The following is a 72089-nucleotide window of genomic DNA, read 5'->3' as shown; positions in this document are numbered from 1 at the left end:
GGAACCCTTGGGGTTGGTGCCTCAGAAGTAAGAAGGATTGGAGTCCTTGGGGTTGATGCCTCAGAAGTAAGAAGGATTGGAGTCCTTGGGGTTGATGCCTCAGAAGTAGGAAGGATTGGTGTCTTTGGGATTGGTGTCTCAGGAACTAGAAGGATTGAAGTCCTTGGGAGTTGGTGCTCCTAAGTCCAAGATTGTTGCCTTGGTGAAACAGAGTTGGAGCTCTGGAGGTTTGAGCCTCACAAAAGTCCAAGTTGGTGCTTGGCAACTGATTGCAACCATCCATATATTGTCTCTATTTTATTGGAAAGATTATATTAATAAAAGGATTGATACTTTTTGTTCATGTTGTGTTATGAATATAAATGTTTTAACTGGTAAAACAATAGTTGAAAAATAAATACTGATTCACCCCCCCTCTCAGTATTTCCAACACTCTAGCTGGTTGTTTTTAGGTTGATGCTTGTTAGCTCGGTCAAGTAGAGTAAGGTGAGGGGGAAAGCCCTTACAAGCATGTTAGAGGTATACATAAACTACTTCTTTGAAGGAACAACTTATTCTGCTCTCAATAAAATGGGATCTCTCTTCCACCTCTGAAATGAATAAGTGTTATGCATAGTTATGAAGATCAAAAATGAAAAAAAATGAAAGGTTAAAAAAGTTAAAAAAAAAATGAAAATGAATAAGGCAAAAGAAGAGAAAGGCTTCCTACCTAGAGAGGTGCTGGAAGTAAGTCCGTCTGGGTACTGACCAGACTCACTGGTAGTGGAGCAATGCTTATGTTCTTGCATGACTCCATTGGGGTACTATCCAGGCCTGCTGGCAGTGAAGCAACACCAGAGCTGAAACTAAGACTCTGATGAGTATATTGCTTGTGCACCAATATACACCTCAACCCTAATCAAAACAACTATGTTGACTTGGCTTGGAATGTGTGTCAATCAACCAAGGGTTTGACAGATGCTACATCTTACAATCAAGCAAGTGTGGAAACCAAGACGAACTAAGAAATGAACAATACTTCTGGAGGTGTTAGACTTTCTTTTCACGAATAAGGTCCATTCAAAGAGATGGAGTTCTACCAGTGTTTCGCCAAGTGTTATAGTGACTACGACTACCCTCCGAAATGTTTCCTTAGCTTCGTTTTGGAGCCTCCCTAACAACCTTTCACAACAGCATGTCTTTTATTGTCAGGTACACAAGCTTCATTGGTTTTCTTGCAAAATAAAAATGTGTCCATCAAAGCTTGTTGCATCCACCTCACAGGTTGTTTCACCAGACTTGACCAAGCTGTAGGCTAAGCAGCTCCCTCAAGAAATTGTGCAATTATGGAGGGCAACTAGCTTTCCCTCTAGAAATTGTGCAATTCTATCTGGCAGCCTACTATGCTCTAGAATTGTGCAAATCTACCTGTCACTGTTAACTCAAAAAATTGTGTAATTCCGCCCATCAGGGCTGCTTAGACTAGAAATTGCACAATATTGGGCATCAGTCAATTGATCTACCTATAACTTGTGAAAATATTTTGGGAAGCGAGCCTAGCTCCCTCCAAAAAATGTGCATTTTTTCCTCCCAGTTGAGTAGACTATTGCATGTGTAGTTGAGTTGATAGTTCCCTTCGGGAACAAACAAAAATGATTTGCATGCATCAACATTTTCTCCCAAGGAAACATGCAAAGGAATCCCTTGATTCAAGGAGCTACTTTTAACAAATGGAGGTTGCATGCAAGGATCATTTTAGAAACCTCCCACCAAGTGTCACTCTTCCTATATTTGTGGCATGCACGTCACATCTTCAATTTTATCAAAACTCATGAACTAGACGTTGCAAAGTGCTTTCCTCACATCGACCTTGCAGCTATGACATCGCGCATTACATCTAGGAGTCATCGGCACATTCATCTCAGTTGTCTTGGGGTAAGCCTGTTGTTCATGACTTGCACTGAGTTTCTGTCGCTTTCTGTGTTTCGCATTGTGTGAGTCTTTTCTGCTTGATTTCAGTGAGTGCTTGATGTCGTTTACATGCATAGTAGCTTTGTACTAGCACTATTTTAGATGTTCTTAACATCTCACTGCTGTCACATGCATGAAATTGTTTTTGCAAGGACAGTCATCATTGCGGTGAATCACTTCACACACATGCATGCTTTCCCGTTTCTTGAATCCTACACTTGTTGTTTGCATGAATGATCATTCACTATTGTTTACAGTCATATCATCATGCATTCACACTTCTCGTGTTCTTAGTCACCCGTTGGCTAGACTAGGCTGCCTTGGCCCAGATTGTGCCTTGCCCAGCTAGCACTGTACATTTCCAGAAATCAAGACAATGCCTTCCCTCCAGAAATTATGCAAGTCTATCCAAGCACTAACCTCCAGGCTAGAATTGCACAATTCTTGGAGGCAGTGTCTTGTTGGCCCCAGAAACTATGTAATGCAGTTTGCTAGTTGCATGTCACTGCTGACTGAAACTGTGCATTGCCCAGTTTCAGTCCACAGCAGGCTAGGTTGGACTGTGCATTGTGTAGTTCAAGTAGTTAGTTAGTCTCCTGATCGCCCAAACTGTGCCTTTCATAGTTTTGGCAGTCAGTCTCCTAACCTCCCGGCGGAAATTGCACAACCTTCATGATTAGTCACATAGGTATGTTGCAAGTCAGTTCTCAAGTTCATTTTGGTTTTTTACTGACAAATTACTTTCAATGAATGTTTCCATGTCTCTAGGTATCGCCGGTGTTCATCTACCTCTCAGCAATATAGGTACAATCGCTTCTAGGAGAGAAGAGTTGAAGGCAACGTTGAAAGCACACTTGGGGATGAAGTCGATCAAGTGTCTATGAACTTGCCTATCCATGAAGACATCAAGTTGCTCGTAGGCAAGGACATCAAGATATGATGGCAGCAGCATCATAGCAAGCAGCACCATGAACAGAAGTTGAAGGTAGCATACTGGATGCAACGAACGCAAGCGGAAGATTTTTTACAACATAGAGGTGGAACAAAGTTGCAAGCTCAAGCAGATCCACTTGTGATGAAAGCAACTTTGAAGACTCAGGCTATGAGGTGACGTCGTGACATGAATATTGTGCGAAGGCAGAGAATGGAATAGAGAAGGAGTTTCATGTGCTGAAGCAACAACTCAAGGAAGAACATGAGCTACATAGACAAGAGAATGAGTTGCAACAGGAACATGTATAGTAGGGGGCACAACATACACTCACGGATGAAACTTCCCCCATACAAGTTATAGATCCATCTTAATAGTTGGCATAGAGCAGACATGGTGAGCAGTGTTGTTGATCGCATGAAAGGGAATTCAGCAGTATGCATATCATTGTGCACACTCGTGTAATCCCACCCATTCAGCACACTCACTAAGGCAAAGACAAGAAGAAAGTCGGACTGGAGCTGAACATGCAGTTGAAAGTTGATGCGCGTGACCACCAACACACACTGGAAGATCAGCATAGACACTATGCATCAGTGTGTTACCATTTCGGCTGCACCCATGAAGACCATGCACATGCTAGCATAAAAGTTGGATGGAGGAGCCATACCAATGCAATCGGATGCAACGGTGGCAAGAGTTCACTTTAGCAAGATTTCACCATGGAGTGTATGCACACCATCACGGATGACCAAGATGTCAAAGAGTTGGTCTCACCAAAATGGACCGAGTGTCAATGATGTCTTGCATGGTTTGCTCAAGCCATTTTGTCTCATGGGCAGATGTGCATTTTAATGTAACGTCTTGTCAAGTGGAAGTTCAAGTGTCGATAGTTGGATGTAACAGTCATAGAGTAGATGAGCAGTCATGAGGGTAGATTAACTTTCACAAAGGGGAATGTCAAGGGTCACCCTACCCTTTGCTATAAATAGAACCTCATATCTCATTGTAAAGGATTTTGGTCAGCCAAGCTTCTAATAGGACTATCTTAAAGAGAGCTTGGACAGTATTGTAATGAGCCTTGGCTTCTCCACTGCACAGAGCTAGTACATCTCTTTGGAGGAGGAGGAGGTTGTGGTTGTAACATTCCACTGTCGGAACTAGTGGTTGGACATGGATGTATCGTATGACTGGAACTTACACTTCTTAATATAATAGAGCTAGCACGTTTCATGCATATGTTGTATTGTATTCTATGCTATCTGGTTTACTCTAAATGACATATGTATTTATTTTCTTATGCATGGATGTATGGACTATTCTATATGAGTATGTATGAATATTTCTAAAATGTGTTGTTGGTTTAACCATCACTTTGGATTGCTCGCTAACTTGCTTTCCAACTTGTGATGCATATTTGCTCATGTTTTCCCTTCCAAGCTGCATACTATCATAGTTTTCCAAGGGGCGCACTCACCTCACCCTCAATGTGTTAGAACCTCTCATGCACCTTCCTTGACTTACTGTACCTGTCACACCCTTGCTACCAATAGGGACATCTTACTTGCCTCTGTGAAAAATCACGATCAAGTCATTACCATATGACCCACTGTTGGGACTCCTACACCACATGGTCTGAGGTCTAATTGGGACTTCTTATCAGGGAGATCCCCTTACATGTTGGCGGGTCCAACACTGTCAACACGTAGCTTCACCTTCGCATCACTAGGTGTGCAGAGTATTCGATGGTCGTGGTGTTCGCTTGATGTTTCACGTGCATGTCTCTCCTTCTCTTGTACTTGGCATGCTTCATGTGTTCATCCATTCACGAACAAGTCTCCTTTCATGTGCTCCTTCTTCATCTCGTTCATCATCACACCCCCTACTTCCACCTCATGCTATAAGTAAAACCCCTAGGTATTTCCCTTTGCACACATTCAAAATGGTCTAGGGTATTCCCCCTTTGAAATTTTCATGGTTACAAGGACGGTTACTTTGCATTATCCCTCCTATCGTATTCACACGGAATGTCATGGGCCCTTTCATAACTACCACATCACCTTGGTAGTTCAATCCTAGAATTTCTCCTTTGCATTCATCCAAAAATATCTGGGGTTCCCTTCTTTGACATTGTTGGGGTTACATGGATTGTCCCACCATCTGTTTCTCTTGTAATATTACATTATGTGGTGTGGGTCCCTCCTCCTCTAAACCCACATCACCCCAAGATTTTAATCCCAGAGGTTTTCACTGGGTGCTCGAAACAAAATGCTTAGGTCCAAGGAGCGGGATGAATACCCCTTTGTTAAATAATAACCTCTCTTTCCTATCAAACTTATCTTTATTAGGACAAAGAGTGCTTGGAAGTTTGAGCATGAGTCTCCTTCTGAAATCTCCAAGATGACATCCCCCACCCCATTATAACCTTTTCCCAGTAGCTCATTGACACGTTTCAAGGGCATAATTTTTGGGGTCCTCTAGGTCACGTCGTCTTAGGAGTAAAATCTAAGATCTTTCTGCCTACGCTCCACTTAAAACCATTTGGGTACCAGAACTCTGGGGTCATCCAACGATGCAAATTCATGAGGAGATAAACAAATCTAATGAAATTCCTCTCACCTTTGGTCATGGCACCTAACGACATGGTTGTATGAGGCTTGAGCCTAAATTCCTCTGAACCCAGAGTTTTTCCACTCCCACACATTCAATAGGTGTTAATATATTTGTATATATAGGGTCTTTTCTCAGGCCTCTATAACCATAAAATATGTTTGTAGCTTTGCTAAGTTATCCCTCCTGATATTTGACACCTCCCTAGCCCAAATCGGCCTCTACCTTGTGTGTCTATGTATATTTATCAAATGAGCTTCACCACTACCCTTTCCCATTTGCACTATTACTTGTGTAGGGTGAAATCCCTCTTAAACTTACTCTAGTCGCGTCCTAGGAAAACCTATATTTCATGCACTCAATATATATCTATATCTATATATATTATATATTATATATATATATATATATATATATATATATATATATATATATATATATATATATATATCAACACCCATTGCAATATCTCCTAAGATTTCAAATTCATAAATTAGGGCATGATGCCAAAATGTAGACATATAGGCTTTGCCTACAAGTGCATTTCGAAGATCTATTTATCTCCTTCATACTCAGGTCATCTAGACCAATTTCATTCTCAAAAGGAACACAAAAACCACTCAAATATTGGGAAGAATTATGCATGGACTTAGCCTCTCACTTCCACACAAGAGAGGGGACAACCCTTATTGATATTCCAGCCATTTATCCAAAAATCCAACTCAAAGTACCTTCTATAGTCAATACAGAGAAATTCTTAGGAATTTAACTTGGAGTTGCATGATAGAAGTTCATAAACAAAACCATAAAATAATCTAGAGTTCAACTAATAACATTCATGCACCAACATCATATTACCATGCAACATTATTCAAAGTTACATACATTCATAGAGAATTTATTTAATTTCAAAGCTCTTAGCGAATTTCATTTACAATTCAAAAATAAATAAAACTAAAGGTGGGAAATCAATTTCATCCCAACCATAGACCTATTGTAGCAAGAATTACTTACAATAGTCACCCTTGGGAAAGAATCATGATCTAAGGATAATATTTCCTTTCAATAGCATTAGCAAGAAGCCATTTTTATTACACAAATGATAATAAATCCATATGACAGTGGGTGGTTTGTTAGCTAGTCAATCATAACATAATGAACAGTACTAGGTGGCTTATCAATTAAGTCAAGCACTCTAGGAGCAGTTTATCAGCCCCCAGCAAGCACCCTAAGTGGTTTATCAGTCGTGTGAAGCACTCAATGAAGATTTTATCAACACATAATGAGCACCCTTATTCATGTGGTTTATCAGTCCTAACAAGAACCCTAAGTGGTTTCTCAGCTAATCCATTAGCAAACACTTATTCTATTTTCTTTTAATCCTCTTGATCTTATGGTCACATTTTTCTATTTCAGGGAATATCATTCCCTCGACTCATTTCTCTTTCCATATTTACTCTTGAGATCCACCAAGAAGAGGTCTAATACCCACATTTATATGAATTTCCCTTTTTATCATTTCCTCAAGGGTCTCTTCATGTTCATTTTGGACTCTTCCTCTTCTCTTTATCATTATTTGCATCATAAAATGAATTTTAAGTACCAGCTAACCCCACTTGTGTTTATCTTTCCCTTTTACTTTTAGATCATGGATCTATGGTCCCACACTTTAGGCCATTACATCATTACATTAAGAAAATCAAGGAAAAAGTACAAGGGATGTCACAATATGACATGTAGACATGAGAGTGTGGAGTATGATACATCCTCTTACACCAAGTGTTGAAAAGAAGAGACATATCTCTTGCCTCCTCAATCATCTCATTCCCAACACCTCCTCCTAGGTGTCACTCAGGAACCCAAAGTCCTCCATAATTTCTTGTTCAAAAAGTAGGCTCTATGTAGAAGATATCTTAAAATATCTATGTCATCAATCATAATATGTCACAAGTATCCAAACTTCCAAAAGTTACCCTAGAATGACTATCCCTCAAATTTTGTCTATAATGTATCCACATTCAACTCTATTGCCCTACTCCAACATAATTTGACTTGTCCCTGTGCATTGTATACCTTCATGACTTGAACTGATTGGGTGATTAGTCGAACCATAGTGCCTGACTCATGAGCATGCACATCCTCACATCATCATCAGTCATTTATACTAAGAAATATATCACCTATTAAACCACAATATTGTGTCATGGTCCTTCCCCATCAATAAATCCTTTACAAATTCCAGGTGTTATGCATCCTGAACATTGATCCAAACATCTAAAACAAATTAACTACATGTGTTACATGTCAACTTTTTGCCATGACACTCGATCAATTTATGGGACTTTTTACCATCCATGAACATGTTTGAATCAAATCCCTCAGAATTCAAGAAACCCAAAATATCTTGAAGTAGATGAGGAATTTGGGGAAATAGTTGTCACACCTTGTATATTCCACCTACTCTGATTTTTCTACAGTTTTCCATGCATTGCTGGAATTAGCTCTGAGAATAGCGCAGATCTGCGCTCTGACTACCACTGTAAACCTCTGTAGGTGAATTCAAGAAAGAGAAAATAAAAATTACATTCTAGAAACATAGTTGGTCGAATATTTCCCAACTAAAAGATTCCAGGTGATGACTATTTGAACTATAACCCTCAGATGATGCATCTTAATCCCTTTTCTTATGAAAACCATATCCCTTAATTAAGGAGTCTCATCCTCCTCTTTTGGATCTGAAACTTCTTCCTCTTGGCCTATAAAATGACTAGAGGGTAGAGGGGTCGAGGAGGCTACTAAGAGTAAGTTTATGCTAGAGTAATCAGTTTGGATAGCTTATCATTCTTGGAGAGGATTGAGAACAATGGGAGGAGCTTCACAACATCAAGGCACATGTTTTGTAGCTCTTTTATGTTTTTGAAATTAATACAAACAAGCATTTCTTCTCACTTCATTTTTTAATGGATTAATTGATCAATTCCATGGATAGAATGATGTTATTTATATTTTTCCATTGGAATGATGCTTGTTACTAGTCTCCTTGATCACTAGTTTGAATTTTTGAATCATTTATGCTGCATATGTCTTTGATCCTTTGTTATTTCCATGTGTGCAGGTCTAGATTCAAGCATGGAGGAGCTGCACTAAAGCACAAAGAGATATCTTCATCAAGCATGTCGTAATAAGGTATGAAATTCCATTTCTCACCTTCTTAGCTTATGATTCAAGAAAAGATAGATTCAGGGAAGGAATTAGATTGATTGTTTGTTTCTAGTTTCCTTTTAGGATCTAGCGAGATCGCTCTTGTTTGCAAGAGGGATTTATCTGACAAACAAATTGGAAACCATATTGGGGAATGCCATGTTCTCTTCCATCTCTTTGTTTTTTATTCTCGAACCTATTTTGATAGTTTTATCTAAGTCTTGACAAATTAATGATCTTTCAAATTTTGTGATTTGTTTGGATACTTTTTTATTTTTTCTTTAAGTTTCTTGACCTATGCGGTTTCTGTTTAGAAACAGAGCGCAGATCTATGTAGACTACTTTTAGCCACTATATGCATGCGCATTGTACTATACTATCTACCTGCGCATACTCTGAGAATTTTTGAAAAATAGATTTTCCTCTCATTAAAATATGAATTTTTTGTTTTTTAAGGTTTCATTACATTTGTCTATGACTCCAGTCAATCTCCACATGTTTGATTGGGTGTTGTGAAGAAGTTTTCTTGATATTTGTCTGTTTGCAAGGAATGAAGGGTGGGGTTTCTTAGCGATTAGTGTTTTGATGAAATGTGCTTCTTGTGTTGTATTGAAAACAGGAGTCATTTTTATTCCAGTACTGAAGTTTAATCAAAATTACACTTTACGCATTGATTTCATAACATACATTCAAGCATTTTCATTTTAAGGATTTCTTTGGGTGTTTTGAATTTCATTTCCTTTGGCCATTGCTCAAAGATTTGTCTCAGTTTAAAAAACAAAACAAAAAATTGCATGCTTTTTTATTTCATGTTTTTGGTTGAATTGTGTTTGAGTGTTAATCGCCTTTGAGTGTCATCATTTTTTTATCTTTGGAATTTTCACCCAATTTCCTTTATTTGAACTTGATTCGTTCTTTAGTTGTATTAGTGAAGGGAAATAGCCTTGTTGTCATTTCCCTGCTTTGGAATCATCTTATGTTTGTTTTGAAGAATTTTCTTGCATAGTTTACATTTTCATAGTGTTCACAAAAACTGTGCATAGATTACATTTGCATAGTTTTCAGGGAAATTGTGTGTAGATTACATTTGCATATTTTTAGGCAAATTGTGCATATATTACATTGCATGGTTTGCAACTTAGAGCTTTGAATTGCAATGAAAAATTAGAAGTGGTAAATTTTGGAGTTAATATTTTAAAGAAGAACCTCTTTACTTACTATATATAGAATTCATTGAAATGAAAAGATTACAAATTTCATATTTGACGCATTAGATTTTTGAGTCAAGTCACAATACCATCAGTTTCACGTCCATTTACCCTTTGAGTAAATATAAACTTAATAATACAACATTAATTAAAATTCATCTAGAATTTTACATTTTTTAGGGTTCTTGCCAACTACAGTAGCTTAAGTATAGGGCTTTGGAATAGGGAAGGAAGTAAACTTTCCAAAGATACAAAAAAATAATAGAATCTTGAGTTAGGGAGAGAAAATCCAATTATTTCCATTTTACTCTGGGAAGCTCTTCTTGTACATGAGTTAAGCATTAGATCATGTCGAATCTGGTGAAGTGATTGTACCCACTTCATTAGCCTAGATATAGTGATTTTCATGTATTACAATGGTAATGAAAGGTATGGGGGTAACTTGAAAGTAAATGTCCAATAGATCGTGTGGAGGATCCTTCAAGGGGATCGAGCTTGTTACTCTACCCTTGCGTGTACGTCTGATCTATGAATGTCCCCCCAGGTAAAATTGTTGTATTTGGTAAACTTAGTGACTATAATCCTAGGGCTCTACCAAAGGTGATGACAGAGGGAAGATCTTGTTTTACCTGGAACAGATGTTGAATAGACTCACTTAGACTTTTTGGAGGGTAATCTTTGCTTGAGATGGTTTATAGCAAAGTTACTTGCACCAGACAGTTTCATTAAGGAGGTCTCCAAGGTAATTGGTTCCACTCGCTCATATCTATAACATCCTTTAACTTTGATCTCTATGACGTTGGATTACATCACCAACTAGTAATTATTGATCTTTGTGACAATTTAGTTTGTACGGTTTGAATTCCTAGACTTTTTAGCGCGTGTTACCTTGTTTGTTTTTACTTTTTACAAGACCTTAGGTGTGGATTGTGATTTTTTAATTGTTAATGTTAAAAAATAAAAACTTATTTATATTGAATCTAATGGAAATAATTTTGGAAGTTACCAATAAAGACCCCCCTTTTAACGGGAATCCTAATCCTTTTCCTATATTTGTTCTCAACTTCTTTAATTCCAAATACTCCAATTATACCAGTTCAGCTGCATTCTCTATCTCAACATCACCAACCTATTTTTGACCCTTTACCTTCTTCATCCAACATGTCCTCCCCCATTTCTTCTTCTTTGTTGGGTAAAATCTAGTAACCAAGTGACTAAGAAGAAGAAGAAGCAAGATAAGAAAGTACTCAACCAACCAAATATGCCTGTAAGTATTGGTAATGTTGAGGAAAATTCTACAATGCATCGTAAGCCCAAATACCCTTGCAAGCTTTGTAAGGGTGACCACTTCCTTATCAATTGTCCTAGTATTCCTAAGGTTTTGGAAGTATGGTCAAATAATTCTCATCAACTTACTGTTGACCCAACTAGTGATTCTCATATTCCGAGAAAAAAGATTAAGGTCCGGTTTCCTTGTAGTTTATGCGAAGGGACTCATCATAGTCACCTTTGCCCTCACATGGATGAAGCCTCAAAATTGTTGGAAAAACTAATTGTTTCATAACAACAACTTCCAACTAATTACCGTGCACTTTCTCCCCATCTACCATTAGTTGACGAAGTGATTGATCTAAATCCAAGTACAATCAATCCCACTCTTCCATTGGAAGGTTAGACATGTATCACTCAAGTTGATGAACTATTTGTTGATCAAGTGGTCAAATTGATTCCATAATCAGTCGATCCCACTCTTCCTTTATAGAGTGAACTCCATACCGCTCAGAGTCTTCATGTTACTTTAGATTCTTCTACACATGGGGGCATTTGATCTATTGATTGTGAACCCCATCCAAGTAATGAGGCTATTTCTTTTGATTGGAATAGACTGACAGAACCTCGTCTTCCTTATTCCACCCCTTTCCAAATCATTGTGAAGGCTTATGGTAAGAATGTACATTGCACAAATGTATATGAAAGTACTTCTGTCAGTATTTTATCCTTGACTACTTAGAAAGATTTGGGTTCCCCTCAGCTTGTGTCTGTTACACAGAGTCTGTTAACTTTTAATAGAACTGTTAGTGAACCTTTAGGGATCATTCCTAATTTAACTATAACTCTCGAAGTTAAAATTGTATGTATTTATCTTATGGTAGTCCAAGGTCCCTTAGATTTCAATTTTCTCTTTGCGCGAGACTATTTTTATGCCAAGAAAGTTGTCGTATCGATGCTCTTTCACGTGATGTCCTTCCCTCACAATGGAAACATTGTGGCGGTTGATAAACTTTCTTACGTTGATATTGCTTCTAATACCAGTCATACAACACCCCTGAATTTTCCTTATATGGAAGTGGTACCTACCCTACCATGGGTTAATTATGTGGCAACCTATCCCATGTTTTTAGTTACCGATGCAAGCGAGCCTCTCACTATCTGCTCGACTTCTTTTGACTTCGATCCAATTGCTGACATGGTCAAAACATCAATGGTGGCATTTGAATATGATCTTATTATCCCTATTGATCCCCTTGACATGTGTTCCTTCTAGAGAATTGTTCTTCCATCTGATGAAGACCTTTTGGAAGCCATGATCAAGGGGTGTCCCTTGTCATGTGTTTCTTCTATATGGAAGCCATGAATAAGGTTCTATGAGGATAGTTATTTTACTGTGTCAACCTCATTAAAAAATGAAACTGACCCTCATGAGGATGGTTCTTTTCCTATGTTAACCTCGTTAAAAAATGAAATAGGTCTCTTGAGGATAGTTCTTTTACTATGTCAACCTCATTTAAAAAATGAAATAGGGCCCTTATGAGGATAGTTATTTCACTGTGTCAACCTCGTTAAAAAATGAAACAGGTCCTTATGAGGATGGTTCTTTTACTGTGTCAACCTCGTTAAAAAATGAAACAGGGTCTCATGAGGATAGTTCTTTTACTGTGTCAACCTCGTTAAAAAATGAAATAGGGTTCCATGAGGATGGTTTTTTTCCTATGCCAACCTTGTTAAAAAATGAAATAGGTCTCATGAGGATGGTTCTTTTATTGTGTCAACCTCATTAAAAAATGAAACATATCCTCATCAAGATAATTCTTTTATTGTGTCAACCTCATTAAAAAATGAAACAGATCTTTTTTTTAGGATAGTTCTTTTACTATGTCAACCTATTTAAAAAATTAAACAGGTTCCTTGAGGATGGTTCTTTTCCTATGTCAACCTCGTTAAAAAATGAAATAGATCTCATGAGGATAGTTCTTTTCCTGTGTCAAGATCATTAAAAAATGAAACAAATCCTCCCCTATTTGAGTTGAGCCTTTAACTAGATCTCATAAATGTTAAGTCAAGTCTTTCTGATCTTGTAAACAAGCTTTCATTTCATCCTCCTATTAGTAATTTGTAGTCTACCTAAGTGAATGAAATAAAGTTTGGGGAGAATGTTCCCTTGTAGTCATTATGCTAGGGGCATGAAAACTTACCTCAAGAACAATTTTCTCTGTTTCAAGCTTGTATAAAAATGAAACCACCCTCAAGCACAATTTTTCTTTGTTCCAAGATTGTGTAAAAATGAAACTTATCTCGAGTCCGTTTCGGTTATTATTTTCAAGACTCATTAAACTCATGAAAATCCTGAGCTTCTTTTGCTATATTTCTATGCTCATAAAACACATATGAAAATGCAAAGTTTGTTCTGTCTTTTTCTACTCATTAATTAAATTGAAATTCGGTAAGATGAGTGTATTTTTTCACTTTTTCAAACTTGTTAAAACTTACAAAAAAGAGAAACCATGGAGTCCTCTTTTAAGCCTTTTTTAAGACTCTTAAAACATGAAAATATCATCAAGTACTTTCTTGTTCGAACTCATAAAAGTCAATGAACAACCATCCACTCAGTATAAGTTTACCCCTTTGACAGATTGAGTTAGAATTGTTTATAAAAAAGGTATACGTTGACCGAACATGGTCAATAGAGTTATCTATTGTATTATTTTATCCTTTCTCAAGCTTGAGAGACTAAAACTTACGAAAAATAACCTAATGGAGTCTACTTAATTTTTTACTTCTGACTCTCTAAAATTGAAAAATGTCGAGCTTTACTTTCTCTGGGCTCATTAAAATTTTGCGGTAAAAGAATTGAATGAGTTTTCCTTTCATGTCATTTTCGAACTTGTTAAAAGAAAATGAAATCGGGTTACTCCTTCACTAGAATCATAAAAACTAAATAGCATAGGACCCATTAAGAAAAATGGGGCTGAACCATTCCTTCTTAGGGTTTGTTAAAAATACTTTGATGGACTCATCTAAAGGATGAGCTTACAGTCCAAGTATATGTTATCCTCCTCAAGCTTGTAAAAAATAAAGAGGTACTTGCCAGTAATGGTGAGAGGGAATTGGGAAAAGGTGTCCATTTTACATTATCATCTCTAAATGTAGCATGTAGCTCTTGAACACGGCACTTCGTCGCACTCATGTCCAAGTTGGGAAATCCATTTGTCTTACAATCAATTAAACCTGATTTTAAAGACTTCATGGTTTTTGGTATTATCTTTATGTCAAATGCTTCCAAGTCAATTTTTTTGTCATTATGTACTAAAGAGAAGTTCAGCCTTGGTTCAAAATCCCTTTGTAAATTCTAGCCTTCAATCGTGTCATCCATCCTTGAGTCAGTCCTTGCAAACTATTTTCAAAACTTGACATTGTGTTTCATGTCATAGGCTTTCCTACGATGGGTTGCTTCCTATCGACTTCAGCTCATTATCTAGGAAGTTGATCTAGAAACCTTCAGTACCATAAGACCTGCATGCCTTAATGGCATGTTTCTTGCTTTTTACGAAAGGCTATCATCATTAGCCTTCGATCAAATGAATCTATGGGTGTTCGACTTCATATCATCTATTCACACTTCATAGATTGTACTAGAAGTACCTTGAGAACCATTGTCATTATTGGTGGTTTCTCTTACACTTGTTAACGGTTCACATCATTGACTGGTAATCAAGTGGTTTCTACCATGTTCAACTTCGAAACATTCACTCACATGGTTAGATTCATACTGTGGATTGAGAGATGGAGATAAAGACCCTAGATCTAGTTTCATCAATCTAGGTTGCAAGGAGATTTTATATTCATGATTATGTAGACCTATTTATGGCAGATGGTTGCATCCATGTTGTGTCTACTATCTATATGATTTTTTTTTTCCATTCATGTTCATTGATTTTGCTTTACTCTGAGTATGGGAATGCCTACCTCAAAGATGATTTTTGATACATATTTTCATTGTAATTCTTGAATGTCCCCTATAGGTTTCTGACCATTTCCTCTTATCTGATCCTTGGAATGATAAAGTTCTTCAATATTTCAAACTTATTTTACAGACTTCTCACTTAAGGGGGAAATTTGTTACATGTCAAATTGTCGCCTTGACACTTCATCAGTTTATGGGTCTTTTACCATCCGTGAACATGTTTGAATCAACTCCCTCAGAAGTCAAACAACCCAAAATATCTTGAAGTAGATGAGGAATTTGGGGAAAATAATTGTCACACCTTGTTAAGTTCCACCCACACTTATTTTTCTAAAGTTTCTCATGCATTCACTGGAATTAACTCTAAGAACAGTGCAGAGCTATGCTCTATCTACCACTATAAACCTGTGTAAGTGAAATCAAGAAAGTAAAAATAAAAAGTACATTCTAGAAACATAGTTGGTCGAATATTTCCCAACTAAAAGCTTCCAGGTGATGACTATTCAAGCTATAACCCTCAGATGATGCATCTTAATCCATTTTCTCATGGAAACCTAATACCTCAATTAAGGAATCTCATTCTCCTCTTTTGGATCTGAAATTTCTTCCTCTTGGCCTATAAAATGACCAGAGGGTAGAGGGGTTGAGGAGGCTGCTGAGAGTAAGTTTATGCTGGAGTAAAAAGGTTGGAGAACTTATCATTCTTGGAGAGGATTGACATCAATGGGAGGAGCTTCACAACATCAAAGCATAGGTTTTGTAGCTATTTTAAGTTTTTGAAATTAATACAAACAAGAATTTCTTCCCACTTCATTGTTTAATGGATTAATTGATCAATTTCATGGTGGAATGATGTTATTTAAATTTTTCCATTTGAACGATGTTTGTTACTAGTCTCCTTGATCACTAGTTTGAATTATTGAATCATTTATGTTGCATATGTCTTTGATCCTTTGTTATTTCCATGTGTGCAGGTCTAGATTCAAGCATGGAGGAGTTGCATTGAAGCACAAAGAGGGATCCTCATCAAGAATGTTGTAATAAGGTATGAATTTCCATTTCTCACCTGGTTAGCTTATGATTCAAGAGAAGATAGATTCAAGGAAGGAATTAGCTTGATTGTATGTTTTTTTCTAGCTTCCTTGTAGGATCTAGGGAGGTCGGTCTTGTCCACAAGAGGGATTTATTTGGAAAAAAAACATGTGCAACATAATGTAAAGACCTATAATCAAAGTCCATATATCATTACATTATCTGCTCCACATACAGGTCTATGAATAAATCCCAAAAATCATGATGACCAATTCAATAATGCAATCCTCTCATGACCTCGTCTCAAGGTGCTCCATCAAGTCATCCAAATCCACTTCTCCTATCATAGGCCAAGTATCTCTAAGCCTCATCTCCTCCCGGATATGAAACAATTTCGCTCACACATCTATAACTCGCCTCATAATATAAACTGCATATCAGGTGATCTCTATAGATGTCCAACTCCTCCCTCTCAAGAAGGCCCTTCGGATCATGGAACAATCAACCTCATCAATCATCCTATTCTGAAAATCATGCTACAATGGTTAAGTCTCCTAGACTTAACCCATGAGCCAAGTGTCGTTATAAGGTCCAATCATATTTGCAACCAAATTCACCCAACTCTACCTTTGGATAATGCAAATAAGGTGTCTAAAACTTTATCTCTTTTAGCCAAGTTTACTCCAAAGATATACATCCCATTAACAAATCATAAATACTTCAATATCATCACATATATCAACATGAAGGATATAATGGATTCAACTACAAGTCTAACAACCTATCATCTCAAGCTCCTCAAAACCAATCCCACGTCATCTTTATCATCATGTTGTCTCTTGTCTAGCTCATGTATCCATCAGTCTTTGATCCCTCATTGGTCACCAAGATCTCATCTCAATTCACATTGAAGTACCAATGAAGAAGTCTAGTGAAATCATGATTATCTGCAATAACATTTAATGCTATAATTTTCTTCTATTTCAAGTGATGTCACCTGAATGGTCTCAATCCTTGAGTCATCTTAGACACTTGGCCAATCCATCACATGGATAACCACAACTTTTCCTCTACATGAATTTTTCATCGGCCACCCTTGTCCAAGGCATAAACCCCATCCAATCTTGAGTTGACTAGCTCTTGGAAAAATTATGCATATCTCCATGTTATCCAAATCATAAGTGAATGGGAACATATCTCAATAAAAATGTGCATCAACCCTCACAACCATCATCTTAACTATCTCCTCTACCAAAGACAAAGAGGCATCCATGCTTTGGTGCACTGCAAGAAGCCTGTGATACTCTCATCCCAGTGCCAGAAAGTGTCTAAAAGACATACTTATGCACATTAAACTCTCTTGCAAGCCACTAGAACTCCCAACCCATCTCATCACCAAACCAGTTAACTTCGTACCTCCAACATTGAATTGTCATTGGTACATGCATCTTACTCTGATCTCTACTCAATAATGATGATCAATATAATTTAACACCAATTCGAGGTTGGTGAGGATTTACATCACTGCTACACATGATCCTCCTTCTTTTAGCTCTAATATCAACTCTTGGTTGCTGAAGAGATGCACCGCTACTGTACCCACTCTTCCTTCTTTTAGATATGATAGAAAATGTCACGTCAAGGGTAGTGGAATGAAGAGCATCAAATAGTCCTCACTTTTTTTGATTCTTTAGCTCTTATATGTGATTGGTGAAGCAATGAACCACTTTTACACATTCTCTTCCTTATTTTTTATCTGATACCAATTTTCTAGTGGTAGTGTGATGAAGGGCATCAAAATATCTTTACTTTTTGTGATTCTATGGATCTAATATCAACTCTCTATTGGTGAAGAGTTACACCATTTCTACACACTATCTTCCTTCTATTAGATCCTATACCTTGACACCCCATGATCATATAACTTAATAACCAGAGAACCCACAGTAAAAACCATTTGTCGTCAACGTTTCAAATCCCAACAGGGATCCATCATCAGGACTTATTGAATGTTGATAGTAGAAGAAGTCCTAATGATGGATCCCTGTTGGGATTTGAAACATTGACGAAAAATGGTTTTTGTTGTGGGTTCTCCGAAGTTAGAAGATATAAACCACAGAAGTCTTAATCCAGACCCTATGCGGAGGGGATACATGGAGTTTCATTTTACTCAAAAAATTTAAGGTGAAGATAGCAAGAAGTGTTGTAGACCTTCAACATCCATTTAAATCTTCTCACCTCAAAACTATTTAAAACCCTCATTCAAGCTCTTCTACTATCAACATTCAAGAAGTCCTGATGATGGATCCCTGTTGGGATTTGAAACATTGACGAAAAATGGTTTTTACTGTGGGTTCTCCGAAGTTAGAAGATATAAACCACAGAAGTCTTAATCCAGACCCTATGCGGATGGGATACATGGAGTGTCATTTTACTCGAAAAATTTAGGGTGAAGATAGCAAGAAGAGCTACAGATGTTCAACATCCATTTAAATCTTCTCAACTCAAAACTATTTAAAACCCTCATTCAAGCTCTTCTACTATCAAAATTCAAGAAGTCTTGATGATTGATCCCTATTGGGATTTGAAATGTTGATGAAAAATGGTTTTTACTATGGGTTCTCCGAAGTTTGAAGATATAAACCACAGAAGTCTTAATCCAGACCCTATGCAGAGGGGATACATGGAGTGTCATTTTACTTGAAAAATTTAGGGTGAAGATACTAGCAAGAAGAGCTGCAGACCTTCAACATCCATTTAAATCTTCTCACCTCAAAACTATTTAAAACCCTCATTCAAGCTCTTCTACTATCAACATTCAAGAAGTCTTGATGATGGATCCCTTTTGGGATTTGAAACGTTGACGAAAAATGGTTTTTACTGTGGGTTCTCCGGTTACTAAGTTAGAAGATATAAACCACAGAAGTCTTAAATCCAGAACCCATGATCATCCCTTGAGTCAAGGTGCATCGATTCCTGTGCGCATATAACATTGGTGAGGTCCTTGATAATGGTAGTGACCAACATATAAGTACTTCACTTTGGGACTACACCTTTATCCCTTATACGTATGTAATGTGTTGATATGGATTGGATCATTATATTGTTTTTAATCCATATTGATTCATTCAAAGTGGGAAAAGTGAAGGAATAAGCTTTCAAGACCATTTTTACGGTGCGACAATGTTTGAAACTGGGTTATGAAACCTTCTGGGAGAATTTTGAGGCATAAAACGATGTTATTTGGGGGTAACATTTTTCCGTTGTAGCACCACACTTTTTTTTCATTTTATACACATAGAGACATCTACAAACTGTGCAATAATTGCATCAATTAGAGTATGTATACAAAAGTTATTTCACTATTCTCTATTTTTTGCATAAATTTTGATTTGCATGCATGCACTATTAACAATTTTCTAAAAATCTATAAATCTAAAAAGGAATAGAACTGTAATAGTGTATATTTCACATTTTAAATATAATTTTATTAGTTTTGTTCTGACAAACTATCGAGTGGAATATCCATGGTAGTTTAGAAATCATGTGTTATATACATTTACTTTTTGGAATTAATATCTTATATTAACAAACATATAATTCCAAACATTCATCCATGAACATCACGTATCATCCACATATACATGTGTGCTACAATAAAAAAATACAATGTTACAATGTTAAATATAAACATCCATGTAAAATATACAAAAACGATGTGTGTGGGTTGAGACCCTCATAATCCACCAAATACATCAATATAAAGTATGATATCACTACAATAATACAATGTACAACAATGGAAAAAGCCTCAAAGTATCTTAGGTCTAGGCTTCCCAAGCCTAACATCCCAATACAATGGCAAAATATCCCCCAAAATCATATACACCCTAGGTGGACATCTTAGGGTAGGGCAAGGATTCTCCACCAAACCCAATAAAACATCAAAAATACCTCTAGTACTACTATAAATGGGTTTGGTAGTCATTATCCAAGATTTCCCCATAACGATATATCAAATCATCTAAGGAATCATCCTAAAACATGTGGTTAGGATCCCTATCACTCTAACTATTTGGCATAATGGGTCACAAAGTCATCTAACCCATATTTTTGGATTTGCACTCAGACCCATAGTATAATTTCACTTTTCCACATGTCTAGCCACCCACGTACACATACTCCTTCACTATTGCATCAAAATTCTATGCAAGAAACCTCCTCTTACTTGGTTCTTCCTCATCTCTACCTTAGGTAGGTATGTTATCCAACCCATATATGGATGTCCTAGCTTTGGTTTCAGCCTACATTATGAAGGTAGGAATTTTTTTGAACCTTTTTCCAAGATTCTTGCAACACCCTCCTACAATACTTACTTAAGCTCACTGGTCCACTGGGGTAAATATGTGACGAAGAGTTACTATAATGTGACTCAACCACCTAAGTATAGTTAAGGAATTGGAATTAACAAACCAAAACTTTACTGGCCTCCTTAAGTGCTACATGACCTCCAAGAGCCAATCAACCACTCCAGGTCCCCATGCCCTGAGTTAAATTCATTTTTTAATGATCTGGTCTCCAAGACGCTCCCATGACAAGGGAAGCCAACAACTGTAACTCTTTAGTCTCTCCCATAAGCCTTATTCCCAGTGATTGTAGACTAAATTACTCAGTTCTGTGCCATGACCCCAAGATCTAAGTCACTTTTTCAAGGCTAGGATCCATACTTCTACCCAGAACTCGACAAAACTCTCAGAAACAATAAATGATACAAATACAAAGCCTTTAATTCAAAACTTAATCAAGGACTTAACATGACCCATCCTAACCATGATAGGAATTTCATCAAACACATCATGAACACGTAATCTACAGGTAATAATTACATAATATCTTAACATAGGGGTCTCATACTTATCTAAGAATCTTCAGGAAGGTCTGATGCCCTCTCACAATATCTGCAATATCATCTATTAGGTCATGCATTCATTAGCTATTCATTTACTAATCAAAATGATGATGAGAGCCATAACTAATTTTGTCATAAAACCGTGCTTATAACCAAAATACTAACAATGAAAGAACAACCATAAAATCCACATAATATCAAGTACATTTACTCATGAAATATAAGGGGGAAAGATCTTTTATTAACATATGCAAAAGCCAACTAAGTTAGGTACTTCCACGTACCACTTGACCATATATTGGGATGAACCAAATCTTTCTTTCAGCCAATTACCCCCATGTCATATTCCAAGCATGAATGTGGGACTCAGAGAAAAACAACCAGGGCTTCCTAAGGCTTTACTGTATATATTGTTATTACCGTTCAAGGGATTTATAGGCCTGAGACCCTCAACTATACAACTTGGATTTACTACTATCCCTCCATTACTGATCCAGGGATTCCTAGGCCCAAACAAATAAACATACACTATCAGGATTTACCGCACTCCAACCAAAAATCACCAAGGGATCACAAGGTTCTAAACAAGCTTGGATGCCTCTGGATTTCTTTGCCAATATCTTGAGGAGATTTCCTGTATCCACCCTTAGGATTTACCATGTATCCCACCATTACTAGTCAAGGGATTTCTAGGCCCTTGGGAATTTTCTTGAGACCACCTCACCTGGTTCCAAAACCATCTGGAAATCCAAAGCTAAACCAAACAAAAGAACCCCATCACACCATGTCTATCCAGAAATGTCAAGGAAAATTTGAAACCATTGTCACACCTGGAAAAACCCATGCCAATGACAACAAGAGAACCAAATACACACATTCATGTACCATGCATGTCAAAACTAGCAACGAAATCATACATTCAATTAGATATCTGCAAATTAATCCCACTATATCTGCCTGATCCAAATATTCCTTGCTTGATCCTTTCTTCCCCTTGCTTCATTGTCCTTCCCTAGCCTTCCTTTCTCCAATGCTAGAGTGATCAAAGAATTCTCTAAGTGTGCAAGAGTATATGTGAGAGAAGCGAGAGAGAGCTCCAAAATTGAACTAACAAAAAGTTAAACTGACAAAATATGTGGACTGATCCTCATAATCCTTTTTATCATTACGGCCTCTATTTTCTTAAATTTCATCCTGACATGAAAATTGTGACCTTTCACCTTCCTTTTCTCCTATTTTCCATGATTTTCGTAAATAAATTCCAATTAATGCCTCTTTCCTTCTCAAAGCCTTTACCATTTCCTTTGTCAATTTCCTTAGCCATAATAAACTGAATGAACGCCCACTAAGAAGTTTTTTCCCAACGTTCATCTTGGAATACCTATCCCATGACCTTGGTCTTATTTTTCCTTTATTAACCTTATTACATGAACTTTTAACCCAGGGTTGTTATAGACCCCTCCCCCTTAGGGGAATAGTGTCATTAGTGTTCTATGACACCTACAACCAACAAGACAGCTAGAAACAAAAAAATACTGCCCATGGAGTTTTATAACTTAGCTCGATGTATTTTTTACAATGAAAAACCTACTAAAGAGAAAAACCAGCATGACAAAATAATAACATGACAACCATACCGCTTATTGGAGGTTTATAACACAACTCTTTGCGGTATTTACCATAACAACCATATATAAGTATGTGCATATACCAAAAATTCATTTACCTATGGGAAACTAATGAAGGACAAATAGCCCATACATGATCAACCATACCCCATGTAGCTTCATCGGGCCCAAAATTCTTCCATTACACGTTAACTTGATTAATTGCTCGATTTCAAAGTGAGCATTTCCTTTGTAAAATGAACTAAGGTTTCAGATGGAATTCTCCTTCTGGATCCACCTACAATCCAGACCAATCAATCACATGATCAACATCCTTTACATATTTTTTAACCAATGAAACATGGAAAACATCATGGACTTTCATTATCATAGGTAGTGCAAGTCTGTAGGCCACTGGTCCAATCCTCTCAAGGATCTTGAAAGATCTGCAATACCGAGGTGCCAACTTCGCACATGACCCAATCCTCAAAGAGATATTATTGGGCTTGATGCCCAGATACACATGTTCCCCAACCTTAAACTCCTAAAGTACCTGTGCTAATATGCATAACTCTTATGTCTATCATGTGCTACCTTTATATTCTACTTGATAACCTGCATTTCTTGTTCCATCTCTTCCAACATGTTCGGTCTAATCAATTCCATGTATGTTGGATCACTCCAACTAGTAGGAGGACTAAAACTCTACCCATAAAGTTCCTAAAATGGACTCATCCTTAGTGACACCTGATACCCATTGTTGTAAGAAAACTCTACTAGTGTGTTGACAGTGTTGGGCTTGCCAACATGTCATAGGATCTCCTCAGTGAGAAGTCCCAACTAGACCTTAGACCATTTGGAATATGAGTCCTAGTAATGGGTAGTAGATTAATGCCTTGACTACGGTGGCATGCAGAGGTAAGTATGATGACTTTGTCAGAAGCAAGCGTTTGACCTTGCAATGAGTCAAGTGATATGCATGGGAGTTCTAACACACGGAGGGGAAAAGGAAGTGTGTTCCTTAGAAGCTTGTAATAGTACGCAGCCTGAAAGGAACACATGAGAAGAATGAAATCACAAGTTGGAAAGTAGAATAGTCCACAAGACAAAGTGACTGGCTAAACCAACAACACCTCTGCAACAAGATTCATACAACTACATAAAAAATAGTTCATGCACAAATGCATAAGTTAAATAACATACATTGCTAAAGCAACCAGAATAATCCAACTATAATAACAACATATGTCTGAATATGTTCTGGATCTGTTATATATTATTAAGTGAAATTTCCATCCATACATTCACCATCGACAACCACTAGCCCCAATAGTGGCACATTACAGTCAACACTACTTGCTCCTCCAAAGATATGTACTCACTCTACATTATGGAGAAGCCAAGGCTCGTCACAATTCTCTCCAAACCTTCTCAAAGAAATGCTTAGCCAAAATCATGGATCCCAAAAGCCTGTACTATGAGTTATGAGGTTCTATATATATAAAAGGGTGGGGTGGCCGTTGACATTCCCCTTTGACTCTTGGACTACCCTCATGACTCTTCACATTACATAGTGATTGTTCACATTCCACTAGTGACACTTGGAATTTCACTTACAACATATTTACAATAATACAATTTCCACATATACCCATGTGGGACAAAATAGGCTTGAGTTAGCCTGAAAGGACAAACAACATCACTCGATTTCTTGGGGAAAGACTAACTCAGTAACCTCCTCATGGTGGTTTTCGCTGACGAACTGATACCAAGCTTGGTACTACATTATTGTGTCCCCGTACTATTTGGTGATGTCTTTATCGAAGCAGACTCTTACCTCCATAGCTTTCAGGTATATGGTTATGAAACCTCTGTCCATCTCATCCTCAAGCATGTGAAACACTGTCCTAAGTGTGTCTGGACCACTGATGTACCTTTGCATGTTTTTTGTGCTCCACTTCAATTCATCACTGGTGGATTCACGCAATCAACTACTCTATGTACCTATCAACCTCCAACATGACTTGGTTCTTCCTCATGGCTTAAGTGAGGGTTCTAATTGAAGGGATACTGTGTGTCCTCACTATGACATCCAAACTCTTAAACAACTGTGCATAGAAAGCCTTAATGTTGGTGATAATTGGAGGGAACGGCTCATAGTTCTGGATCAACATCTGAATTTGTGCTTTGTCTAGCTCTGCCTATGGATTCATCATCTTATGCAAGTAAAGTGGGGCTCCCTTGTACCTCATTTTCCATTCTTGTACATGCACAATAGAAACATGGATGTCTTTGAGAGTTTGGGCTATCTTTGTGCACTACTGCTAAAAATCGTATAGATAGAAAATTACCTTGTGCATGGTGACAAATCTTCTATACAGTGTCTGCTTGGTGGTCTCCAAAGTTGATATTTTTACAAGTATTTCTTTCTTCATTTATTCCATAGCAGAGCCCACAGACTCCTCTATTCTTTTCCTGGTTTGTTGCAAGTCCTTTGTCATCCGATCATTCTTTGCTATAATTAAATTAACCATTGAACTCATGGATTTTGCATAAGCCTTAGAAACTTTGACCATGGCAGCTAGATGCCTTCTAACATCTGATACAATCACCCTTTCGTCTATGTGCACAGGTGATGTCTGATCATTTGGGACATGATTTCTTCGTGCTTGTATAGTCATTTGTTGTGACTCATCAAATGAAAAATTATACACATCCATCTCTGGATCATCATCAATTATAACAACCTCTCCTTGCTTGCTCAAGACTGGTTGTGATTCTGGAGGTGGCAGATATTGTCGCATGACCTCAAATTCTCTTAGCATGATATCAATGTCTTGGTCCTATGGCTCCTATTCTGTCTCCGTGTTCTTTGCTTCAACCATCTGCTCAACCTGATGAGCGATTTCTCGAAACTGCACCTAATCACCCACTTCTTCATCTATTGGCTACTTTGATTATTCAACTTGTATAGGCTCAATTTTCTCTGTCAATGCAACTCGCCTTTCCTTGTGTTCCTATTTCATCTTCTCTTCCCTTTCTCTCCTCCTTAGCTCTTGCTCTACTTTCAGCCTTCTTTTCTGTTTCCTACAACTTCCTCTCTGTATCTTCCAACTTTGTTTCTCTCTCTTCCTTCGTTCTACTCTCCTTTCGTGTTGTCGCCTCTTCGCCTCTATCTCAAAAGCTACCTTCTCAACAAGAGGATCTTCTCTAAACTTGTAGCTTTGCTCAATCTCTGTGCTCTCAGAATCTTCCTCTTGCCTTTGTCTTTTGCCAATTTGTTGCTCAATTCTATTATTGTTGTTTCTTCCTATGGTGGTGCTACTTGCAGTGCTTCTTTCCATTCTACAGTTATTTTGATCGATTCATTGAGCCTAGAGGAGTTGTAGCAATACCTCCAAGGGTATTCCTCTGGCCAATGACATGCCCCGTGGATCCATGGATAATACACCTTCGCATCGTGGTTCTTGCATATGTAGTGGGGCTCATATGGATTGAAACTCTTAGTGCCAAACCCAAACTTCTTCAAGTCCTTGGCCTCGACATCTGCATCCTTCAAGCTCCGGATCTCGTATAATCATATCCGCAAAGGAAGAGAAGACCATGGTGCGTTCTTGTTCCTATTCAGTCCTATTGATAACCCTATGGAGATGTGATACAAAACCTCTTGCATGACCAAGTTGTCTACGCAAACCTTGGAAGCACATGTAGAGGCTTCTCTCTGCCAAATATCCTGATGAAGGTGCCACCAGGTGAGGCATACCAATCTACAATGTTAAGAAATGCATGCATTGCTTCTTAGGACATGAAAGGTGCATCTTGTTCGAAGATCATCCTATACATCGGGGTGATGAAGTGGTCAAACAAACTCGCCATGAATCCTCGATAGCTGCACTCAGAGAGAAACTTGCAATAGATGTTCACAACATCATCTGATGGTGTCCATGTCCAACCCATGCCAGGGAACTCTTGTTGGCATAGATTGCATCAAGGCGTTTCACAGACATAAAGAAACTTGCTTTCTCATCCTTAGGCAAACACTGGGTATTAGACACATGCACTTTCAACTGAAGATCCAACATGTCAAACCAGTTGAACTACCTTCCTTCATTTGCCAACTAATCCAACATAATGACCCAACCCTATAGAAAGGTCTTTGTGCTCTCTAGACCATACAAGCAGCATGCAAACATGACCAAGAGTTGGCAATCCTTCCTGAGTGACTTCGTCTTATAGACCTGGTTGGGTGTTTCTCTAAATGTCAATGGCACTTTTACCCAATGATTCATGATGTATCTAGTGTTCACATTGTTGTTGGGAGTGTAGAACAATGCATTCATGTGGCTCACCGACTGCGACAAGTGATACATATAATGGTAATTTTATTTCCTAAAGGTGGCATGTTGTGTTCCACTAGTACTTCTCAATTTCATCATGTCAGGATCGATGTGTTAGACAATCTAGTGAATGATATTGGTGCATGGGAAGGCGGGATACCTGCATGCAACCCTATACAAGCTTGACCTGTGAATGTTGACATAGACTTGTCGATCTTCCAAATATTCCTTGAAGCTACCTACAAATATGTCATTTATTTCTTTCCATGAAATTTTCATGTCCTTCTCTACGAATAACTGCATGTCTACATAGATGGGAAACTTCATTGGCACCTGTTCAACTACATCTCTAGTGCTTCTCTCTACAGTATCCTTTGATCCAGCTCTCTTGGAAACCATGTTGTTTGTACTGTTGAGAATCCTCTCAACAAATATGTACCTAAAGACAGAGTGGACAATCACGACAAGTAAATGTCATCTTAAAACAAAAGCACTTCAATTATTGATCACGTAACAAACTAGGCAATTGCTGAGGAATATTGCATAGTTGTTACTCTCACAGGTGAGGGACTATCAGCTGGATTTGTGCGTTGTGAAGTCCCAACTACCAGTGACAGGTATTGATGATTTGAACTATGTAGAACACAGTCGAGTGTGGCTTGCTATGGATTGGAACTGTGCAATACACAATTTAGTCACACTTGATGCTGGCTGGGACTGCGGATTACGCAATCCCAGTGGGAAAGGACTCTAGGATTGCCTCCTGGAACTACGTAGAATGCATATAGATTTAGTGACTAGAATCCTCTATGCAATTTATGGAGCTAAGGTAGAACCTTGAGTTCCAAAGATGTGTAGTGCATGCATGGAACAACTAGATCCGAGGCAAGGTAGCCCAGATCTGCCTAAGGGAAACTTGAAAAGGAGTAGATATGAATGCATGAGTGAAGTTATGGTGCAGGTATGAGTGAATGGTCATGCATGAAATTAAAAAAAATGAATGAATCAGTTAAACAAACAAACAATGAAGGTTGTGGAGAGAGTCACCGCAACGACAACCATTAGTGAAAAAACTAGGTTATGCATGCTATGCTTAAGAAAGGAAATGAAAAACTTGAAACAACACTTATAGAAGTTAAAACAAACTAAAACACAAGAAATCATTCAATAAAACATGTAAAAAAGAACTCACACAAGCCAAGGAAACAAAAGTGACAAAAAAAGAAGTAAAAGACTTGAAAAGAAAAACTTACCCAAAAAAATTGTGTCGATCATGCCAAAGGTTCCTAGATGCCTCGTCAATGCCAGATCTCCAAGATCGAATGTGAAAAAGCAGCTCCAATATAATCCATTAAATATATTTGACTGATTTAGGGTTTATGACACACATGCCAAAAATCTAGGAAAAAATGACAAGTGGTGGCAGTTTCTAAAATTAACTTAAGTGTAATTCCAAGTGCTAAAAATAGATCTCTATTTTTTGGTATGATTTTTTCTTTTTGAATATTTCCTTTTTCGATAAGGTTTGTCATGCATGCATGAAGGAATTGTGCAGTTCTGGAGGGAACCGGGCAACCTACCAGCACATGCATTGGACAAAAGCTGAGGGAATGCTTCTATGCAATTCCTGGGTTGAGTGGCTATGGCTGCCTCTCATGCTATATGCATATTCCTAGTTGAAGACAAGTTGTCAGCTAGTTCTACGCAGTTCTATAGCCGAAGCTCACTGTTGGGTTGATCTGCACAATTCTTGAGAGCAAGGCTCACTGCTCGGTTGCACTGCACAATTCCTAAGAGCAAGGTTGGTTGCCCTATAAGACTATGCATTTTTCCAAGGCAGTGCAAGAACCATACGCAATCAAGTCACAGGGGGGAAACTTGTGGTTAGACATAAAAGAAAGTAAGTGACACAAGTTGTAAAGCAAAATATAGATTCAAATGAAAGCATAAGTACTTGAGCAGTGCAAGACAAGGTACTAAGATTTAAGGAGGCAGGCTCCAAAATGAAGTAAAGGAAATATTTTGGAGGGTGGTTGTAGCTGCTACAATATTGATGACACACTCGTAGAACTCCAACTCTTTGTATGGACCTTGTCTCATGTAAAGTGAGTCTAACTCCTCTAGAAGTATTGTTCAGTTCTTCGATTGTCATGGCTCCTTCACTAGCTTGAGTAAAGATATAGTACCTGTTGTTGTCTTGATTAGTCAGCACACATACCAAGCCGACTCAAATATTTTTTTTGATTGGATATGAGGGGTATGTTGATGCACAAGTAATGTATACTGTCAGAGTTTAAGTTTCATCTCTGGTGTTGATCTGTTGCCAGCAGACCTAAATAGTACCCAAGTGGAGTCACTTCAGGAACACAAGCATCGCTCCGCTGCCAACGAGCCTGGACAGTACCCCAACAGAGTTGCTTGTTTCACCTCCCTATGTAGGAAACCTTTCTCTTCTTTCACCTTTATTTTATTTTTTTCATTTTTTACAAAATTGTGTATAAGCACTTATTTATTTCATGAGGCAGAAGAGGGATCCCAACTTATTGAGAGAAGAAGAGGTTTTCCCTTCAGAGAAGTATGTTAGATATATATATTGTTGGAAATAATACTGAGAGGGGGGGTGAATCAGTATTATCAGATCAATAAAACCTTTTCAATTTCATACTCAGAAACATATACGCGACTTCAGTTAAGTGAATCCGCGTGTACACGCGACTGTGTCTAAAGCAACTAGCGTATATGCAGATATCTTATGATTCAGTTAATCTTATCTTCAGTAAATGCATCAGAACATTATTAAGCAATTTAACAGTAAACAGGTGCAGTATAACAGAACAGAACATCACACAAGAGCCACACACATGAATACCATGATATAGGTGGTGGAAACCCAATGTGTGGTGTGAAAACCACCTGCTGCAATTCGTCTCTTTCTTCTTTAATGAGAAACTTCTTTTACAATATACTGGTGCAGTCCTTTACCAGTATGCAGGCTACAACCTGCAGAGGGCTACAACCCTCTCTTTCGTTTTCCAACTACTTCTGGAAGGGAGCTACAACCCCCTCAGCTCTTGTACTAGCTGATCCATTACTAGTACGTAGGTGCTGACCCTACAACCTTCAGGGACCCCGTTTCATCAATTTTCAGACTGGATCCAAGAGTACAAAGCAAACATTACGCAATACAATCATCAACTTATATTTGCATCATAATTCATTAAACAACCCAATACCGAATCACTGAAACCCTGTCATCAAGAACACAGAACCAAACCAGAATCTAGAACTCTGCAACAACCACCAGAATCAGCAACAACCTGAAATATCAAACCTTATCATGCATACGCTACTTCACTGTACCAAAACCGCGTGTATACGCGCTTTCTCCCAAAGACAACCGCGTGCAGATCTAGAAATGATTACTTCTGCTTTGCTGTCAGATCCGACCCTTGTCAAGCGTCCCGAACAGATAACCAGCAATACCAGATCCTCTCACTGCGTCAGACACCCACACACACTTGCTCTTTGCCTAGTGATCTTCTCCTTATATAGCCTTAGGCCTTGTTCAATACCAAGAGCCAAAACCATAGAACACAATACCATCAACTTCAAAACTAGGGATCAACACGCCCGTCGAGACACAATGGTCCGAAAACCTAGGCACAACTTCCAAGGACTAACCGCCATGGACCAAAGGTACTTTTCCACATACACGCGCTTTTTCTGAAGCCAACCTGCGTGTACACGCGACTTGGGCTTAACAAACCTGCGTGTATGAACTTCCTTGGCAAGCTGTACTAGGATCTGTCTTCTGAGTAAGTTGCCATCACCTGTACCAACTTCTGAGCATCTGTACCAACCTCTGAGTGAGTTGCCATCAAGGACAACACTTGAATCATAATGCCAACAATCTCCCCTTTGGACTTGATGGCAACCACCACACCAAGTCACTCTCCCCCTTTGACATCAAGGGCAAAGGGCGGGACCAAGATATTCTCTTCTTTGGTATACCTTCTGCTGTCCATACTCCCCTGAGTACTTGCTGAAATCTCCAACTGTGCTCCCCCTTTGTGTATGCCAAGTGTACCAATCTATCCATCCTGCTCTTGCTGAATTGTGCTGTTCATGCTCCCTTGACTGTAGGCAAGATCTGCAAAAGATGTTCTTCAAGAAGAACAAAGACTTATACATCATAGAAGACCTTCCTATCACCAAAAGACTCAACATACATTCATCACCCAACCTAGTGGGGATATACCAATATTGACTCATCCACCTAACCATGTGAAGATACATGATAATACATGAACATTTCATCATTCATCCCAGGCATAGTGGGGAAACCAACATAGGCCGTTACATGACCTTGACATCATAAAAGAGATACATGACATAGTGATGAAATATCTAGACCAAGACTTATGAAAGCCACAACAGCATCATGATCTGTACCATAGCATCAGCCTGCAATGCCATTCCTAAACAGTAAGATGAATCATTTAGCTTCATAGACTTTATCAACACCTTCTAACCATAATGCCAACAATGCATTATTTGAAGAATATTCTCCCCCTGAGTGTAAGCCAACCATGTCTGAACCATTTCCTGAGTCTGTTCTGCTGCCCTTTCTCCTATACGCGACTTTGCAGCCTGTAACTCGCGTATATACGCGACTTGTCTTCATTATATAAGCGTATGCAGGATGGAATACTGAATTTCATCACTTTCAGATTCCCCTGTGTCTGTTATGTCAGCTGACTGAGTTATCCCACACCTTTCTGTCTCTGTCTTCTTCAATTCCTGCAACTGTGATGATGTATGGTCCTCTTGTCTTGAATTTTGAAATCTGCTCCTGCATTCCCTTGCTTTATGCCCATAGTTGTTGCATGTATAGCACCTTATATTTTTCATGTTCCTTCTATCACAATCAATTGCTTTGTGTCCATATGCATTGCAGGCAAAGCAATATCCTCTGAAGTACCTGGGATGCGATGATCTTTCTTGAACCATTCTACTTCTGCATCTGGCTGCAACATGTCCAAGATTATGACATACATAACATTCAACATTATTCAGCGGAGGAAATAATCATCTATCACGTCCATAGTTAGGAGTAAAGGATCTTCCTTGAGGAATTTCTTTCCTTGGTTGTTCCTTGAGCATTTCAGATTTCTCATTAGAGTTTCTTGTCTCACCTTGTGAACTAGATTCACCTTCAACATATTCATGAAAACCAAGACCAGTCTTGATAGCAGGAGATCTTTGACTATTAAGAATATCATCCAGACTTTAGAACTATCTTGAAATCGTAAAAGCTTATCCTTTTCTTCTAGTTTACCTTTCAAGATATTTACCTCAACTTGATGTTGTTCTTCCTTTTTCAGATACTGCTTCCTTAGGTCTTCTTCAACTTTTCTCCCTTCTTCCACTTGTCGCTTTAGTTTGATCACTTCATGTTCTTGATCTTCAAGATCTTCTTTTAGAGAGAGGATCTTTGATTCAAGTCTCTGAATAGTTGTGCTCTGATCTTTTGCTATATCCTGCAATTTCTCCCTTACCCTGGTTTCTGTCTCCAATAGTTCTTTTAGTTTGGCAACTTCTTCAGTTTCTGCATTCTTCTCTTCATGTGCCATGAGACTTTTAATATCCTCGCTATTATTGGATGAAGCATTCTTCTTCTTATGTGCCATGAGACTTCTAATATCCTCACTATCATTTAATGAACTTTTAATATGGGTATAATAGCTTCTACCATCTTCTTCATATATCTTTTCTTTGTTATGAGGACATCTAGCAGCATAGTGACCAACTCTTCCACATAGAAAACATTTGAAAGGTAGCTTATCTTTGAATCATCCAGATCCCCGTTCAAGATTCTTGACAAAATTTACCTCATCTTCTTCCTCTGACACTTCGAATGCGGCCTCTGGTGGTACCTCTTGTCGCATTTCAAAAGCAGTTAAGATCCCGTGAAGCTGTGACATGGTAATTTTCCGCACATTCTCCTTTTCTTCTATGGCAGATACTTTAGAATCAAATTTAGTAGACAGAGATCTCAAAACCTTTTGAACTAAGACAACTTCCTCAAATTCTTCACCCAGATCCCTCATACAATTCACAATCTCATCCATACGCAGGAAATAATTAGCTACGCTTTCATTACTTCGCATCTTAAGAGTTTCATACCGGATTCTGAGAGTTTGAAGCTTCGCTATTTTTACCTGATCATCTCCTTCGTAGCTTGTAACGATTTTGTCCCATATTTCCTTAGCTGATTTGAGATGCATGATCTTCATAAATTCTGATTGAGTCAAAGTACTCAATAGGACAGTAACTACTTTGGCATTGAGCTCATATTGCTTTTTCTCTGCTGGATCTGTAGGAGTTGCTGATGGGAATTTGTATCCTCCTTCTACGATTCCCCAAACTTCTGCTCCAAGCGACTGTAGATATGCAGTGGTTCTTATCTTCCAGTGAGTAAAATTGTTCCCGTCAAAGACTGGTGGCCTGATGTGTGCCTCTCTTTCTGGATTAGCCATTTGATGGATCTTTTCCTTCAAGCGATCAAGCTTTCTCTGAAGGACTTGCTCCGATTCCAATTGTTGGAAATAATACTGAGAGGGGGGGTGAATCAGTATTATCAGATCAATAAAACCTTTTCAATTTCATACTCAGAAACATATACGCGACTTCAGTTAAGTGAATCCGCGTGTACACGCGACTGTGTCTAAAGCAACTAGCGTATATGCAGATATCTTATGATTCAGTTAATCTTATCTTCAGTAAATGCATCAGAACATTATTAAGCAATTTAACAGTAAACAGGTGCAGTATAACAGAACAGAACATCACACAAGAGCCACACACATGAATACCATGATATAAGGTGGAAACCCAATGTGGGTGAAAACCACCTGTTGCAATTCGTCTCTTTCTTCTTTAATGAGAAACTTCTTTTACAATATACTGGTGCAGTCCTTTACCAGTATGCAGGCTACAACCTGCAGAGGGCTACAACCCTCTCTTTCGTTTTCCAACTACTTCTGGAAGGGAGCTACAACCCCCTCAGCTCTTGTACTAGCTGATCCATTTACTAGTACGTAGGTGCTGACCCTACAACCTTCAGGGACCACGTTTCATCAATTTTCAGACTGGATCCAAGAGTACAAAGCAAACATTACCGCAATACAATCATCAACTTATATTTGCATCATAATTCATTAAACAACCCAATACCGAATCACTGAAACCCTGTCATCAAGAACACAGAACCCAAACCAGAATCTAGAACTCTGCAACAACCACCAGAATCAGCAACAACCTGAAATATCAACCCTTATCATGCATACGCTACTTCACTGTACCAAAACCGCGTGTATACGCGCTTTCTCCAAAGGCAACCCGCGTGCAGATCTAGAAATGATTACTTCTGCCTTTGCTGTCAGATCCGACCTTGTCAAGCGTCCGAACAGATAACCAGCAATACCAGATCCTCTCACTGCGTCAGACACCCACACACACTTGCTCTTTGCCTAGTGATCTTCTCCTTATATAGCCTTAGGCCTTGTTCAATACCAAGAGCAAAAACCATAGAAACACAATACCATCAACTTCAAAACTAGGGATCGACACGCCCGTCGAGACACAATGGTCCGAAACCATAGGCACAACTTCCAAGGACTAACCGCCATGGACCAAAGGTACTTTTCCACATACACGCGCTTTTTCTGAAGCCAACCTGCGTGTACACGCGACTTGGGCTTAACAAACCTGCGTGTATGAACTTCCTTGGCAAGCTGTACTAGGATCTGTCTTCTGAGTAAGTTGCCATCACCTGTACCAACTTCTGAGCATCTGTACCAACCTCTGAGTGAGTTGCCATCAAGGACAACACTTGAATCATAATGCCAACATATATCTATATATATATATATATATATATATATATATATATATATATATATATATATATATATATATATATATATATATATATATATATATAGATATATATATATATCTAACATACATGTTAATGTTTCTCCCCTCACCTTACTCTACTTCACAGAGTTGACAAGGGTTAAACGAATATAAAAAACCGATTAGAGTAGGAGGTACTAGTTAAAAGTGTAAGCATTGTGTTTTCACCAAACTCACTCTGAACAGAACATATTTTCCATCAAGGTATCATTGACTAAAGAACGCAAGATCTTCATAAGGAGATGGGATAAGAGATAAGAAAATGTTGATAGTTGTACAAGTCCTCTTTTACTTCACCCTACTTGTCTCAAGAGCCATGCATGGTTCTATGTGAAACTAATCCTATGGGTGCATAACAAGAAAATAAACAAGTAAGCAAAGGATAGAAGAAAAAATAAATAAAATCGAGTAAGCAAAGGAAAAAATGAAAGCAAAGAAAGCAAGAAAGCAAACACTACTCCTACTCCTAATCTAAACAATGCATGAGCCTACTCACGTGAAGTGATATTTCCAATTCAGCCACCGGCGCATTGGTTGGTCCATGTTGGTGAAGGCAAGGTTGACAAGAAAGATATCCAGGTAAACCATTACACAAGAAATATAAAACAATGAAGACAAACATGCTCGAAGTTTACATGCATCAACAGAAAATAAATGATTAAAAGTGCAAGATAAGCGCTCTGCGGACATACCATGGTGAAGCATCACATTGTGCATAGACGATAAACATGCACACTCTTTTGATCTGGACAAATGAGAAAACATGTAGAAAGAAGAAAACTTTCACTTACCAACATGGCTTTCTATGTATGATCCCTCCAATGCATGAGCGAAAGAATCATGTGATTCTGGTGGAGGATGTCAAATCTTTGGATTAGACTATTCTTCAATGAAAATAGGAGAGCGATGAGGATCCTAGGGTGTTTTAATAGATTTCTAACTAGGAGTGATACTGACCTCAAGACAGCGAGAACCTAACATAACCATCAGCTTGGGTTGAAATGCCTTGATAGCTTGAGGGGTTTCCACTTCATCAACAGGTAGATCATCAAATACCGGTGGCTTGGAAAGATCAATAACAAGTCAATCAACATCGTGATCGATTGAGTGAGTGAAGAGATTAGGACAACCACGATGAGAAAATTCTAGATGTATATCGGCATCCTCATGATCTGACAAATCATACAAAGGGATTGATGAGAAACATTTTTTTCACCCTCTGAATATCTAGAAAGTAAAGATGACATATTGGGTGGATTCAGAAAGAAAGATGTGTCCTCTCTGCAATCAAATGATGGACTAACATCCTGTGTGTTATGTGAATGATCAGAAGTAGAAACAGCCGAGAATGAATTTTCACAACAGAAATAAAAAATGGTAGAGTCACAAAAGATGTGAGGAAAAAGTGGATGAGGTGCAGATAGAAGGAGTTCACCCTTCACCATAGGTTATTCTTCAGATTCCCACACATACTCATCAAAAATGGTAGTGTAGGTTGGCTTCTCAACACCAACTCCGTCAACAACTTGATCCTCGTGAAGAATAGTGGTGGAGTTTGGAATGGGTGAAAACAAAATAGTACAATCCAGAGGATCAAAGGAACCAGAGGATGGAGGTTGAGAAGAGAAGACCTCATGACAACCATCAGGGTCGCAATCCAAATTTGCCCAGATTTTTAGAGCAGGTGGGGTGGGAGGATCTGACAGTTCAACAAATGGGTTCACAACTTCTCCCAACTCATCCTGCAGAGAAAGAGTTGTCTGATGAGAAGAGAGCAAAGGGTCACTTGTGACAGCAACCTTGTATGTATTAGATTTGGAAACTCTAACACCGAGGTATGCTGGGAGGGGTTCGAATGATTCCAACTCATATGGATTTTCAGATATGTGAAGAACATACTGAAATCTTTCCTTGAGAAATTTCTAATCAATTTCTTCTTTAGGGATTTGAAAATCAAGATTATAGAAGTGATCCAAATTCTATGCAATAGATTCATCAGGTGCTTTCTGTATTTGTGGATATTTTTTATTGAGCACTTTTCATGATAGTGATAAAAGGTATGGATTAACTCTCTGATCATGTGATCATAAGAGTGAATAGAGGTTGCAGGAAATGTGCGACACCATTGGTCAGCATGCCCGTCGAGTGTGAAAGCAAACAACCCACAGGAAATTTCATCTAAAGCGACTTCATTCCATTCAAAGAAGCCTAAGAAGGGAAATATGTGTCTTAACAAGGTTGCTCCACCTTTACTGTTGTACTTGATATGTGACAAGTCATCTATGACATCCTCCGAAACTTTGAAGTCATGTGCATGAGAGAAACATGTTGAAGTTGAGATTTTCATGTAAGTCATGGATGTTGTGTAGAGATTCAAAATAGACTTTGAGGGCTCATCTTGTCATCTGTCCCTCCTTCTAGTGCCATAAATTTTGACGGTGCTAGACCCACGAACATGATAGGGGATCTCCTCGGTAAGAAGTCCCAACTAGACCTCAGATTGTTTGGAATAGGAGTCCCAGTAGTTGGTAGTAATGTAGTGCCTTGACTACGGTAGCACGTAGAGGTAAGTATGATGACATTTTTAGAAGAAAGTGTGTGACCTTGCAATGATTCAAGTGAGATGCATGGGGCTTCTAACACACATAGGGAAAAGGAAGTGTATCCCTTAGAAGCCTGTAATAGTACACAACCTAAAATAAACACACGATCAAAATTACATCACAAGATGGAAAGTGGAATAGTCCACAAACCAAAGTGATGGGTTAAACCAACAACACATCTACAAGAAGATTCATACTATTGCATACAGAATAGTTCATACACAAATGTGTAAGTTAAATAACATACATTGCTAAAAAAACCAAAATAGTCCAACTACAATAACGACATATGCATGAAAACGTGCTAGCTCTGTTATATATTATTAATTAAAAGTTTCATCCATAAATACACCATTGACAACCACTAGCCCCAATAGTGCAACATTACAGTCAACACCACCTACTCCTCCAAAGAGATGTACTCACTCTATGCTGTGGAGAATCCAAGGCTCATCACAATACTCTTTGAGTCTTCTCTAAGCAATGCCTAGCCAAACACTTGGCTCCTAAAAGCCTGTACTATGAGTTATGAGGTTCTATATATAACAAAGGCTGGGGTGACCCTTGACATTCCCCTTTGACTCTTGTACTACCCTCATGACTCTTCGCATTACATAGGTGACTATTCACATTCCACTAGTGACACTTGGAATTTCACTTATAACATATTTACCATAATACAATTTCCACATATACCCATGTGGGACAAAATAAGCTTGATTCACTCTAACAGTACAAACAACATCACTTGGGCTCTTAGGGAAAGGAGAACTTGGTAACCTCCACATGGTGGTCTTCGATGTCACACTGATACCAAGCTTGGTACTGTGGTATTGTGTCCCCGTACTATTTGGTGATGTCCTTATCGAAGCGGACTCTTGCCTCCATAGCTTCCGCGTATATGGTTCTCAAACCTCTCTCTATCTCATCTTGAAGCATGCGCAACACTTTCTTGAATGTGTTGGACCACCAATGTTGTTCTACATGTTTTTGCACTCAACTGCAAGTCATCGTTGGTGGCTTTGTGCATCAACTGCTCTATGTACTCGTTGACCTCCAGCATGACTTGGTTCTTCCTCATCAATTGAGTGAGCGTTCTGATTAAAGGGATCATGCGTGTCCTCACTATGAGATCCAGACTCCTAAACAACCATGCATAGGAAGCCTCAATGCTGGTGATAAGTGGTGGGAGTTGCTCATAGTTCCAAATCAACATCTGAATCCATGCTTTGTCTAGATCTACCTACGACTTCATCATTTTGTGCAAGTAAAGCGGGGCTCCATTGTACCTCATTGTCCATTCATGTACATGCGAAATAGAAGTGTGGACGTCTTTGAGAGTTTGGGCTATCTTCGCACACTGCTACTGAAAACCTTATATATGGACAACCACCTTGTCCATGGTGAAAAATCTGCTATATAGTATTTGCATGGTAGTCTTTAGAGTTGATATTTCAGAAAGTATTGATTTCTTCACTTCTGCCAAAGTAGAGCCTACGAACTGCTACATTCTCTGCCTGGTCTCTTGCAAGTCCTTTTCCATCTGATCATTCTCTACTATCAATAACCTGACCATTGAACTCATGGCTTCTGCATAAGCCTTAGAAGCTTCAACCATGGAAGATGGATTTCTTCTAACATCTAATACAATCAGCCTTTCCTCTATGTGCGTAGGTGATGTGTGATCATCCAAGAGTTGCTTTCTTTGTGCCTATAAAATCATTTGTTATGACTCATCAAATGACAGTATGTATGCATCCATCTCTGGATCATCATCATGGAGAAGAACCTCACCTTGCTCGCTCTAGACTGGTTTTTATTCTGGAGGTGGCAGATTGTGGTGTAACCTCCAATTATCTCGGCATGGGATCATTGTCTTGTTCTTGTGGCTCTTGTTCTATCTCCATGTCCATTGCTTCAACCATCTGCTCAACCTACTTAGCAAGTTCCCAAACCTGCACCTGCTCACCCTCTTCTTCATATGTTGGCTTGTCTGATTCTTCAACCTGTATAGGCACATTTTGATCTATCAGTGCACCTTTCCTTTCCTCTTGTTCGTGTTTCTGCTTCTCTTCCTTTTCTCTCCTCCTGAGGTCTTACTCTTCTTTCAAATTATTTTATGTTTCCTACAACTTCTTCTTTGTATCTTCCAACCTTTGTTTCTCTCTCTTCCTCCATTCTACTCTCCTTTCACGATGTTGCCTCTTCACCTCTATCTCCAAAGCTACCTTCTCAACATGAGGATATTCACTAAACTTGTAGCTTTGTCCAACCTCTGTGCTCTTGGAAATCTTCCTCTTGCCCTTCTCTTGTGTCGATTTGTTGCTCACTATTTTTGTTGTTTTTTCTTCCTGTGGTGCTGCTACCTATAGTGTTTCTTTCCATTCTACAACTATGATGACCAGTTCATTAAGCCTAAAGGAGTTGTAGCAATACCTCCAAGGTTCCTCCTCTGGCCAATGACATATCTCGTGGATCCATGGATAATACACCTTTGCATAGTGGTTATTGCATATGCATTGGGGATCATACAGATTGAAACTCTTGATCCTAACCCCAGCTTCTTCAATTCCTCGACCTCTACATCTTCATTCTTCAAGCTCCCAATCTCATACAATCCAATATGTAAAAGAATACTAGGGCATCGTGCCTTATTCCTCCTATGCATTCCTACCGATAACCCGTTACCCTGTGTAGATGTGATATGTAACCTCTTGCATGACAAACTTCTCCATGACAAAATTTGGTAGCACATTAAGAGACTTCTCTCAACCAAACATCCTGATGAAGGTGCCCCTGGGTGAGGCATAGCATTCTTCGATGCTAACCAATGCTTGCATCGCTTCTTGGGACATGCAAGGTGGATCTTGTTAGAAGATCATCCTATACAACAGAGTGATGAAGTGGTCATACAACCTCTCCATGACTCCTTGGAAACTGCACTCAGAGATAAACTTGAAATAGATGTTCACAACATCATCTAATGGTGTCCATGTTCAACCCATGCCAAGGAAATGTTGTTGGGCACAGATTGCATCAAGCAGGCATGCAGACATAAAAAAATCTTTCTTTCTCATTCCTAGGTGGACATTGGGCATTAGAAACATGCACTTTTAGCTAAAGAGCCAACATGGAAGACCAGATGAATGACCTTCGTTCAATTTCCAACTGATCCAACATAACCACCCAACTCTACAGAAAGGTCTTCGTGCTCTCTTGACCATACAAGCATCATGCAAGGATGACCAATATTTGGTAAGCCTTCTTGAGTGAATTTGTCTTGTAGACCTGGTTGGGTGTCACTCTGAACTTCGATGACTATTTTACCCAATGCTTCATGATGTCTCTAGTTTTCACAGTATTGTTCGAAGTGTAGAAGAATGCATCCATGTGGTTCACTAGCTGCAGAAAGTGATACATCTGATGGTAGTTTTATGTCCTGAAGGTGGAAAGTTGTGTTCCACTGGTACTTATCAGTGTCATCATCTTGGGATCAATATGTGAGAAAATCTAGTGAATGATATCCGTGCACAGGAAGGTGTGATACCTGCATGCAACCCTGTACAAGCATGACTTGTGAATGTTGACATATACTTGTCTATCTTCCAGATATTCCTTGAAGCTAACTAAAAATATGTCCTTTATTTCTTTCCATGTAATCTTCATGTCCTTCTCTAATAACAGTTTCATGTCTGCATAGATGGGAAAGTTCATTGGCACTTGTTCAACCACATCTCTAGTGCTACTCTCTACAATATCCTTTAATCCAAATCTCTTGGAAATCATGTTGCTTGTACTACTAAGAAGCTACTCAACAACTACTATACCTAGAGACAGAGCAGACACTCACAGAAAGAAAACGTCAGCTTAAAACAAAAGCACTTCAAGGATCGATCATGGAACAAACTCACCAACTGCTGGGAAAGATTGTGCAGTTGTGACTCTCATAGGTGAGGGATTGTCAATTGGATCTGTGCATTTCACAGTCCCAACTTCTAGTGATAGGTATTGATGACTGGAATTGTGCAAAGTGCGGTCCAATGTGGCTTATTATGGACTGGAACTGCGCAATGCACAGTTCAATATCGCTTGATGCTAGATGGGACTATGCATTACATAATCCCAGTGGGAAAGACTCTAGGACTAACTCCTGTAACTGTGGAGAACGCAGTTGGAGCCAGTGACTGACAACCTATGTGCAACTTCTGGAGCCAAGGCAGAGGCCTGAGTTCTAGAAATGTGTAGTGCATGCCGGGAAGAGCTATATCTGAGCCAAGGTAGCCCAAATCTACCCAAGGGAAACTTGAAAACAAGTAGATCTGAATGCATGAGCAAAGGATGGTGCATATTTGAGTGAATGGTCATGTATGCAATCAAAACAAATGCAAGAATCATTCAAAGAGATGAACAACGAAGCTTGTAGGGAGAGTCACTGCAATGGTGACTGTTAGTGCAAAAACTGGGTTATGCTTACGAAACTTAAGAAAGGCAATGAAAAACTTAAAACATCACTTTTACAAAAACAAACTAAAACGCCTGTGGCCATTCAATAAAACATGCCAAAAAACACTCACACAAGCCAAGGAAACAAAAGTGACAGAAAAAGTAGCAAAAGACTTGAAAAGAAAAACTTACCCGGAAAAGTTGTGTCGATCGTACCAAAGGTTCCTAGATTCCTCAGGAATGCAGTGCTCCAATATCGAATTTGAAAATGAGTTTTTGCAACATCCATTAAATAGATTGATTTATTTAGGGTTTGTGACACAAATGCCAAAAATATAGGAAAAGACAACATGTGGCAATAGTTTCTAAAATTAATTTAAGTGTAACTCCCAGTGCTAAAAATATATCCCTCTTTTTTAGGGATTTTTTTTTTTGGGGGGGGAAGGACTGTCATGCATGCATGGACAAACTGCGCAATTCCGGAGAGAACTAGTTAACCCGTCGACACATGCATCAATAATCAATTGAGGAATGCTTCTACATAGTTCCTGGGCTGAGTGGCTCTGGATGCCTCTCCTGATATGCACATTTTCCCAGCTGAAGACAAGTTTTCAGCTAGGTCTACACAGTTCTGGAGCCGAATCTCACAACTGCGATGATCTGTGCAATTCTTGAGAGCAAGGCTCACTGATAGGCTACACTGCAAAATTTATGAGAGCAAGGCTAGCTACCCTCTAGGACTATTTAGTTTTCCAAGCCAGCGAAAGAACCAAATGCAACCAAGTCATGAGGGGTCATCTTGTGGTTAGTCAACAAAGCAAGTAAGCAACACAAGTTGTAAAGTGAAAGATAGATTCAAATGAAAGCACAAGTACCTGAGCAGTGCAAGACAAGCTACTAAGATTTAAGGAGGGAGGATAAAAAACGAAGCGAAGGCAAAATTTTGGAGGGTGTTTGTAGCCACTACAACACAGTGCAGGATAATCCCACTTCCATTGTTGATTCATAACATACATTCTCTACATGTCCTCCAAAATCCTATTGACCCTCTCTGTCTATCCATATGTCTATGGATGATAAGTTGTAATGAAGGCCAACTTTATCCCCAAACCTGCAAATAACTCCTTCCAAAATCTCGAAGTGAACTTGGCATCTCTGTCTGACACAATATTCCTAGGAATACCATGTAACCTCACTATATCTCTAATGAAGACCCATGCTACCTCACTAGCTGAATAAGTAGACTTAACCACTATGAAGTGAGCTACCTTAGTCAACATGTCAACCACAACCATGATAGAATCATGTTGTCTAGATGTCCTCAGAAAACCTGTAATGAAATCCATGAAAATGACCTCCCATTTCTACTATGGAATCAAAATCGGTTGCAGTAAACCGCTTGCATGCTTACACTCTGATTTTACTTATTGACAGTCAAAATATCTAGCCACAAAATATTCCACTTACTTATTCAGATTCAACCAATATTAGAACTTCTTAACATTATCAATGTCTTCTGATATCCCGAGTGACCTGAACACGACTTAGCATGAAATTCTCTTAAGATAAGCTTCTTGTTCTCACTGTTATCATGCATATAGATCCTGTCCCTAAATCTGACAAAACCATCTATAGTGAGATGATAATCCACATCCTGTTGACCTATACCCTACTATTGCAACCTAGGCCTAAACTCCCTATACCTGTCATCCTCTTGTCTTGCTTGCAAGATCTGATCCTGTAATTTTGTCCCATATGAACTCATAGTTGCTAATTGATTTACATGTGCTCATTTTCTAAGAGCATCTACAACCTTGTTCTCCTTACCCTTGATGTACCTAATCTTGAAGTAAAACTCACTGAGTATGGCCAACCACATAGCTTGCCTGACATTCAAGTTCATTTGGTCAAATAAGCACCTCAGCCCATTGTGATCGCTCATTAAAATATTTTTTTCCCATAAGATAGTGCCTCCACATCTTCAATTCATGAATGATCACTACCAACTCAAGATCGTGTGTCACATAATTCTTCTCGTGCTCATTCAGTTTCCTTGATTCGTAGCATACCACATATCCCTCCTACATTGGGACTCCACCAATTCCTCTCTTGCAAGCAATTCTACACACCACAAACTCTTTATTAGGATATGCAATCTTTAGAACCAGAGAATTTGTCAAAAACTACTTCAACTGTTCAAAACTTGTTTCACATTCCTCTGTCCATTAAAATTTCTTTCCTTTCCTCTACAATGATGTAATAGGATAGGAAATTCATGAGAGGTTCCTAATGAACCTGCTATAGAAACCTGCTAACCCCATGAATGATCTAATATCGTCCACATTCCTAGGAGATGCTCATTCCATGATATATTTGTTCTTTTCCAGATCCACTAGTATGCCTTCCTTGGAAACCACATGTCCCAAGTAATTTAACTTTGTCTGAAATAAATTGTATTTACTAAGCTTGGCATACAACTGATTCTCTCTTAGCAATATCAATAATGTTGCTGAGTGTTCGACATGATATTCCTCATTCTTAGAATATATCAATATGTCATCAATGAATACAATCACAAACTCATCGAGACAAGGATGTAACACTCTATTCATTAGACACATGAAAGTAGATGGAGCATTAGTCAAACCAAAAGGAACCACAACAAACTCATAACATGAGGGAAATCCTACCCTGTTCCTTTTGCCAAAGTATGTATTAAATTCCAAAATATATTGCTTGATTTCTCCCAACTTTGCTTTTGTATTTTTTCTATAAAGGTTCATCTTTACCATTTTATTTATTTCCAAAAAAGGAACAGTTTTGTCTTCAATCTCCATAGTTCTTAATTCTTGAGATGATTTAGACTTAAGAAAATCAATCATTTTCTTTTCTAGTTGCGCACTTCATTGCGATTTTTATTTACTAGAAGCAATGATCACTTCTAAATCTCTGACAATGGTCTTATCCTCTACCATAATCAACATATAATCCCTCTTGAATGATGTCATTCCAAATTATCTCTCTAGCCTATATCAGAGACATATTTCCTTTCAATTTCTCCCTTAGTTCTTTGATCTCATCACAAGTTGTCTGATAGTTATTATGATGTTGTGACGCACTTTCCTTTGCCATATTCAAGTGTCTTTCTTTAATATTCAAATTATTTTTTGTGTCATCCAGAATCTTATGGATTTTCTTCTTTTCATCCTCAGAAATTTCTAATTCTATCATGACCTTGGTGAGTTTATCGGCATGGTTTTCAAAATATGGTTGCAAAAAAATTGTGCATACATGAGTATTTATTTCAGTTGCAGGCTCGCATTATGTTCTCTCAAAGTGGCCACTTCCTTATTCCTTTCAAGTAATTCCTGAGTTATGAGTTCCTTCTCCTTTTCAACTTGAACCATTTCTGTAGCCATAACATGTCCAACTGCAGGCATCTTCAACTTCTTCCTTAACACTTGAATCTCTAGTTCTTCCCCATGTAAAATCTTTTGAAAATATATTTATCTTCGAGATTTATTCCAATATTGAAAATTAACTTATTGAGTTCTTCATTTTGGGTATGTAAAGCTCTAGAATTGGATTTTTCTAATTTCAATTGATTTATTATTTTCCCCAATAAATATTCTTCATTATTTTATACCAATGATTCCTTTGTTAAATCACTATAAATAAGTTCCCCAGTTTTCCTGTGCAGATTGGATTTATCGAGTAAGGGAATATCCTTTGCATCCATAGTTAAATTTACAACTTTCAATCCTACTGCAGAAGAAACTATCAAAGCAGAAGGATGAGACAAGGGAATTTTGAGTTTATTTCTCCCTAAATCCATGGCTGAGGGTAATCTGGTATGATAATGTTGTACTGATTAGGCTTCAAGATGAGAAGCTATATTCTCCCTAATCCTTTTATTCTTCTCTTAAACCTCTTCATATGATTCCTTCAAGGCAGAAATAGGGGTATGTTCAACTCCTTTAGGTACATCAGAAGAAGATGTGCATCTCACTTATCCTAAATGTAATTGAAAACCAACTAAAGAATACAATCTTTCAATTGCAGGCTCATATTCCTTTATTTTCCATGTAATTTTGATTTCTTGGAACTGTGACTGGTTTCTTCATCTATGTCAATGACCTCCTCAATCCCTCTCTTAAATCCTTTCTCTACAAGGTGGGGAGTTTCAACCTCCATCCCCTTCTAGGCTGCAAATTGACCACCATTAGCCAGTTTTTATATCTCGGACCTTGATTCATGGATGTATAGAGCATAGGAATTCTCCACCTTTCTTCTTGAAATAATTTGGTGAGGATCATAGGACCATTTGTCTCCTTGCTCAAAGTACATGTCCTGAAGCATTTTATCAACTTCCTCCATAGCCTGTCTATTGTTTACAATAAAAGGCCCAACAATTTTGGGCAGCTTGAACAAATACCCCTTCTTTGCTAGTACAAAATGAATTTTATCTACATTTAAACTTTGTCTAATAAAATCCAATGAAAATAGTCTCATTGGTACAAAAGATGGGAGTCTATAAGGGGAAACCTTTGCTCCATATAATCTAATTTCAACATAATCTTCAAACTGAAACCAGTCTCCTACTTTGACATCTTTGTTGAGCTATAAAAAGGATTAGGCTTTTGGCAAGAGGCATGGTGGAATAAAGTTGTTTATGATAGAATAGACAACTGACATAAAAGAGGCAATGAAATATGGAAAACCCTCATAGTTAGGGTGACTTCGTACAATTTCGGTCTAGTTCACCATTGATTGTTTTCTTTTATGAGAATCCATTATGTTCAAGCCCAAATGCATGAATATTTCTACATGAACATAGAGGAATAAGTAAACCAACAGAGATGGGAATCTGAAGCAACCAGTAAGATTCAGGTTTGACAATTGAGAATTCACTAAACCCTCCCAAAAGGTTGGTATATCAAGAGTCACTTTAGGTTGCATGACCAAACTAAACATTCCTATAACTGCACAATCAATAGTAGAAGTATTTTTTTTCCCCAAAACCCTGGAAATTACTTGCAAAATTGGTTGAACATATTCAACAAAACTATCTATGGGAAACATAGTTTGTTCTAGAGATAAAATCTATCCAACTGGCATAAGATGGAAATATAATTTGGCATAATCTCCTCCATACAAGTTTTTGAAACCAGCTACCAATGTTTCTTTAGAAAAAGATGTATAATGCTTAGAATGTGGAAAATCAAGGGCCTAATGAATAAATAGGGAAAAAATGTGGAAAATATTCTCCCCTAGTGAATTCATCAAAAAAAAATTCTAGGGATAAAGAGAATAAGTCAGCCAAGTGATAAATTTTGGGAAGAAAATGGTCTGAGGGACAATTGTAGAAAATGATCTTGACTTTACAACTCTAGAATATACAGGTGACTCTATTTGACCAACAAGGATGTCCTAACATAGTTCAATCATCTTTAGTGTGTAGAGAGGGTCATGAATGTCTCTTTCTGTGTCCATAAGAGGAATGTGGGTGACAAAAGCCATCATAGATACTTTCTTCGACATTTTGAACAATTGGGAAACTGTACATGGTGGATAAATACCTGGTAACCTTAAATTGACGTTGGACTTTGTTATTGGGAAAACTAGTGTCCATTCAGAGCTACTAGTCCCAATAAGACGGGTAGCTATCTTAGAAACAAACAGATTAAAGTTACTTGTGTTTTCCTTTATGAGAGATAGATGAGAGAGAAGCAGAGAGCACCAACCTCAGTCTTTCACTAGTCTCCTTGCTTGTTTCCTCTCTCCTTTGATAGAGCTTTCGCCACTCCTTTCTTGCTTGTCCCACTTCAAAGAACACCTATAGAGTCAAGGTAGAAAAATACCATCAAATAATAGAGATCTATAACCATAAATAATGTAGGATTAGATGTACATTTACCATATAAATGCATACACAAACAAGATTAAGAGATATACAAGCATATGGAGGAAAACTCAAATAGCTTTATTGATAGAAGTAGTAGAAGAGAGGATTACAACCAGGCTGTTTGATCCAACATCATCCTCCCAGCATGAAAGCCCTCTTCACCTCGTACAAAGCAAGATCACCCAACAATGTCTTCAAAGAGAAACCAACAACACTTCCTTGTAAATTACAAAATTCCAACCCCCTGATCTCTTGGATGAGGGATCCATATATAGATGTTTTCAGGAGAGTGAGTCAGCTTCTGGGATTTTGATTAGTGTCATTTCTCTGATAGTTCTTGGTTCCACTTGGAGATTTCAGATCTCTTACTCATCCCTAGGCGAATTCAGAGAGGCAAGTGTCATATGAGCAGTTTCTAGAAGATTCTCTAGGTTTCCACCTAGCAAACAGCTTCTACCATTTGTCTGCTCTCGCTCATCGCACCCTATAGAAGGGATTTCTAGTATGCATCGAACCCCTGTGTGTAATAGGTGAGATGCATCGCACCCTATGCATGGAGCAGTCTATATGGTCCTGTTTTGACCAGTTCTGAGTAGTTTTTCATGGAGAACTTCTAGGAGATGATGTAATCAGTTGACTTTGTTTCTTTAGGGTATGAAACAATACTTTTAGGGGTTTATAAGCCCTTGGTTTATGGACATATGTGATTGGGGTTGCAGTGCCCAAATATGTCTATAACAGTTGCCCCCTAAAGCATGAGATCGTAAATCCTTTTGATGTCGGGTGAAATGCTTTATAATGAGGATCCGAGGTTCTGCGAACTAGAAGGTGACCTGTAATAAGATAAAATACAATACATTATCTTCACAATATGTTCATGATCTAGCTGAGGCAGGCATTCCCATGCTCAGCTTTATAAATTCATATTCATGCACATAATACAGAAAATCGTTTGTGTGGTAGATTGATGATTCTAGTAGAGCCATCATCCTTTAGTTTGGATGATTATCTATGCAGCAATGATGTACATTTGATGTCTTTATTTTCCTTAATATATCGCAGCCCGGATGGATGAAACTAGATCCGGGGTCTTCAAACTCGTTCAATCTTCGCCAGAAGTACAAGTTGATCCATGTGAAATGATGTTCTGATGTCGAACATGGAAAGGCATCGCCTGATTACCAGCCAATGATGTAAGTTGTTAACAGGCATGAGAGGAATCACCAATAATGATGATGACCCTCAAGGTACTACAGTACAATTCACATGGTGTGAATACATGAGCTGATGCAATGTTTTTAAAACCGGAACCGGTGACCGGACCGGTCCATCTAATGAACCGGTTTACCGACCAGAACTGGTCTAACCGGGACTGGTTTGGTCTAAACGAACCGGTTTTAAAAAAATATATTAAATAATTAATTTTTAATGAAACAAAACTATTTTTAAGATGTAAAACCATGATTCCAAGCCAATAGAGACAAAATATGCAAAGTTTGCTCATTTATATACCATGTAAAGGTGAATATATCAAAATGGCACCGAGTGCAATACATATCATCGACAAAATAGCAAAATACATAAGAAATGAGGCTCTAAATGGCCTATAAAGTCCAAAAACAATGTTGCAAGCTATGAGGCCATTGGCCTACTACAAGTCTACAGTGTACACATGATCAATCATCAAGTTCATCACCACTACTAGACACAGGATCATCATCAGGAGCTACATAGACATCATCTGGTTCAGAGTCTGAGGATGCCTCAGCCTGATCTACAACCTCAGTATCAATGCCACCAATGACAATAGAAGTGGACCTAATGGAAGCACGAGTTTGTCGACCTGCATGACTAGTGCCTTCCATTGGTTCTTTGCCTTTCCTTGATGCCGCTACTGATCCTGGTTCTGATGCCACCACATAATCTGCTTCATCCCCCGCTAAAGCCATGTCGATATCAAAATCAGCGTCAAACACAGGTTCTTCAGTCTCCTCCACCCATTTTGATGTTGGATCAATATCATCCAACACAATGGGATCTAGATCGGGAGTTTTGCTCATCATTTGGAGCTCCGATTGCATTTATTGTTTACCCCCAAACCATGAAATCCTGAAAACCATTAAGTCTGCTGAATTTTGAGTGAAATCTAAAATTCTAGTTTCTCCATATGAAATCCAATGAGGTCGAAACCACTCTCAAACATCCTGAGTCATTTCATGGTAATGTTAAAAATTTAAGTAAAAGGATGAAAATGAAAATTAAAGGAAATGTCACTTTTACTTTAAGAATTTAACATTACCATTTATTGCCAACATTGTTAGGGTTGAAACACCCTTAGTTTCCCCCCAAAAACCCTAAAACACAGTTAGAAATATGATTTTTTAACTTTACGGTGGGCGTGCCTAAAACCGGCCGGTTTGATACAAACCGGCCGGTTCCGTCCTAAACCGGCTGGTTTTCACCGGTTAGGGCAAAAAAATGGAGAAATGGGCATTCAAACCGGGTTTTTTGGCCGGTTTAGACCGGTTGGCTTGCTAACCGGCCGGTTAGACCGGTAACCGGTTTTTAAAAACGGTTTTTAAAACATTGAGCTGATGTCGAACACCATGAAAATCGTTCGATCAAAGTCCATTGATGTAAACCTGTCGTCGAAAGTGACAAACTTTCCATTGAGGCATGCAAGCTTCAAAGTACTGAAAGGGTTGTCCCTACGTCAACTTCTTGGATAATGAGTTGATGTCGACAAGAAGTGACCCATCGTAGGAGGGCCTTAATGAATCCCACAACTACGACACGGAATGGATCAAATGATTTTGTGGAGGTGAAAACGATCTGATGATACAAGGTTTAGGGTGGTGGTCATGAAAAATGGAGAGTGAAGGTATTGCAGTAGATGAGACGTTGGCTAGGTTGGTGAATTCTTTGAGCGACTTCTCTTGAACATACCGGCGACACTGAAATGGATTGGTAGCGTTAACCCCAAGGTGGATGGTACGGTGGACCAATGGTGATATGACCGGTGAACGGAATAACCCAACCTGACTCAATCATGGTGACAGAGTGAAAGTGTCATGTTCAAGAGCGACCTGCTACCAGTGAAGCTATTCAAGTTTTCTTCCCTTTTTCCCCAGTCATTGCTGACCAGTACCTCTTTATTTTTGTCAAGCTTGAGGAGGATAACATATGTTTGTTCTATAATTTGCCCTTCGGGCAAACCTGTCGCTATGTTTTAATGAGCCTAGCGACAGTGAAACTCGCTCTTGTCTGCATGGACAAGTCTGTCACTATTGTTTTAACGAGTTTAACAACAAAGATAACTCAGTCCTTTTCAATTTTAGAGGGTCTAAAAGGGATGGAAATGCAACTCCAGTGGTCCTTTTTCATAATGTAATCCTTTAAGTCCGAAAAAGTATAAAATAATACGAAAGGGATGACTTTTCGATAGTTTTAACAAGCCGAACAAGACAAGTGCTCAATCTTTTTGTGTAATAATCCCTCAGGTCCAAAAAGATTAAAATCTAGAGGAGGGATGGCACTTTTGGCCGCTTTAACAAGCTGGAGAGGCCAATTTCTCAGCAATCTTTTCATATTTTATGAGTCATATGAAAAGAGCTTAAATGAGACTCGTTTTTTGAGGAACGAGTGATGTTTTTGGATAGCAACTGGTTCCAGGTAAGGTTTGGAACTTTTCAATCATGGCAGTGTAAAGAGGGTGGCTAACAGAATCACTCATCGTAGCTATTCCTTAAAAGGGTAAACAATCAAATGGAGGCGTATGATCGGCTAAAAAAGGGTGGAGGTGATGGTAAGAACACGTCCAAGGTTCAAAAGCTAATAATTATGCGATCATAATGGTTATTTACTGAGGGTGGGGTTCATTTTTTAATGAGCTTGAACTCTATGGGAACATTTTCTCATTGGTAGGTTTAATTTTTAACGAGCTTGAACTTCGCGTAAAACTGCTCATGGTGAGGTTTATTTTTTAACGAACTTGAAATTTGCGTAAAACTGCTTGTGCCAGTCATATAATAAGGATGTCTCATCAGTAGGTTCATTTTTTAGGGAGCTTGCCCCATGCGCAACTTTGCTCCTTAGCTTTTTGTATGCAAGCTAGGAATGACCAACAACTATCCTAGGGGTTAAAGAACTACTGAGGTTAGGTAGGATAGCTACTCGGTGAGAAACATCTCCTTTACTTTGCCGTTTCCGTTGGTCCCGGCAAAGGTGAATGGTGGATCAGACAAATCACCTAACTTAAGCAGTTGAAGTTAGTAAAACTATAGGGTTAGAGTTACGCTGGTCACTTTTCACTTGCGTACGAAAAGGTTTTCATGCCCCCAGGTATAAAGTAGAGTTTCCAGGTCACAATATGGAAGTTCTCGCATTAGTGTTATTGTTCCATCCGCGTCACAGACAAAACCTTCCTTAGCGATGTCCATCTAAATGGATAAAGGTGACTGTTGTCAGTCCCAATCACATAACCTTTGATGGGGGAATATTTTTCCAGTCCAAATCCATTTTCCTAAATGGACAGGGGTATCAGACTAGTCATATTCCTACGCGGAAACCTATCTTATATCTGGGGTTTTCCTGCCGAAGCAGACCAGGGTGCATGCCTCCTCGGTTTCAGTCACAATCATCGAATCACTCGCGATCATCAGGTGGATGGAATGGAGATTGATTAGACATTCCTTGGGAAAAAAGACTAGTTAGGGATGGCATTTGACTAATAGCTGTGTTTTAACCAGGGAATGAAAGCTGGTCAACTAGGTGGACCACTCTGCCTTCATGTGGAAAACACATCACTCGGAAGAGTGAGGAAATGATAGCTCCCATGCTATAAATGTAGTCACGTCCAAGGAGTAGATTGTAATCTAATGGCCCTTGGACTACCATCGCATTCAGATAAACGGTTTTCCTTCTCAAAGTTATAGGAAAATTTGGAAGGATCCCTAACAGTCGATTGGTTCCTTTGTTGAAGCCTGACAGATTTCGAATCTCAGGTAGAAGCGATGGCGAGCCAAGCGCTTTCTAGTTCCTTGATATTCACTCCTTTTTATCATGATTCCTCTACTCTTTTCACTATGATCAATCTTGATATACTTGCTATCAATGATAGTCCATGAATTCTGTAAGCGTATGATTCAGAATGGTACATTAGAGGTAGGCGGGGTCTCCTAGTAGATTCAATCGAAGGAAATGACTAGATTGCTTAGAGGTGGGACCAAATAAAAGGCTAGATAAGTCTCTGACAAACTTCCTTCCTGCAGTAAAGGAATGGGTAGATTGCCCCCATTTTCATCGGAGTCTGTGTTTATGAAGAGAATTTGAACGGTGTCGTTCTCATTCTCTTTGGTGATAGTATCATCTCAAGGTGGGTCCTCTAAAGACAAGATTGGGTCGACTGCCATCTCGACCTGTTGACTTTGGTTTGGTGTGGACTCAGAGGGTTTATCATGCTTTGACCGACAACAACGGTGTGTTAGTCAGATTTTCAATTAGCGATGGACTCGGAAAGAGTTTCTTGTATCCAAGAGGAAGTTGTTGCAGTGATGCAGGGTGGTTATCCAAGACTCTTTTAGCTTCATCTAGGAAGGGACAATGGTGGAGGGCATGATCGCCTTCACACAGTCTACAAGGAAATTTGGATCTTCCTTTCTGTCCATTGACTTCATTTTCACTAGTTGACGGTGTGCTCTCAACATGATCGTCAAAGGTTGAAGACATCGGATTGTGCAAGCGAGGAGACCAGTCCCTCAAGATCCATGGGATGCAGGGACAATCTCGATGATAGTGGTCTCCCTTGCAAATGACACATGGAGATTTAGGTTTGGATTGTGCAGTGTGTGGATTTTCACCAGATGATGCATGGTTGCCCCCTTTTGCCATTGGCTTCTTCTTCTTCTTCTTCTCCTTCCCTTTCTTCTTCTTCTCAGTTACTTGGTTTTTAGTGTTACTAGCTTCACCAAGTGAAGAGGAAGAAGGAGAGAGAGAAACAAACGAAGTAGAAGGTGATGGAGAAACTTTAGTATCATCTGGTTGTTGATTTGATTACTAAGGAATTGCAGTGTTTTGAATGACAGAGGTCGAGAAAAGCCATACGGGTAGGCCAATTTTGAGTCCTCAAAGGGACAATGTGGGCTTGTGTGGAGCACCAACATCCCCCTAAGAGGAGAAGGGACTAGGATTTCCCCCAAGGGGAAATCCTTGTTTGGTAGACTCCATTTCTCAACCTAAAGACCAACAAGGGAATAGTGACGTTATTCCCATTAAAATAAATTTTATGACGCTTTGACACAACTTGCTTTTTCAATTTTTAAGATTCGAGAAAAAGCTAAAGATGACTCTAGTCGCCTTCGATTTTTAATGAGCCTAAAGTGACAAGTGCTCATATGGACCTTTTATTTTAAGGAGTCTGAAAAGGAACGAAAGTGACTACTATGGAAATCTAGACAGAGGGATTACCAAACCAATCACAAAACTACAGAATAATTTTTACAGTACGGTAGTCAATCTTCCCGAATGCTGTGTTCAGTGCATTGCAATTGATAGGGTGGCAGACATGGCTTCCTAAGGATAAAGGATGTAGCCTATTGTGGTCTCCCAATATATACTCGATGGTACGTGGGAGCACAAGTCCGTATTGGCACTTGTCATCTCAAAGAGGAGGAATCACCCAACCTACGATGAAAGTGATAGTTACCAAGCTTTACGATGTCGGAATACGTCTCTAGCCTAGACTTCTAAATGTTGTGCGTTAGGTTCCAAAGAGTTTTTATGTTCACTGAGGTTTATTTTATAGTTGATCTTTCTTAAGAAGTTTTCCTTGAAGGTTCATCATGTGATGTAGATATACAATTCCTAAATATGCAATCTAAGATGATAAATAGTCATTTATTTTCTTTTTGCAATGAAAATCCTAGCTACTAAGATAAGAGAAATGAAATTCTTTCAACATAGTGCAAAGAGCACACACTAGATGCACTTTTCCTAAATCAATTTCCACAAGCAGTCTAAATGCAAATGCACATGCATGTATTTGTTTTCCACTTTCTTAATGTGTGAATGACAAAAAGAAAACAAAGTATAGATCTGAACTATCTTCTTTTAAAGCGACAATACTAACAATTTTATTTTCAAAAAATGAAAGTAAAGCCAAGACAACACTTTGCGATTTCAAATTCAAAATTGCTTTCGACACTTGAAATACTAATGATTCAAATCAAATACAATGGAAAAAGTGTAATCAACTATCAAAAAGAGGAAGACTCTTTTCTTTGACTGAAAACAACACTTGCAACACTTTTAAATCAGAATACGACAGTTCGATTAAGCTACTGTTTGCACAAGAGAGATGTAAATGACAAAAAATACGTAAAAACATTCACAATTCTTTATCAATGGAGGCTGAATAATGAAATGGAAGGGAGTTTCAACAGTGATATACTGATCACAGACAACAAAACTACTGAATAAAGCTGAAGACAATGAAGAAAAACCAAAATTTGGAGGCAAAAACAGTCTCATCTGATCATCGCACCTGTAACACAGGGAAACAGGGATGCATCTCACCTACAGCACATGAGAGGTGCGATGCATCCAGACTGCCAATGAGAGATAGTGCGATGGTCCAGGAATGAGACTGAGCTTGGTTTTTTCTCACAGTTTGCAGCTAAGTTCAGGGGTTTAGGCTGAGCTAATGACAGGCAGTAAACACAAAGTATAGGAGCTGATATAATGAGGTTATTTGAGCTACCACCAAGGCACTTAGGATGTTTGCAAGCTAGATGTCCAGTTCATAAACCAACCTAGAGATTGACTGAAGCAGCGTTGATATACTTTGCAGTTGCATAGCAAAAGCAATTCGAAGGCTAGCTGGCTTGACTTCAGGCTCTGTCTGTGGTTTATAGAGCAAACAGTAATAACGAAACAAAAAAACTATTCACTCCCCAGCGGAGTTGCCATTTTGTTATCGGGAAAACTAGTGTCCATTTGGAGCTGCTAGTCCCACTAAGACGGGTAGTTATCTTAGGAACAAACAGATTAAAGTTACTTGTGTTTTCCTTTATGAGAGATAGATGAGAGAGAAGCAGAGAGCACCAACCTCAGTCTTTCGCTAGTCTCCTTGCTTGTTTCCTCTCTCCTTTGTTAGAGCTTTCACCACTCCTTTCTCGCTTGTCCCGCTTCAAATATCACCTGTAGAGTCAAGGCAGAAAAATACCATCAAAGCATAGAGATCTATAACCATAAATAATGTAGGATCAGATGTGCATTAACCATATAAATGCATGCACAAACAAGATTCAGAGATATACAACCATATGGAGGAAAACTCAAATAGCTCTGTCGATAGAAGTAGTAGAAGAGAGGATTACAACCTGGCTATCTGATCCAACATCATCCTCCCAGCATGAAAGCCCTCTTCACCTCATACAAAGCAAGATTACCCAACAATGTCTTCAAAGAGAAACCAACAACACTTCCTTGTAAATTACAAAATTCCAGCCCCCTGATCTCTTGGATGAGGAATCCATATACAGATGTTTTCAGGAGAGTGAGTCAACTTCTAGGATTTTGATTAGTTTCATTTCACTGATAGTTCTTAGTTCCACTTGGAGATTTCAGATCTCTTACTCATCCCTAGGCGAATTCAGAGAGGCAAGTGTCATATGAGCAGTTTCTAGAAGATTCTTTGGGTTTCCACCTAGCAAACTACTTCTTCCATTTGTCTGCTCTCACTCATCGCACCCTATAGAAGGGATTTCCAGTATGCATCACACCCCCTGTGTGTAATAGGTGAGATGCATTGCACCCTATGCATGGAGCAGTCTGTATGGTCCTATTTTGACCAGTTCTGAGTACTTTTTCATGGAGAACTTCTGGGAGATGATGTAGTCAGCTGACCTTATCCTTTAGGGTATGAAACAACACTTTTAGGGGTTTAGAAGCCCTTTGTTAATGGAAATATGTGTTTGGGGTTGCAGTGCCCAAATATGTCTATAACAGACTTTGAAATTGGCAAGCTAGCAAACACAATTCTACTCTGGTACGCTCCAATACCAACAAGAGATGAGAATATTATGAGAGAAAAATGGGGTTTTATGGGTAAATAAGGAAAAAATGAGAGGAAAATGAAATTTAATGTGGAAGAGATAGATGTACGACATGGTATCATATTGATGATGTGGGAAGGGTGAAGTGACAATATTTGATGACGCGAGAGGATGATGTGGGGTGAGGGTTGACATGGAAGAATGACATGGTAAGGGTTGAATGGACAAATCTCTCTCGCTTTTCGCAGATTCCAACAAAATCCACTTACCGCTCACAGGGGGACCTGTGGTGGTAAGCAAGCCCATCGATGGGTGATATCGTAAAAGATCCTAGACATCGATCAAATGAGAGAGGCTTTCCCACTAAATCTTTTACAAGGGCACCCAAGCTCATAATCTTTGAGCTAATTGTGATGTTGGGTTTCTCTTGTGTGGAGGCTTGATGTCGCTGAAGACATCGTGTGCCAAAACTGTCTGACATTTAACCCTTTTACTTTTTAGGTCGGGTCCCATTGAACCATATAAAATGAATTTAATCGTACACCATCTCAATCCGACATTAACCCCATTTATCTTAAAACAAACCACCATCTAAAATCACTTTGATTTTTCTTCATGATATTTTTTTATTTTATGGAATATATGATTTTTTTGTTTTTTGTTTTGAATTTTGGACACAGTGAAAATGAGCTATAATAGTTGTATTTGAACACCTATTGGAAATCATATTTGGTTTGGATGTTGGGGATTGTGTAGAATGATATACTAGTGAGGAGTCCCCATCTTCTCATTTGAAGAAGTGTGTCACGGAATGTAGAGAAGAAGTCATTTTAGGGGTGGAGTAGGTTCACCATTTTGTGCACACATTATATATTGTACCCCATAATTAGTACACAAAACTGGAGCTACAATGAGGCAATGTGGACTAGGTAGCAATGACATAAAGTTTTATATTTATTTTCCCATTTGAGTAAGATTATACATTAGTATATGGGGTTCTTTGCAGTATCAAAGTTAAGATATTTGCAATGAAGCCAAGGACCGCGTCAAAGGATATGCCACTCTTAGTGTTTTACCATAATTTCTATACTACCAAGACATTGGAAGAGTGTTATGGTGTCGAAAAAGAGGTCAACAATGACAAATATTCTAGGGATCAAAATATCCCGAACCATGAGGGGGAACAATAGGTGAATGGGCCACCACTAGACTCCACTACACAAAACAATATAAATCCTATCAAAACATGTAATGTAAATATTAGTACCAAGGATATTCTAGTGTTCATGGTGATTAGAGATTTTGGGAAAAAAAGACTATAAAATAGATTTGCAACCTACTCTGTGAATATCAGACTTGTTCTCGGACACTTTTGCGTAGATGAAGGGTATAGTTGGAAAGCTAGGGCAATGAGAATCAATTTGAAACTAGCTTCCAAGCCAGTATGTCAAAGACATACTTCCTCAATCCAACTTATAAGTAGAAGGCTAAGAAGGAGTTCGACAGAATGTTGAAAGTGAGTATTGTAGAGCCTTTTGAGGAGTCATAGTGGATAATTCCAATGGTTTTGCACTTGAAGAAGACATACAAAATTGGAATTTTCATAGATTTAGGGAGACTGGATGACTTCTATTTCCCAGATACATTCCCCATCCCTTTTACAAATCAATTATTGTAGAATTTTGCAAAGTAGGAAGCTTATTCATTTATAGATGGATTCTCATCATACCACCAAATTAAAAATTCTGAGGGCCATCACAAGAAAACATTTGTGATAGAGTGGGGTTCATTTCAATATAATGTCTTTCCATTCAAGTTGAAGAATGCACCATTAGTGTTCTCGATTAGTGGTGGAAGCGTTTAAAGAATTTATTCGTCAGTTTCTTGAAATTTAGTTAGATTATTTGATTGTTTTTAGCCTTCTCTAGAAGCATATTGAAATTTTGCAACTTATATTAAATAGGTGTAGGAAGTTGTAGAATTCCATTAACTTGAAAAAAGTGTATTTTTTTCTTGCCAATGGGAATTTTGATTGGGAATGTGGTTTGTAAGCAAGGATTGCTTGTCAATCTAGTGAATATCAATGTAATAATGAAACTTCTACCTCCAATGACAATGCAAAAATTATGCATAACACTCGTACATACTAGGTATTATAGAAAATTTATGCATGGATATGCATGAATCGCCATATCATTGGAGAAAATGCTAAAGAAGGATTGTAATTTTGAATGGAATAAAGAATGTCTGCAGGCATTAGATACACTGAAGGACAAATTAATATCTACATTGATCCTATTGTTTCCCAATCAGAGTAAGGAATTTAATAGTCATGTGGATGTATCAACAACAACACTAGATGCAATACTGGCACAACCAAGAGAAGTTGAAATAGACCATCAAATTTCATTTTCCAGCAAGAAACAATCTTTAGTAGAGAGAAAATATACCACTATAGAATGTATAATTTCATCAATGGTGTACAAGCTGCAAAATTTTATAAATTATATGTTGGGTTCACATTTCAAATTATATACAGACCACTTTGCATTATCGCACCTTTTCAACAATTTAGTGTTGGGGCGATGATATGTAGATGGATATTGTTATTTCAAGATTATGATTCTATAGGGTTGGATTGTCAAGAACCAATTTCAATGAGGTAGGGAATTGCAATGATGGCTTACCAAACATGTAGTTACTTTGTGTGGAGATTGTGGACAATCATTTTTTTGAAATCATCTAGTTTCTTAATACAAGGATGGTGTCATAAGAGCACAAAATAGCATATACAAATTAGTTGGTAGTCAAGGCTACAGACTATCAACCCATTGTGGTATGTTCATACAAGTTGGGTGTAGATGGAATAATCCAAAAATGCTTATTGGTGTGTGAGAGGCCCACCATATTGATAGAGGCAAATGAAGGAGTGTTTGGAGGTAATTTTGTAGGAAAAGCGGCAGTATAGAAGAATTCTGGTGTGGGTCTATGGTGTTTTACTATCCACAGTGATTTGAGGGAATTTTGTCACCATTGCAATGTGTGTGAAAGAGTGGGAAAACCTTCACAACAAGAGGAGATGTTGCTCTCCACAATTTACTTTATAGTCATTTGAGAAGTGGGTTGTCAATTTCATTGGGCTGATCAATCCACCAGTGAGGTGGAGTGGAGTGTGATATATTACACCACAATGGATTATCTAGCTAGATGGGCCAATGCAATAGTTACTAGAGATTGCAATGTAGAGACTGCTACAAAATTTTTATTTGAAAATGTCCTTACTCGCTTTCGATGCCCCAAAATTTGTATGAGTGATCAAGGAACACATTTATTGAAGTAAATTATCAAATATATGGCAAAGGAGTTCTAGATACACTATGAAAAGAGCACATACTATCACCCACAAGCAAATGAAAAAATGGAAGCCTTCAAAAAAAATTTGGAAATTACATTGATGAAGGTTTGTAACGTGTATAGAGATGATCGAGACTTCAGAATTATTCTAGTTGTATTGTCTTATTGGACCATGTCAAAGAAGTACATGTCAAGCACCTTTTTAGCTAGTTTATGTATATGAAGTAGTGATGTCGATGGATCTCATATTCCCTAGACTTTGCATTGTTGTAGCGACAGGACTAACATAGTCTAGTGAAGTGAAGACAAGACTAGAAGAGCTATTGTAGCTAGAAGAGGATCAATTTATAGTAGAATTCCAAAAAAATGTGAAAAAATATAAGGAAAATGCATGGCATGATTTCCATATTAAGAAAAAAAATTATGGGTTGTGCAATCTCAATCTGGTGTAGGACAAAAAACTTGTGAAGCACCCTCAGAAGTTCCAAAAACATTGGTTGGGTACCTATGTTATTTCCTATGTCACGAATATAAGAGTAGTTCAATTGAGAAATATTAAATGGAGGGCCCCTCAGTGGACTTGTTAATGGGACTAGGCTAAAGTTGTACAAAGGAAGCCACTCCTCAACCAAGGATGACTGGTTTAAAAAAGAAAAATAGTGGTTTATTATATAATTTTATCTGTGTTTGTAGATATAAGATGCACAACAGAGACCACGAGAAGCAATGCGATATACCTAGAAAAGTAATTCCTTACTATCATAGTAAAAGGTTCACACACCATGTACTAGAACACTTCTTAGTTAGGAGAATCAATAGTCGAAGGAGCCTGTGGTGTTGGTGTAGACTAGAATAATGGATTATAGCTAGTAGTCGATGAAGGTAACAAAGAATTGAAAAGTGTAGAAGAGGAGATCAAAAGATGTGTGTGCGACCTATGTGGACTAGACACCATGGATCTTAATGAAATAAAATTAAACAAAACTAATGACAGAAAAATTTGATCCAAGTTGGTTGCTCTATTAGAAAATTTGTTGACATGACTTCCAACTTAGCTAGAACCTCAAAAAGTGTTCCCGCCCGAAGGTCCATACCATGTGAAGTTCAACAAAGTTGTTTTGGGGTAATTCCATAATTGCCCGACAGTTAATGCAACTATATAGGTGTGCAAGGAATGTAATATGTCACTAATGTTTTTGTTTTCAATTCAAATTAACATGTTTTCCAAGTGTAGAGCCAAGCTAAAGAAAATATCCAAATGAGTTCCAAATATTAGAATTTGAATTATAATGCTTATTTCTCAATTCCAAAGTATTTTCACTATGGAATTCTCATCAGTCTTGAAAATATCATTAAGGGAGTTAGTGGTGTGCCACTTCCACAAACTATTGCCAAACTGAAAATTCACATGCCAAAGGAGCTGAAGTATTAGTTGATTATGACCCCAATTCCAAAGGAAGTCATAAAGGAAGGAGAAATTATGGGCATGGTTGAAAAGCTCAAGAAAAATGAGCATAATGTGCATGCTCTCAAGAAGTTGCCAAAATTTTCCTAGTAACAATATACTCATACTATTGAATAGCTATGTCAGTTGGTGGTGGTTGAAGTGCAATAATCGGTCACATGATTAGAAAAATATGGTATGATGAACCTGCTAGAGTTCAATTCAGCTAGAGTTTCAAAGTAATCATATACATAAAATGTTGGGTGTGTGGTATATTCTTTCCACAACTAGCCTCACGTGTGAATGTCATGTACCTTCTCAAACACATTAGTAACAGGGCGTTGCTACATAATTTTACACATGTTTTTACTAAGGAAGAGGGCACCACACTTTTGACTTAGGGACTTAATGACCAAATCGACCTAATTTAGCTACTAGTGGAATGTGGGTGCCACCCATAATGGATTTTGAATTAGACAATCGATATGATTGGAGGGAAAATCGAATGGGTGGATGGAGGGGCCCACATGAGGCTAAGGGGGGCCAAGGAGTTATAATGAGAGATCAACTCTCATTTTGTATTCATTCTGGATAATTGACAAACAAACTCACTCTTGTATGCTCTACTCCTTAGTGATTCTACTGGCTATTTAGCCACGAGTCTTCCGCAGGGAAGATTCAACCTCTACATCGGGGGACCATCCGTGCCTGTTACGGGTGATACCACCCTAGGGCTTTAAGTTTAGAACCCCAATAGAGCAGAGGGCAAATGAAAACAAGAAATGTTCAAGCAATCAAACTAAATGCTTATTCTATTGAACTGTGCAGGAGTGTCCTTACCTGGATGTCCTACGTTTGGGTAGATCCCACAGGGTGCAAACCCTTAGCTTCTCCTGTTGTTCTTGAAACCTGAAAGTTATTCAAATGGAACATATACAGCAGTAGAAACATAAAGCATGTTTATGATATTAACCTTAAATCCTATAAATGAATTACCAATTATACGTCAATATAAGATTCATAAACGAATTACAACATAACTTGATGCATAAACACATTTAATAACATAAACATAACAACATTCCTTTTATTGAAGTTAGCTACAAGTAAAGTGGAGAAAGATGACCTGATTCCTTCTCTGGCTCCAAGCAGAACCATCCTTCAGATCCATCCTTTCCCAACCTTTAGCAATCTTCCTCCATCACCAATACAAGGATATCTCAAGCAAGATGAATGATATCTATAACAAGGAAACAAGGGTTTCCTGAAGCTTTGGGAAGTGCAAGAGGCACAAGAATTCATCAGACTCGATCAGGGACAATCTCACTATAGTATCAATATCTCATATCTTCTCCCTTAAGGCCTTCCCATGGATTTCTATTTATACTTCTCAAATTAGTTTTTTCAGTTGGGAAATAGTTGGGTCACAAGAAATAGGAGGTGAGTAACAGGTAAAACCCATAAACTCCACCTGAAATTAAGGAAATTTAATTATTTTAAGTGTTTGAACATATGTACGTGGGTTGGGTATCTGTTGACCTGTGTGTACATTCTTTTATCATAGGGAAAAGTAGAATATAAGAAATAAAACAATGTTTTTTAGATTTTGGACCAAGTCTGGAAGGAAGGGTTGCCCTAGGCCATAATCAGAGCATCAGATCTACCAAGAGTGGTAAATGGTGTTATAACAGATGCCCCCAAATATATGAGGTCGGAAGGGGTACATGATGGCTGAAATGCATTAAGTGTATAGAAGGAATCATGTCAAGACCGAGGAGGAGTTCACCAGAATTCAGCCTACCAAGCCATCAAAAGAGATCAGAAAGAAACTATTGTCTGAGGCGGGCATACCCATGCTCAGAAATAGTAAAGCATGTCCACATGTCAAGTACAAAAGTAGATCCAATATGCATACAAGTATAAAGGAACTGAAAATACATAATGGATCATTTGATCATAATCCAGAAAGTACATGTCTAAATATCACATATAAAGAGCTTATCAATGATGCTGAAATATGAAGTTGATCACTGACGTCAAGAAACTGATCCAAATAGTACCTAGTGAACATGATGGAATAAATGGTACTACACCGCAACTTAGGTGCCAACATATAAGATGTCGTTGTAAGGAACTACAACATATAAGGTGGATGATGTCAACTAGTAGAAACAGGAGCAACTGACAAGTGAACGAAGACATGCTGATGCAAACCCAAGGTCTTCACCGACCGTCGTGGTACATTTCTACACAATGGGAATGAATGATCTGAGGTCGACCACATGATAAATTGTTTGATTACTAGTCATTGATGTATACCATTGACAAACGTGAGGTTACTCACCGATAATGATGATGAGAGTTAAGGTACCTAGTACAATCTGATAAGTGTCAATAAATGAGTTGTAGTCGAACACTTGAACGAATCTATCAATTAGGAAAAATGATGTTTTCCCACTGTCGATAGTGAAGGAATCTACCACTAATGACTGCAAACCCTAAGGTACTACCAAATGGACTCTAGATATCTTTCCCAGAGAAATGAGCTGAATTCGATGGGAAAAAATCTGCTAGAAGGAAGGCATTAAGGCATCCTTCATCAATCTAGTGCAAGTGTAACCCATAGGCCAGTAATGCGGAAGGAATCGGATGAACAAAGATGTAGTAACCCAACCGAAGCACATTTCCAGCGTACACAAGATGTGGCTAGCACATGTTAGAAATCCTCTGAACCAACGAATAATGAAAGTTAACATAGAGTCGAGGAATTCGCCAATAGGGTCAAATGGAAACCAAGGAACTGCATGAAGCCCAATGTGTGATAATGAAAGCTGATGTCGAACAAAAGGGAAACCACCGAGTCATAGACCCACGATACTAATCGATTATGAGCACAAGGTGACCTATCAATAATGAAAATAGGGTCAGGGTGCGACTCTAGGTCTACCCTCAGATCAATTTGTCGTAGTCGTTAAGAGTAAGACCCACTAGCAAAAAGTCAATGGAGACCTTCTCAAAACATCATGAGCAAAGAACCAATAAAAATTATGTGATAACAAACATGAAACTGACAAATAGGGATGGGCGACTAAAAAATAGGTCAAGAGACACCGTAGAGAGGCCGACTCAAGTTTGTTGCCCTTGAAACAAAGCACGACTCAACTGTGACTATATGGCAGCATATGATAACTTTATATAAGTTTCTCATGCAGGAGGCATAAGAAAACTCTCCATACGATTAGAAGAGGTAACTAATCGGAGCAGTACTAACTCAATAACAAGGTTAAATCTCTCCTAAGTCAAACTAAAGCCCATCCTAATGGAGGAAAGACTTATTTTTGATTGCTTTGTTCAAGGGAGACACAACTGACTCTAGCTGCCATAAAATATGGAAATATTGTCTCTTTCCCACTCTTTTTGGAATATATAATTTTTTTTGTATTTTTCTTTTATATGAATCTTTAAAAAGAATAAAGGAATGTTACAATATAGTGGAAAGAACTGTTACAAAAATATATATTATAGAGCAATGGAAAACATAAAAAATTACAGAAATATAAACACAGAAAACCCATAAAAAAAGGGAGACACAGATATACATGGTTCACCCAATTTGGGCTATGTCCATGGAGAAACAACCAATCCTTCCCTTTTATATCATCCAAAAAACTGAACAGATACAACCTACAAAAAATCCACTGTAATTCCCTCTTCTCTCTCGCTCAATCTCCTCTCTCTTCTCGCTCAGAATATAGGTCTACATAGACGCAATATAATTCCCTTATATATAGCAAGGGGCTCCCTTCTAGGGAAAAAAACCCTAAATTAAAATTAACTTCTACCATCAGATCTCCACCTAATGAACGACCCAGATTAACTATGAAATTATAACATTTTACAAAGCAATTTTACATCTATTTTTAGCTTCGTGGGTACTGCCCCCAATCCGCCCGCCAAGGGGGGGTTCCCAAAGGTTGCAGCCACCCCCCTGTGGACCCCCCCTGCAACGTATATTTTATGGATGGTGTTTCCGCCACAATATGAATTGGGGTTCAATGTGGCGATACCTCTAAATAAAGAAGATAATCAGTCTCCACACCCAACAATATTCCACTTGGAGACGGATTATAGAAACTCCACCACTGCTTCATTTGCTGGACAATGACTCCACTTTGGACCTGGCTATTTCTCATCTTCTTCATCATACTTGAAGACCAATTGAAACTAAGTAGATTCTCAGTTTCTCTCTAATTACAACTTTTGTTAACATATCTACAAGATTCTGGCTAGTGTGTATCTTGTCCATCTTCCAATGCTAACCATATGAAATGGTACATGAGTTGTATATGTTTAGTCTTGGAATGAAATGCAGAGTTCTTTGCAAGATGTATGGCACTCTAGTTGTCAATGTATAACCTGTCCAACTCCTGCTTCTTACCCAATTCATCCAGAAACCTTTGTAACCAAATCATTTCTTTACTAGCCCCTGTAGCAGCAACATAATCTACTTCCGTTGTTGACAGTGCAACAACACTTTGCAGTTTTGGGACCAAACTAACAGTTGTTCCACCTACAGTAAACACACACCATGTTGTGCTCCTCCTGTTGTCTCTATCACCCACCATATCTGCATCAACATATCCATGTATAGCAATGTTTGAACCACCAAAGCATAATTCTTGATTTGTGGTACCTCTCAAATACTTGAAAATCCACTTCACCACCATCCAATGTTCTTTTCCTAGACTATTCATGTACCTGCTTACAACTCCCACTGCATGTGAAATATCAAGCCGTGTGTAGACCATTGCATACATTAAGCTTCCAACTGCTAATGCATATGGAACTTTAGCCATATGATCCATTTCTTCTTGAGTCTTGGGACACTCCTCCTTACTTAATTTGAAATGGATAGCCAAAGGTATACTAACTAGTTTTGCATTCTGCATATTAAACCTTTTCAACACCTTTTCTATGTACTCACTTTGAGACAATGTTAATTTTCGATTCTTCCTGTCTCTAATTATTCTCATACCGAGGATTTGTTTTGCAGCACCCAAATCCTTTGTTGCAAATGAGTTCGCCAATTTTCTTTTGAGCACATTTATTTCCTACATGTTAGAACCTGCAACAAGCATGTCATCTACATATAATAACAATATAATATAGCTACCATCATTTTTCCTTTTGAGATAAACACAATGATCAAAGTGACATCTAGTATAACCTTGTTCAGACATAAACCTGTCAAATTTTAGATATCATTGCCTTGGATCTTGTTTTAAGCCATACAAGCTCTTCTTCAACCTGCACATAGTTTCTCCTTCCCTTTTACCTCATATCCTTTTGGCTGCTGCATATATATATCTTCCTCCAAATCCCCGTCGAGAAAGGTGGTCTTTACATCTAACTGCTCAAGATGAAAATCTTCAGCTGCTACTAGAATTAAAATAGTTCTGATTGAAGTCATTTTAACAATAGGAGAAAATATCTCATCAAAGTCTATACCCTTTTTCTATGCAAACCCTTTCCCCACAAGTCTAGCTTTATACCTTTTTCTACCTCCATCTTCTTCCTTCAATTGTAAACACATTTATTCTACAATGTTGACCTGACTAAGTCTCAAGTCTCATTATGTGCTAAGGAGTCCATCTCTTCTTTCATGGATTGCTCCCACTTCTTCCTGGTTTCTACTTGCACTGCTTCTTCATAACACTCTGGTTCACTAGAATCAATCAACAATACATAATATAATGAAGGAGAGTATCGTTCAGGGGGTCTACTTATCCGGGTAGATCTTCTAACACCACTTTCAGGTGTTTGAGGTGCTTGTTGCTGTTGTGGTTGTTGTTCTGGCCATTGGTCATTATGATTTTCAGGCACCATCACTTTTTCTGTGATCTCATCAAGCACTGTGTATTCTCTATTTTATTTTTCTTGCTTCTTTTTGTTATAGACATTTTTGTGCCTTACAGCTCTAAGCATGAAATGTCCATAAACCAAGGGCTCCTAAGTCCCTAAAAGTGTTGTTCTAACTCCTAAAGGAACAAGGTCAACAAATTACAGCTTCTCTCAGAAGTTCTCCACCTGAAACTGCTCAGAATAAGTCAAAACAGGATTATTTCAGCTGCTCCACTAGCTAAGTGCGTTGCATAGCACCTAAATCCACTGGCTAAGTGCGTTGCAATGCACCTAAATGCACTACCAGGGTGCGTTGAGTGGGAAATGACAAATGGCAGTGTCATTCCGCGAGGTGGAGAGACAAGGGAAGCTTCCAGAATCTTCTCCTATGACACTTGCCTCACTGAATTCGACCAAGAATGAGTAAGAGGCTTTCAGTCTCCAAGTGGAAGCAAGAACTGACAGAGAGAAGCCACTAGTCAAATCATAAGCTGACTCATCCTCCTTGCATACATCTATATATGGATCCCTCATCCCAGAGATCCAGAGGCTGGAATTTTGTACATTGTAAGGAATTGCTGTTGGTTTGAGATACATATCAGAGAATTGGGTGATCTATGCTTTGTTGGAGGTGAAGAGGGGCTTCTTTGCTGGGAGGTTGATGCTGGGTCAGGAATCATCGATTGTAACTCCTCCTGGATCTTCTTGTATATCAATAAAAACTATTTGAGTTTCTTCTCCATGCTTTTGTATCATTGATGCTTGTTACATTTGTATGGTTAACTTAAATCTGATCCTAAGTTATTTATGAATATAAATCCATGTCTTTGTATAGTTTCCTTCTTCTATGATCTTACAGGTACTTGGTGAAGCTGGGCAAGTAAGGGAGCAGGTAGCTAGAAGCTGTAAAAGAGGAGAGAGATTGGATCAAAGGACTAGCGCAAGACACAGGTTGGTTCTTCCATCCCTCTTTGTTTATAGTTCATAAAGAAGATACAAAAGTAGTTTTCTCTGTTTGTTTCTAAGGTAGCTGTCACACCTTAGTGGGATAGAGCAGTTCTAAATAGACACTTTTCCCGGTAACAAAATGGCGACTCCGCTGGGGAAGAATGTCTAATTAGTTGGTTTGTGTATATCTTGTTGTTTATTTCATAAACTTATAAGTAGCATTCGAACTGCATTTGCCATAACAAATGCAAAGTAGACAGCTACTGCTTCAATCCATTCACTAGATCTGTTTATGATTTGAACAGCTGATTCACAAACTATCTGATTGCCCTTGTGATAGCTCTTAGATCCTCCTTAGATCTGCCCCTGATTGTGCATTACTGATTGCTTTTATTTGGCCAAAAACCAAAGACTAAACTGCAAACTGTGACCCAGAACCCGAATAGAATTCTCGTTTCTGCCCCAGCGCAGTTACTGTGAAGACATCCTGCATTTCAACGCACTTCCCGAAAGGGAAACCTGCGTTGCAACGCAGTTTCTCTGTGTTACAGGTGCGTTGATCAGCCTAGCCCTGTGCAGCTGAGGTTCTTGTGCTTCACTCTTTCCAGTTTTGTCTCTGAATTTTGCAGCCTGTGATCAGTGTGTGACTATTTCAAACCCCTTTTCCTTACTGATATTCCGCCTCCTTTGTACAAAAGAAATGTAGATGTTTTTGTGTGTTTGTTGAGTCGTTTACAGTTTTCCATTGCAAAAGTAGAATAATCGTATTGTCGTCCTTTGATTTAGATCTGTCGCAAGTGTCGATTTTGATCATAGGAGAAAGTTTAATTGCTGTTGATGATTGATTATACTTTTACTATTGCCTTTGGTCTGAATTTGTGCATTTCTAGTGTCAAAACGAGTGTTCATTTCAAAGTCGTAGAGTGTCGTAATCATCTCTATCTTTTGATTTCGAAAAGAAGCTTGTTTGTCTTTGTCGCTTGAAAGTAAATTCAGATTTGTACATCAACTTTCTTTTTAGCATCAATACTAAGAAAGTGAAAAACAAATACATGCATGTGCATTTGCATATTGACAGTCTGTTTGGCTTGATTTAGGAAAGTGCATTTACAGTGTGCTCTTTGCTCTTTGCGAAAAGATTGTGTCTTTCTTTTCCCCTAGTAGCTAGGATTTTCATTGCTGAAAAGAGATAAAAGTTTGTTTATCATCTTTAGATTGCATTTTAGGAATTACATCTACATCTCGTGGTGATCCCAAAAGGAAAACTTCATAAGAAAGATCAACTTAAAATAAATTCAATGAACCTAACAACGCTTTGGAACTTAACGCACAACATTTAGAGGTCTAGGCTAGAGACGTATTCCGGCGTCGTAAAGCCTGGTAACTGTTGTCCTCATTGATGGTTGGGTGATTCCTCCACTTTGAGATGATAAGTGCCAGTACGGACTTGTGCTCCCACGTACCGTCGAGTATATTTTGGGAGACCCCTATAGCCTTAAATCCTTTATCCATAGGAAGCCGTGTCGGCCGCCCTACTGATCGCAATGCACTGAACACAGCATTCGAGAAGATTGACTGTTGTACCATAAAAAGTATTCTGCAGTTTTGCGATTGGTTTGGTACTCCCTCTACCTAGACCTCCAGAGTTGTACCTTTCGTTCCTTTTCAGACTCTTTAACGGAAAAGGTCCATCTGAGCACTTGTCACTTCAGGCTCATTAAAAATCGAAGGAGACTAGAGTCATCTTTTGTTTTTTCTCGACTCTTAAAAACTGAAAAAACAAGTTGTGTCAAGGCGTGTTAAAATTTATTTTAAACGGAATATTCATACCCCTTTCCTACGTTGATCTTGGGTTGAGAAAATGGAGCCTACCAACCAAGGAATTCCCCTTGGTGGAAATCCTAGTCCCTTCTCCTCTTGGGGAGATGTTGGTGCGCCCCATATGGCCACATTGTCGCTTCCAGGACTGACAATTGGTTTGCCTGTATGGCTCTTCTCAACCTCTGTCGTTCAGAACACCACCATTCTTGAACAATCGAATCAACAATTAGACAAGTCCAGAGTTGCCCACCAGCCTTCTACTTCCTCTAATTCTTCCTCTCCTCCTTCCTCTTCGCTTGATGGAACTGGTAAAGCTAAAAGCCATGTTCCTAAGGAGAGGAAGGAAAAGAAGAAGAAAGAGAAGAATAAAAAGGAGCCAAAGGCGAATGGGGGAAAATGAGTGTCGTCTAACGAAAATCCACACACTGCACCGACCAGGCCTAAATCGCCCTGTGTCATTTGCAAAGGAGACCACTTTCACAGAGATTGTCCTTGGCATCCCTCGAATATTAAGGGACTGGTCTCCTCGTTTGCACATCCCGATGTCGTCAACCTCTGGTGATCATGTTGAAAGCACACCATCAACTAGTGAAAGTGAAGCCCCAGGACAAAAAGGGAAAGCTAGATTTCCTTGTAAACTGTGCGAAGGCAATCATGCCGTCCACCGTTGTCCCTTCTTAGACGAAGCTAAAAGAGTTTTGGATGATCGTCCGGTTTCACGTTACGACTTCCTCCTGGATATAAAAAACTCTTGCCGAGTCTGTCACTAGTTGAGAATCCAGCTGGCCCACTCAGGTGGTCGGCTGAAGCGCCTATCATTGAAGATAAACCATCTGGATCCATACCAGACGAAAGTCAAAAGGTCGAGGCGGAAGTTGACCCGGTCTTGCCTTTAGAGGTTTTATCTTCAGATGATACAGTCACTGAAGAGAACAAGGATGACACCGTCCAAATTCTCTTCATAAACACAGACTCCGACGAACATGGGGGTAGTTTACCCATTCCTTTACCGCAGGAAGGAAGTTTGTTAGAGCCGTACCCGGCCGTCTATTCGGTCCCACCTCCAAGCAACCTAGTTGTCTGCTTCGACTGGAATCAACTAGGCAGACCCCGTTTACCAGCAAGCATACCATTCCGAATTATCGTTCAAATATATAGAATGGTCATGGCTGGTACCATCATAGATGAGGGGGCTTCTGTGAGTATCCTTTCCTCTACTGCTTGGAAAGCGCTTGGTTCGCCATCGCTTTTGCCTGAAATGAGAAATCTGATAGGCTTTGATAAAGGAACCAGTCGATCTTTAGGGATCCTTCCCGATGTGCCCATAACATTGAGAAGGAAGATAGTTCGCATGAACGTAATGGTAGTTCAAGGACCCTTGGATTATAACCTACTCCTTGGATGAGACTATATTTATTGCATGGGAGCGATTGTCTCCTCACTCTTTAGAGTAATGTGTTTTCCGCACGAAGGAAGAGTGGTCAAGCTCGTGGACCAGCTTTCATTTCCCGGATTACGAATAGCAAATAGTCATATACTGTCCCTAGATGGTCTTTTCACGCAAGAAATGTCTCAATCCCCAGTCCGTCCTCCCGATGAGCGCGAGTAAT

The sequence above is a fragment of the Pinus tabuliformis genome, chromosome 5_2 (assembly GCF_031772625.1).
Source record: "Pinus tabuliformis cultivar Carrire ecotype Pingquan chromosome 5_2, CPIR1, whole genome shotgun sequence".
NCBI lineage: Eukaryota > Viridiplantae > Streptophyta > Pinopsida > Pinales > Pinaceae > Pinus > Pinus tabuliformis.
This window is presented reverse-complemented; position numbering follows the sequence as displayed.